Below are 72,089 nucleotides of genomic sequence, written 5' to 3'. Positions count from 1 at the left end.
ATGATTGTAAGATAGCTAGCATGATGTTTTCATGGCTTGTCCGTTTTTTGATGTCATTGCTACGCTAGATCATTGCACATCCCGGTACACCGCCGGAGGCATTCATATAGAGTCATATCTTTGTTCTAGTATCGAGTTGTAATATCAAGTTGTAAGTAAATAAAAGTGTGATGATCATCATTATTAGAGCATTGCCCCATTGTGGAAAGGATAATGGAGACTATGATTCCCCCACAAGTCGGGATGAGACTCCGGATGAAAAAATAAAAAAAAAGAGAAAAAAATTAAAAAGGAAAAAAGAGAAAGGCCAAAAAAAAGAGAAGGCCCAAAAAAATGAGAGAAAAGAGAGAAGGGGCAATGTTACTATCCTTTTACCACACTTGTGCTTCAAAGTAGCACCATGTTCTTCATATAGAGAGTCTCTTGAGTTATCACTTTCATATACTAGTGGGAATTTTCATCATAGAACTTGGCTTGTATATTCCGATGATGGGCTTCCTCAAATGCCCGAGGTCTTCATGAGCAAGCAAGTTGGATGCACACCCACTTAGTTTCAGTTTGAGCTTTCATACACTTATAGCTCTAGTGCATCTGTTGCATGGCAATCCCAACTCACTCACGTTGATATCTATTGATGGGCATCTCCATAGCCCATTGATATGCCTAGTTGATGTGAGACTATCTTCTCCTTTTTGTCTTCTCCACAACCACTATTCTATTCCACCTATAGTGCTATGTCCATGGCTCACGCTCATGTATTGCGTGAAAGTTGAAAAGGTTTGAGAACGTCAAAAGTATGAAACAATTGCTTGTCTTGTCATCGGGGTTGTGCATGATGTGAATATTTTGTGTGGTGAAGATGGAGCATAGCCAGACTATATGATTTTGTAGGGATAACTTTCTTTGGCCACGTTATTTTGAAAAGACATGATTGCTTTATTAGTAGGCTTGAAGTATTATTGTTTTTATGCCAAATGATAGACTATTGCTTTGAATCACTCGTGTCTTAATATTCATGCCATGATTAGATATGTGATCAAGATTATGCTAGGTAGCATTCCACATCAAAAATTATATTTTTTATCATTTTGCTACTCAAGGACGAGCAGGAATTAAGCTTGGGGATGCTGATAGTCTCTGTCGTATCTATAATTTTTGATTGTTCCATGCCAATATTCTACAACTTCCATATACTTTTTGGCAACTATTTATACTATTTTTGGGACTAACATATTGATCCAGTGCCCAGTGTCAGTTCCTGTCTGTTGCATGTTTTTGGTTTCGCTGAATATCCATATCAAACGGAATCCAAACGGGATAAAAACGGACGGAGAATTATTTTGGAATATTTGTGATTTTTGGGATGAAAATCAACGCGAGACGGTGCCCGAGGTGGCCACGAGGGTGGGGCCCACGACCATTACAGGCAGGCGTGCCTCCCACCCTCGTGGGCCCCTTGTAAGGCGGTTGATGCTCTACTTTGGCTGCAAGAAAGCTAATTTTTGGAAAAAGATCTGGGCGAAGGTTTCAATCCAATCGGAGTGACGGATCTCCATATATACACACGAAACGGTGAAAGGGCAGCATACCAGAACGCAGAAACAGAGAGAGACAGAGAGACATATCCAATCTCGGAGGGGCTCTCGCCCCTCGCACGCCATGGAGGCCAAGGACCAGAGGAGAAACCCTTCTCCCATCTAGGGAGGAGGTCAAGGAAGAAGAAGACGAAGGGGCACCCTCTCCCCTTCTCTTTCAGTGGCGCCGGAACGCTGCCGTGGCCATCATCATCACCGCAATCTTCACCAACAACTTCACCGCCATCATCACCAACTCTTCCCCCCTCTATGCAGCGGTGTAACCTCTATCTTACCCGCTGTAATCTCTACATAAACATGGTGCTCAACGCTATATATTATTTCCCAGTGATGTATGGCTATCCTATGATGTTTGAGTAGATCTGTTTTATCCTATGGGCTATTTGATGAACAAGATTGGTTTGAGTTGCATGTTTTATTATTGGTGCTGTCCTATGATGCTCTCCGTGTCGCGCAAGCGTGAGGGATCCCCGCTGTAGGGTGTTGCAATACATTCATGATTCGCTTATAGTGGGTTGCGTGAGTGACTGAAACACAAACCCGAGTAAGGGGATTGTTGCATATGGAATAAAGAGGACTTGATGCTTTAATGCTATGGTTGGGTTTTACCTTAATGATCTTTAGTAGTTGCGGATGCTTGCTAGAGTTCCAATCATAAGTGCATATGATCCAAGTGGAGAAAGTATGTTATCTTATGCCTCTCCCTCATATAAAATTGCAATGATGATTACCGGTCTAGTTATCGATTGCCTAGGGACAAATAACTTTCTCATAACAAAAAGCTCTTTACTAAAACTAACTTAGTTGTGTATTTACCTAAACAGCCCCTACTTTTTATTTACGTAATCTTTATTATCTTACAAACCTATCCAACAACACCTACATAATACTTCTAGTTTCATACTTGTTCTAGGTAAAGCGAACGTTAAGCGCGCATAGAGTTGTATCGGTGGTCGATAGAACTTGAGGGAATATTTGTTCTGCCTTTAGCTCCTCGTTGGGTTCAACACTCTTACTTATCGAAAACTGTTGCGATCCCCTATACTTGTGGGTTATTAGGAATCTATGTCCATCATGTTGTCATTCAACGACGAGCACGGCGCTCACCACTTGATGTGTTGCCGATATGTATAGCACCATGGGTTTGCCGACGTTTGGCGCAGCCAGGATTGAGTTGCTTGCTAGGAGTGTTTTTATTTCTTCTAGTCCGGTTGTTAGCACGTCTGTCCACTCAAAGTGATCGGTTCGCCGTAGAAGGCGATAGAGTGGCAGTGCCTTTTCTCCCAATCTGGAGATAAAGCGGCTTAGAGATGCCATGCAACCCGCGAGTTTTTGGACTTGTTTAAGATCTGTTGGCATAGCCAACTGTGACAGAGCTCGGATTTTGGCTGGATTTGCTTCAATTCCTCTATAGGAGACGATGAAGCCCAACAGCTTTCCTGCGTGGACGCCAAAAACACATTTTTCCGGATTGAGCTTAATTTCTTATGCGCGGAGGTTGTCAAATGTGAGGCGTAGGTCTATTAGTGTTTTGACGTGCCTTGTCTTGATTACGACGTCGTCCACATAGGCTTCAATTGTCCTTCCGATTTTTTTCTCCAGGCATGTTTAGATCATGCATTGGTAGGTGGCGCCGGCGTTCTTGAGCCCGAAGGGCATGGTGTTGAAGCAGAATGGCCCATATGGGGTGATGAATGCTGTTTTAGCTTGGTCGGACTCCTTCACCTTGATTTGATGGTATCCGGAATATGCGTCGTGGAAACACAATGAGTCGTGTCCTGCAGTAGCATCAATGATTTGATCAATGCGGGGGAGGGGGAAGGGATCCTTAGTGCAAGCCTTATTGAGGTCTTTAAAATTGACACACAGGCGCCAGGATTTATCCTTCTTTGGTACCAACACTAGGTTTGCCAGCCAGTCCGGATGTTTTATTTCTCTAATGAATCCGACCTCGATTAGCTTGGCTAGCTCCTCTCCCATGGCTTGACATTTGGGATCGGAAAAGCACCGCAGTGTTTTTTTTTGACCGTTTTGTATCCCTTTAATGTGTTGTGGTTGTGCTCGGCCAGTTTGCGCGGGATACCTGGCATGTCAGAAGGGTGCCAAGCGAATATATCCCAGTTTTTGCGAAGAAAATTCCTTAGCGCCGCGTCGACCACTGGGTCTAGTTGTGCCCCAATAGATGCAGTCTTTTTGGGGTCCGTTGGATGGACCTGGAATTTGACTATTTCTTCCACTGGCTTGAAGGAGGTGGACTTGGGGCGTTTGTCTAAGATCACATCATCCCTATCCACCGTGGAGTGCAGTGCGGTTAATTCTTTGGCCGCGAGGGCTTCAGATAATGCCTCAAGGGCCAAGGATGCAGTTTTATTTTCGGCGCGGAGTGCTATGTCCTGATCACTGGTGAGAGTGATTATGCCTTTAGGCCTGGGCATCTTAAGTTTCATGTACCCGTAATGAGGTACAGCTTGGAAGCGTGTAAATGCCTCCTGTACCAAAAGGGCATGATATCCACTGTTGAAAGGGGCCACTTGGAAGGTTATTTCTTTGGACTGATAATTCTCCGGCGTACCGAATACCACGTCGAGTGTTATTTTTCCCGCACACCGCGCCTCCCAACTTGGAATAATTCCTCGGAAGGTCGTGCTGCTTTGCTCAATGCGGCTCGTGTCTATTTCCATTTTATGGAGTGTATCTTCGTAGATGAGGTTTAGTCTGCTGCCTCCATCCATGAGGACCTTGGTGAGCCGAAAGCCGTCCATGATTGGACTGAGGACCAAGGTGGCTGGTGCTCAGACTGTCCTGTATTTTGGTTCGTCACTGGTATTAAAAGTTATAGCCTTGTCGTTCCAAGGGTTTATTGCTGCTATTTGATAGACTTCAGCGAGTCCGCGTAGTGCTCTTTTGCGCCTATTCTTTGAGGCAAATGTCTCGAAGACCATCAGTACTTTGGGGTCGTTGTCCTCTGGGGTGTTGTTCTGGGTTATTCTTGGTGAGGATATCCTCGCCTCTCTTGGCCACTTGCCGGAGTATCCAACATGCTCTAAGGCTATGTGTTGGTATGTTATCCGGTGTTGCGTGTATTTTGCCATCCTTCTAGAACGGTTCCGCGCCCCGTACTGGACTTATATTTCTTTACTATTGAACCAGGCGTGTTGCAAGGGTGCGCCCTTTTTGCCTGAATGAGGGGTTGAGTGGGGACCGATGATTCCCAACGGGATGCTTGAGTTTTCTAGGCGCTTTCCATTGTGTTGTACTTCTGTATGATAGTTGCCAAGTCAGCAAAGTGTAGGATGCGACGGCGGTTGATGGCGTTGAGGATTCCTTCATCCCTGCAATTGTTGCGGAACAATGAGATCGCTTCCTCGTCGCGGAAATCTTTGATCTTGTTTTTGACAAGAAGGAATCTGGCCCGGAAGTGGTGGACCGTTTCCTGAGACTGCTGTTGTATGCTCATGAGAGCGCTTGTATTCGGGTGGGTGGGTGGGTGGGTGGATTTAAATCTGAACCCTGGCCCAGTTTTGGATCTGGAGTCTGAAGGTCTTCCGAACTTAACAGATCGGGCTCCAGGATATCCACTGATTTCTTTGGACCGTCGTCTGATTCTATGTTCGGAGGGCAGGATGCATCTCCTCGCAGGTAGGTGTCTGGCTCTTCGAGACAGGAGATCTGGACATAGTCCGTCCTTAGTATGGAGGAAGAGTTGTCGACTCGCTGATCGGTGGAGATTTGATTTCTCTCTGATCGGGTTTAACCCAATTCGATCGTAGTCTATAGCGACCCCCAGGGCGGCGATGCGATCTAGGAGCTCATTTAAGGACAAAAGCTCTGCTTGATCCATCTACTTGGATTTTTCAGAGTCGATACGAAGGGGGTTTTCGATGACCCGAGAGGTAATCGTCGGCTTAACGACCGAACGGGCGGTCATGGTAAAGCCGCCCAGCCGGAGGGTTTGGCCTGGAGCCAGCGTTCCTCCGGTGGTGATATTAACCTTGAGAACAAGGCGAGACATCGATCCTGTCATCGACATCACAGTGGAACTCTCACTGAAAGCACCAATGTCGGTGTCAAAACCGGCGGATCTCGGTAGGGGGTCCCGAACTGTGCGTCTAAGGTCGATGGTAACAGGAGACAGGAGACACGATGTTTACCCAGGTTTGGGCCCTCTCTACGGAGGTAATACCCTACGTCCTGCTTGATTGATCTTGATGAATATGAGTATTAGAAGAGTTGATCTACCACGAGATCGTAATGAATAACCCTAAAAGTCTAGTTTGGCTATGATTATGAGGATTCGACCTATCTACGGACCTAGCCCTCCGGTTTATATAGACACGGGAGGGATCTAGGGTTACACAAGGTCGTTACAGAGAAAGGAATCTATATAGTTGGCTGCCAAGCTTGCTTTCCATGCCAAGGAAAGTCCCATCCGGACACGGGTGCAGTCTACGGTCTTCGTATCTTCACAGCCCATTAGTCCGGCCCATGGCTAACAGGCCGGACGCCCGAGGACCCCTTAGTCCAGGACTCCCTCAACGGCGACCACCCAGGAACCCCGACGTCGATGCCATGACCGCGCCGTTGTTGTCGAGATCCCTTCCCCTAGACTTATCCATTTTTGGCATGTGCTCGCGCTACCATCAGCCGCGTCGACAAAGGTCCTCGTCGACTCCCCATGTCGTCCCCGCAAGACCTGCCACCATTTTGGCCTACTTCGCCTTGGCCTCGACCGAGGACGAGCAGTGCTACTGCCTGCTTGATTTGCATGCACGCACACCTTCCATGTTGACCGTTTCTCCACGTGTGGCCAGTCGGCCATGCCAGGCCCAGCCGCTGTGTAACGCCCTCCATGCGGCTATATCTCCCACGTGTCGAAGCACGACTTAGAGGCATAACCGCATTGAAAGCAATGTCGCAAGTGAGGTAATCTTCACAACAACCCATGTAATACAATAAGGGGAAAAGGATACATAGTTGGCTTACAATCGCCACTTCACACAATTACATGAATAAAGCATTACATCATCCAGATACAATCAAAGTCCGACTACGGAACCAAAATAAAAGAAGACTACCCCAAAAGCTACACAGATCCCCGATCGTCCCGACTGGGTTCCACTACTGATCAACTAGAACGAAACAACACAAAGGACAAGATCTTCATCGAGCTCCTCCTTGAGCTTGGTTGCGTCATCTGCACGGACTCATCGGCACCTGCAAGCTGGGTTTGGAAGTATCTGTGAGCCACGGGGACTCAGCAATCTCGCACCCTCGTGATCAAGACTATTTTAAGCTTATGGGTAAGGTAAAGGTATGAGGTGGAGCTGCAGCAAGCGCCTAGCATATATGGTGGCTAACCTGTTCGCAAAAGAGAGCGAGAAGAGAAGGCAAGGCACGAACGAAGAACTATGATCAAGAAGTGATCCTATAGCAACCTACATCAAGCATAACTCCAACACCGTGTTCACTTCCCGGACTCCGCCGGAAAGAGACCATCACGGTTACACATGCGGTTGATGTATTTTAGTTAAGTTCAACTTCAGGTTTTCTACAACCGGACGTTAACAAATTCCCATCTGCCCATAACCATGGGCATGGCTTTTGAAAGTTCAAATCCCTGCAGGGGTGTCCCAACTTAGCCCATCACAAGCTCTCATGGTCAACGAAGGATATTCCTTCTAGCGGGAAGACCCGATCAGACTAAGAATCCCGGTTACAAGACATTTCGACAAGGTAAAACTAAACCAGCAACACCGCCCGAATGTGCCCACAAATCCCGATAGGAGCTGCACATATCTCTTTCTCAAGGCACACCGGATTGTCTAAACTTCCGGTAGGCCAGCCCAGAGTTGCCCCTGGTGGCCACCGGCGGCTGACAAGTTGGACCAACACTCAGAGGAGCACTAGCCCGGGGGTTTAAAATAATGATGACCCTTGGGCGCGCGACCCCCAAGGGAAAAGAAAAGGCTAGGTGGCGAATAGCAAAACCAATGTTGGGCATTGCTGGAAGAGTTTTATTCAAGGCGAACTGTCAAGGGGTTCCCATTATTACCCAACCGCGTAAGGAACGCAAAATCCGGGAACATAACACCGATATGACGGAAACTAGGGCGGCAAGAGTGGAACAAAACACAAGGCATAAGGCCGAGCCTTCCACCCTTTACCAAGTATATAGATGAATTAATTAAATAAGATATATTGTGATATCCCAACAAGTAAACATGTTCCAACAAGGAACAACATCTCCATGTTCCAACAAGGAACAAACTTCAATCTTCACCTGCAACTAACAACGCTATAAAAGGGGCTGAGCAAAGCAGTAACATAGCCAAACAACGGTTTGCTAGGACAAGGTGGGTTAGAGGCTTGGTTCAACAATATAGGAGGCATGATAAGCAAGTGGTAGGTATCATAGCATAGGCATAGCAAAAGAGCGAGCAACTAGCAAGCAAAGATAGAAGTGATTACGAGGGTATGGTCATCTTGCCTGAAATCCCGCAAGGAAGAAGAACGAGTCCATGAAGAAGGCAAACGAACGTAGTCGAATGGGTCCTCACAAACACGACGTTACCGTATCCAACCCGAAGAATCAAACACCGGAAAGAAGCACACAACATAGTAAACAACCAACACATGAACATGGTATAATATGCGGGATGTGGTATGCGGTGCATATGCATGATTTGCAAAGGAATGATTGAACCTGGCCTCAACTTGGAAATCCAAGAGTTCCACTTGAAAGGTAAGGTGATTTCGGTTGAAATCAATATAAAGATCGCCGGAATCGGATGCACGGTTTGGAAATGGCATGCAAAACAAATATGGCATCGGTCTGCGATAAACAGCAAGTGGCCATCTAAATGCAACAAGTTAAATATGCTACAGCACCCCAACATGGCAAAAAAATACATGGCAGGAATCCACTCATAATGCTTGACAAAAGATGAACACTGAGCTACGGCCAATCCCTCCATTAACAGGTTCAAACAAGCATGGCAAAAGTGCAATTGGTAAACAGGTTTCAGACTTAGTGAAATTAACACTAGTCTGGAATTTCAGATCAGGTAGCACACTTTGGAGCATGAAAACTATATGCTACAGGAACTTAACATGGCAAAGCAAGGCATGGAATGGAGCTACTCAAAGAGCTTAACAAAAGTCCCTTAGTGACCTTGAGCCAAAAGGGATCAGAAAATACAATTGCAAGCATGTGAACATGGCAAAAACATAAACAGATCTCAGACTTAGAGAAAAACTGGAGCATGCAAATATCTTAACGAATAGGCATGTTAACGAGCTCGATGCACTCACTACAGAGCAAGTTATGACAATCTAAGCATACACCCATCAATAATACACATTATATAAGCTACACATGGAAATAACAACAACATAGCATGCACGGATCAACAACAACATCCTCGGCAAAATCGCTAACAAGTAGACAATCTGCCAGGAATTACGAAATAGCAAAAGTAGAGCTCGATTGACTCAAGTTAGGGTGCTCCATAATTGCAAACAAATACATGGATGCATATAGCACCACAAGATTAACAAAACATCCTTACTGATCATCCTCAAACAAGGCACGGATCACTAGGAAACAACATGAACATATGGCATACTGATAAAAACAGATCAAGGACTTGGTGAAATTGCTAAGTCCCTGAAATCAGCATTAACGAATGCACCACTTTGCAAGCTTGTGCTAGTCACCACACACATCACAAAAATACATGGATTGCACCTCTAGAAAGATGGAAAACCATATAACAAAACACATGTAGAGCTCAGGGGCATATCATGCACACATTAATCATGGCAAAAATGACAAATAGCTATATGGAGCAGTAGATCTGACAATTAACTCAAATAGCACTCTTCCAACAGCATTTTGGGCATCAATATAAACTCAAATGAAAATGACGCAATGATATGAAATGATGTACTCTCTGAGACGAATATTTTGATATGCTCCACGCATGAATCGGAGCTATGGATGCAAAGTTATGACATGATGAACAAGGGCATTTGAATCGGGAAATATCAGGGACTTAGTGAAATTTCACCTCCAGATCTAGGGTTTCGCACGGTTTTCAAAGCAGCGGCGGATCTGGCCAGAGTCCGCTGGAGAAAGGGCACGGGGAGGCGGCCGGAGTGGGAAGGAGAGGTCGCCGGCGACGGGGATGGCCGGAACCACGGCGGGCATCACCGGATCTGGGACCGGACGACACTTGGGCTCCTCCCTTGGGCGGATCGAGGCAGAAGCGCCCCTGGACTGCGGCTGGGAAGCGAAGGGGCGACGGCGGCGGACTCCGGCGAGCTCGGCGGTGACCGGAGCCAGGTCCAGCGCAGCACTGCGGCGGCATTCCGGCGATGGTCCGTGGCGGCGCGAAGCACCCGAGGCGGCGGGGATGAAGGGGAGGCGCGACGGGCGACTCGGTCGGGGGTGCGGGGCGCTCGGGCCCGGGGCGGCTCGGGCGGGCCTCCCGCAGGCCGCGGCGGGCCTCGGCGGCGCCGGTGGGGGAGAGGGAGGCAGTGACAAGTGGCGGCGTTTGGGTGGTTGGAGGCGCCGATGGTGCTGATGTGGCACGCTCCCATTGGAGGGGGCGATGTGGCCGGCGGCGGTGGACGCGTCCGCCGACGAGACGGACATGTCCGGCGGCGCTGAGGGAGGAGTTTTAGGGTTTCGGGGAAAAGATCCGAAAATGAAAATGAAGGGGTCTATTTATAGAGGTAGAGGGAGCTAGGAAGCTCCAAATGAGGTGCGGTTTTCAGACACGCGGTCATGATCGAACGATCGAGATGATGGAGGAGGTTTAGGTGGGTTTTGGGCCAAATTGGAGGGGTGTTGGGCGGCAACACACACGAGGCCTTTTCGGTCCCTCGGTTAACCGTTGGAGCATCAAACAAAGTCCAAATGGTACGAAACTTGACAGGCGGTCTATCGGTAGTAAACCAAGGCCGCTTGGCAAGTCTCGGTCCAATCTAGAAATGTTTAACCCCCACACACGAAAGGAATGTAGAAAGGACCACCGGAGGAGATAGAAGCGCCGGAATGCAAAACGAACAACGGGGAAAATGCTCGGATGCATGAGACGAACATGTATGCAAATTAAATGCACATGATGACATGATATGCAATGCATGACATGCAAGCAATGGCAAAGCACCAACAACGAATAACTGGAGGACACCTGGCACATGGGTCTCGGGGCGTTACAACACTCCACCACTACGAGAGGATCTCGTCCCGAGATCTAGGACTGGAAGAACACCGGGTACTCAAAACGGAGGTGATCCTCGCGTTCCCAGGTGACTTCACGGTCGGAATGGTGTGACCACTTGACTTTGAGGAATTTGATTGACTTATTGTGAGTCTTGCATTCAGTCTCTTCAAGAATAGCAACGGGGTGCTCACGATAAGAGAGATCTTCTTGGAGCTCAATGTCTTCAAAGTTGACGGTGCGATCAGGTGTCTTGAAGCACTTGCGGAGCTGAGAGACATGGAACACGTCATGCACATTTGCAAAGTTTGAAGGAAGCTCGAGTTGATAGGCGAGATCGCCTCTCTTGCTGACGATCTTGAAAGGTCCCACATATCTAGGGGCAAGCTTCCCTTTGATACCGAAGCGACAAGTACCTTTCATTGGAGAGACACGGAGGTAAACATGATCTTCGATCTCGAAAGCCAAATCACGGTGCTTACTATCATAGTAGCTCTTCTGACGCGATTGCGCTGCTTTGAGGTTATCTCGAATGACTTTGCACATTTCCTCTGCCTTTGTGATTAAGTCATTTCCCAGAAGTTGACGTTCACCGGTTTCAGACCGGTTGAGAGGGGTACGACACTTCCTGCCATACAGAATTTCGAATGGGGCATTGCCCGAACTTGCTTGAAAACTGTTGTTGTAGGAGAATTCAGCATATGGAAGACAATCCTCCCACTTCATGCCGAAGGAGATCACACAAGCCCTGAGCATATCTTCAAGAATCTGGTTGACACACTCGACTTGACCGCTAGTTTGAGGATGGAAAGTTGTGCTGAAGCGGATGTTGGTGCCCATGGCCTTCTGAAAAGAATCCCAAAACTTGGAGGTAAAGATGTTGCCACGGTCTGAAGAGATCACCTGAGGAATACCGTGCAGCAAGACAATCCGAGAGGTATAGAGCTCCGCCAATTGAGATGCAGTGATAGACTCTTTGATAGGTAGAAAGTGAGCCACTTTAGTGAGTTTGTCGATGACAACGAATATAGCATCATTGCCACGCTTGGACTTTGGAAACCCAGTCACGAAGTCCATCTCAATGTGGTCAAACTTCCATTCTGGAATGGCAAGAGGTTGGAGGAGACCAGCTGGCCTTTGGTGTTCTGCCTTCACTCTTCTGCAGACATCACACTCATTTACGAACTGAGCAATCTTGCGCTTCATTCGAGTCCACCAATAAGCCTGCTTGAGGTCCTGATACATCTTCGTGCTCCCAGGGTGGATGGAGAGGAGTGAATTGTGAGCCTCGGCGGCGCCGGTGGGGGAGAGGGAGGCAGTGACAAGTGGCGGCGTCTGGATGGTTGGAGGCGGCGATGGTGCTGATGTGGCACGCTCCCATTGGAGGGAGCGATGTGGCCGGCAGCGGTGGACGCGTCTGCCGACGAGACGGACATGTCCGGCGGCGCTGAGGGAGGAGTTTTAGGGTTTCGGGGAAAAGATCTGAAAACGAAAATGATGGGGTCTATTTATAGAGGTAGAGGGAGCTAGGAAGCTCCAAATGAGGTGCGATTTTCGGCCACGCGATCATGATCGAACGACCGAGATGATGGAGGAGGTTTAGGTGGGTTTTGGGCCAAATTGGAGGGGTGTTGGGCTGCAACACACACGAGGCCTTTTCGGTCCCTCGGTTAACCGTTGGAGCATCAAACGAAGTCCAAATGGTACGAAACTTGACATGCGGTCTACCGGTAGTAAACCAAGGCCGCTTGGCAAGTATCGGTCCAATCCGGAAATTTAACCCCCACACACGAAAGGAAGGTAGAAAGGACCACCGGAGGAGATAGAAGCGCCGGAATGCAAAACGGACAACGGGGAAAATGCTCGGATGCATGAGACGAACACGTATGCAAATGAAATGCACATGATGACATGATATGCAATGCATGACATGCAAGCAATGGCAAAGCAACAACAGTGAATAACTGGAGGACACCTGGCACATGGGTCTCGGGGCGTTACACGCTGGCCTGATACGACCCCTTTGTTGTCCGCCAAGACCGCCTTGTGCTGCCTTGTTTTGGTTCGCCAAGTACCGAAGCAAAACATCTTCAAGGTTGACTACGTTTGATGTCTCGACCAAAACCATCAAGTACTCGAGACCACAATGCCGCCAAGTGCCAAGACGAACATTAGCGGCTACCCTTGAATTATACGACTACACGACACCGGCCAAGTTCGACGACGCTCGCCGCCCGCACAACTACCGCCGACACGCACCTCTCCATCGCCGTGGGTTTTCTTTCGTGAAGTACATTGACAGCCCGAACATCTACGGATTGTGCACAACTACGAAACATGAACAATACATCATACACAAGATCAACATCTCGCTACGGATGAAACACAAACAAAAGCTCAAACGACATCCACCCTGCTAGCCCAGGCTACCAACTAGGAACCTATCCCTCGAACAAAGAAGAAGCGGAACAAGAACTCCAAAACCATAAACATCGCTCTCGCGTCTTGAACATCGCATTACCTATACCTGCAACTGGTGGTGTAGTAAATTGTGAGCCACTTTACGTCTACGAAAGGCAACAATGGAGCGTAGGGCTTGTTAGTTGTGTGATATATATTGTGCCTCCCTGTATCCCCAACACCAGATTACATAACCAGAAAGTTTCAGGAGTTTATAGGTGGAAATTCAAGTATCACGTAGGAATTCTTTCCAACAGACACATGATACGATATGGGGTCTATCATATGTTTGTTCTGGCTTATTCCGCAAGTCAAATCCTTTGATTTGTTTTGAGTTATGGTATTCAAGTTGCTTCGAAGTCAAGTGTTGATTCCATACCTGTCCTAAGCGGTGTTCCCATATTTCTATGGGAATACTAATCCTTTTGATCATGCAGAATGGTCATGCCAATTCTTTTCCAATCGGCGTGATTCTCTTCAAGTTAAGCTGACCCCTTCCACATTTGCAGTATCGATTATCAGTTTTCTAAACGGTGTTCATTCCATCCATCCAAGTTGCCTTTGTTATCCCGCCCTCCCACCCTTTTTCTTCAAGGAATCAGAGATATCAAATCAACTATCCATTTTATTCATGTAAAGTCTCTTCATTCTTTTCTTTCAATGTTCTTATCCAGTGATTCTCAGGAAGATGCTCAGGAGCTTCAAGTTTAGCATTCTTCATTCCCTTTTCTTCTCCCGTGAAGTCAATTCAAGCTTTCGGTGTCAATCATACCCCTTTCCCTAATTCAAATGCTTTACCATGCCGGTGCACCTCTGAGTCGTTCACTTCTCGCTATTCATTTGTTCCGGTGTGTAGAAGATATCTCTCAAGGTTCGTGTTTCCATTCTTAATCCGTTCATGCTATTTCAAGGTTGTTATCTCATTCAAGCCACTTAATTCAACCGGTGCAGTATCTCTTTTAAAAATCATTCGACGGTGTTTCTTTTGAGTGGTCCCTAACCCACAGGTCTCTTCCCAGGATCTTACATGACTCTTCTAATTTTTTTCCAGAGTTATTCTCAAATTCTTTTCAAAGTATGACGTAAGAATGAATTTCATCAGTCAGATGCTTTTCCAAGATTGATTTCAAATTATTTCATTGTTGGCTCAACCTCTTTTCTTGTCATTCTCCCAGAGTATCTCAACAATTCAGGGTGGTGTTTCTCATCGTCATTCTCAAATTTTGAAGACCGAAGAAGAGTTTTCCCTAAATTTTGGTCTGTTCTCTTGAAGATTCGTGGTTCTAGCTTCATGCCATCCTCTCAAATCATTTCCAATCATGAGAATTCTTTTCATACCCATCTGAAGCATTTCATGAGTTCTTTCCATTTTATTCCTATGAAGGCCATCATTTCGGATTTATTCATTCTCAACGTTCAGCTCTCATTCCCCAATTTTTCTGGTGCATCGTTCAAGTATTCTCTAGTCAGCTCGTGATCTATTCGTTCTCATGTATCTAAATTGTGTCAAGTATCTTTATTCATTTTCCAATTCTTCCCGGTGAATTGGGACTTTGCTACTTTTATTTTCAATTCTTATGGTGGTTCGTTCAAGAATTCTCTTCCTTCGTTATCATATCAATTCATTCATTGTTCCAAATCCCACAGGTGGCTCCATCAAGACCTTACCAAGTTTGCGTGATATCTCTCCTTAATCCTTTGCAAAGAGAATAAGTAGTACGCCAAATCCGTTGCTTGTCATCAATTTAAATTGATGAAGGATAGCATAACATAATTCGTATTCTTCTTTCATCCAAGTGATTCATATTTCTTTCCGGAGTTTCTCAACATATCACACTCTCGGTTTGAGATGCTTCATCAGTTATTTTTTGGAGTTCCAAGCACTCTCAATTATTTAGTCGCGAAGCTCCATCTAAATCAGTGCAAGGCTTCACCTTGTATTTTTCAACTTCTCTTCCTTTCTATCATCCTTTTTAGTACCGGAGTTCTTACTGGAGGCTCTACATGGTGGTTCGTCAAGGATTCCTTTCATTCTTCAATTGCTCTTCAAGATTTCCTTGAAGTTATGATCCGCCAAGATATACTCAGAATTAAATGTGGTGCTCAACACATGTTTTGTTTTGAGGTGCTCCACTATTCTTCTTCTTGCATTTTGAAGTGCAATTCTTTCTACCTTATCTTTTGAGATGGTGATATGTCATTCTTGACTATTTCCTTTCGTGTTTCATGATTCACAAGAATGAGATATTTAAACCCATCATTTTTTTCTGCAAGCACGAGCTCTTCTCAGCCCATAATTTCTTCCTTGGAGTTATCTTGGCGTGGTTTTCACTTAAATCCTGTCCTAAGGGTTGTTGCTATTTGTGGTGCTCATCAATGATCCAAGTTTCTCCTTCTCTTCTAGGTGAAGGAGTTTTCATCTCCATGTTTCTCTTAAGCAATCAATTGTTTTCCGTAGTGGCTTGTATTCACCTCTAAGTTTTGAGTTATTTCCATAACCCCACAACAAGCTTATTCTTATTGTTGTTGATCTTCCAACAACTCCGTTCAATCCTTGTTTTTAAGGATGCTCTCCTAAATTCATTTCAGGTAGAACTTGTTGTTTTCTTCTCCGTTCTTTTGATTCCATTCTTACATTTGTTCCGGAGGAATTGTGATGTTACTCTCTTCGACCCATCATCTCATTCTGTAAATATCATGTTCTTTTCCTTGCTTATCTGTTCAGCAAGAGTGTTGTGTCCTATGCTCAAGTTTTGTTTCATCTTATCAAGTTTTGCATCTCTTTTCAACCGGAGTGTTGTTCGAATTTGTTCTTCCTTGTTCCTTGTTTATCTCGTTTCAACCAGAGTGGTTTCAATTCCTTCTTGTCCATTGTGCTCGTCATTCATAGCTTTGCAACCTCCAAGGTTCACATGGTGTTCCTTGTTTCTCTTTTCTACCGAAGTGCTCCCCATTGTGTTTAACTCTGTCATGTTCTTCTTTCAAGTTTTCAACCTCGCAAGGTTCATTGGTTTCACTCATTTGTTAAGAAGCAACTTTTTCTTACCTCTTCCTCTTACGTTTCTCCCCGGTGCCATCCTTAGATCTTCGGTCGAGATCTCTTGTAAGTGGAGGAGAGCTGTGACGCCCCAAGACCGGCGCTTCATAGGCCTTCCATGTATACCGAGATTCGTCGTGTGATTTGTTTGGTTCATTGCATTCATCTTTGCATCATGTCATCATGCAAACCCTTTTTTTAAACTCAACTAAGTAAATTGCATGGATCCTTGATCCATTTAAATCGAGGGAATTCACACGGTGACTTCTCTTTATAACATATCCTCCCAATATTAGGACGCTATTATAAAATATTACATTTTTAGGAATAACCATAATACACTTGCAGTTTAAGTTCCATGCCTTTTCCTTCTCAATTCCTGGCCTCCAACCTTGCTATAAATTCTTTTGTCACCTTCCCAAGCTCCGCCAAATGTTCATCATTTTGGACATTTCTAACTCCTACGTCCACTTCTAACTCATTTGGTCTAAATTCTATAATATTGAATTTAGACATTTTCTTAAATTGTTGGAACTGTCTTAGTTGGCTTGGTTTTGCTCTAGTAAGTTCCACAAAAATGTTACATATTTTTGCCACGCCCTTTTGCTATTTCTTTTCTGCCATTTTCTTATTATTCTTTTCTGTTGGGAGGAAGAGAGAAGCAGCCCAGCAGTTGCATGCCACTAGGCCAGGCCTCTATTCATCTCCCTCTCCACTGGGCTGACCTCTAAGGCCCATCCGCAGCCCAGCCGGTGCCCCGTAACCCTAGGCCCGACCCCTCCTCTCGATCTCTCCCTCTCCCTCGTCTCCACCTCGTGCCGCCAGAACCCAGTGCCCGATCTCGATCCCCATCACCTCCTCCTCCCTCTCGACCCTCCGCAGCCTCCCTCACACCTCGACCCCCTCCGATGCACCGCCTCCTTCCCCAACACTGAGCACGTACAGCGCCCGATCCCGCGCGTAGGCCTCCAGCTCCATCGCTGCTCTGCCCCGGCTGCGCCGTAGCGTCATCCTCCGACGCCGCCGAGCACAGTCTGCCCCCGTCGCCCCGTACCTCCTCTGCCTCCAGCCACGGCCGGATCCTTCGGTTGCCTCTACTTCCCTCGATGCCCGCGCCACCGCTTCTCTGCCTCGCCATGGGTGCTCGCACCGCCGTCCACCTCCTAACGCCTCCTCACGCGCGAGCATAGCCACGCCCGAGGACGGGCCTCCCCTTCCCGAGCCTTCTGTGCGCCTCCACCTCCTTGCCGGAGCAGTAGCAGCAGCCGGCAACCACCAACGACGGCGACCACCCAGGAGCCCCGACGCCGATGCCATGACCGCACCGTTGTTGCCGAGATCCCTTCCCCTGGACTTATCCGTTTTTGGCATGCGCTCGCACCACTATCAGCCGCATCGCCGGAGGTCCTCGTCGCCTCCCCATGCTGTCCCTGCAAGACCTGCCACCGTTTTGGCCTACTTCACCTTGGCCTCGACCGAGGACGAGCAGTGCTGCTGCCTGCTTGATTCGCATGCACGCACGCCTTCAATGTTGACCGTTTCTCCATGCATGGCCAGCCGGCCATGCCAGGCCCAACCGCTGGCCTAACACGACCCCTTTGTTGTCCGCCAAGACCGCCTTGTGCTGCCTTGTTTTTGTTCGCCAAGTACCGCACCGAAACATCTTCAAGGTCGACTACGTTTGCTGTCCCGACCGGAACCGTTAAGTACTCGAGACCACAATGGTGCCAAGTACCAAGACGAACGCTAGCGGCTACCCTTGAACTGTACGACTACACGACACCTGCCAAGTTCGACGACGCTCGCCACCAGAACAACTACCGCCAATAGGTACCTCTCCATCATTGTGGTTTTTTTTCCGCGAAGTACATTGACGGCCCGAACATCTACGGATTCTGCACAACTACGAAACATGAACCACTACTTCCACTACCGTCGCGAGAACGTCTATCTCCACTGTGAACTCGACCCGTTCCAAAAATGCACGCTTCGAAGGTATAACCGCCGAGACGGCCTTCCGTGAACGAAAGCATATGTTGTATGAGATGCATGTTTAGATGTTGTATCCGTCTGTGAACACTAGTTGTTCCCTTGTTTGGCACCACCGTCGACCCGTGGGAACCCGATATCCGAAATCACCCATCATGTTTTGCATGTTCCGTTTATCCACACTTTTGTTTGCACCGACATCTTGATGAGTCGTCGGAACATCGGAATGTTGTCGTGGCACCATTTCCGTTGTCGTTGTCGTGGCACCCCTTTCGTTCCGCCATGGTGACCAAATGCTTCATAACATGCTCATGTCAACATTTTCATAAAAATTGCATCCAACCATGTATATGTCATCCGCATCATGATAATAACATTTAAAATGTTTAAAATTGTTGTTTGCATTAAATTGCTATTGTGCATGAGGTTTTACCGGAATTGTTGTTTGTTGCATATACTTCACTTGTTGCCATGTTTAACAACATTTAATATTGTTGGGTACATAAATGGGAGAGAACTAAATAAATGAATGTGGTGTTTCGTCGATATGCAACGAGCTCTACTTACTTTGTAGTTTTGTTTGTTGCACTTTGCCATGCCACGCCTCTTTAAATCGGACATGCATCATACTTGATTGTGCATCATGCCATGTTTATGTGATGGTTGTTTACCATGATGTTTCCTTCTTTTCGGTTGCACTTCTCCTTGGTAGTTCCAGTTACGTTGCGATTGTGAGGATCTGTTCGACTATGTTGGTTCATCTACTTCATGGACTCGGTCTTCTTCCTAGCGGGATTTCAAGCAAGATGATTGTCACCTTGGATGTCACTACTATCTTTACTATGCTAGTTGTCTCTATGCTATCGCTATGTCGCGCTACCTACCACTTGTTTATCAAGCCTCCCAAATTGCCATGACAGCCTCTGACCTTTTCACCCTTCCTAGCAAAACCGTTGTTTGCTATGTTACCGCTTTGCTCAGCCCCTCTTATAGCATTGCTAGTTGCTGGTGCAGTTGCAGGTTTTTCCATGTTGGGACACGGATTTCATGGATATCTTGGGATATCACAATATCTCTTTTTTAATTAATGCATCTATACACTTGGTAAAGGGTGGAAGGCTCGGCTTTATGCCTGGTGTTTTATTCCACTCTTGCCGCCCTAGTTTCCGTCATACCGGTGTTATGTTCCTTGATTTTGTGTCCCTAACACGGTGAGGGGTATTGGGCCTCCTGATAGTTCACTTTGAATAAAACTCTTCCAGCAAGACCCAACATTTGTTTTAACATTTGCCATAATAATACTTGAACCTAAAAACACTACAAAAAAAGACACATCTGTGACATTTTGGGCCGAACGAAAAAAAATTCTATCATACTTATGACACTTCTATGATGATAATTGTGACAAAACACGGTATCATCATTGATGTGGTGGGGTCCTACTTCTATGACAAAAAATCATGACAGAAAATGGGCTTTTCGTCCTGGGCGGGCCGGAGATGCAGCTGGATGACATTCTTTCGGCCATCCATGACGGAAGAAACCATGGTAGAAGTGAGGGCGAGGAAAATATCGGGGAGTTCCCGGTTACAGTGCGTGGTCAGGGGCCGATCGATGCGTGTTTCTCTCGTACGTATGCGCGTGTGTGCGAGGCATTTGGCTCTAACTGGACCCGAGCGAGGCGTTGGGCTCTAACTGAACCCGAGCGATTGCACTGCAGGCTTCGCGTTACTGAACCCGAGCGATCAATCGATCCCTTGTTGTTAACTGAACCCGAGTGATTCCTTCGCTACTGCTGCTAACTGAAGCCGATCGATGCTGCCTCTGGTTGAACAGTGAGCGTTGTTGGGGGGGGGGGGTTTGGATGAACATGAACCCATGATAGTAGAGGCCATTGCCACTAGATGAACAGGACCCCGATCGATCGAGCCGGTGGATGAACAGGACCCCATGGAAGGCTGGATGAACAGGACCCCATGGAGGGCTGGTTGAACAGTAGCCGGTGGAGGGCTGGATGAACAGTATCCCGTGGAGGGGTGGTTTAACAGGACCCCGTGGAGAGGGCTGATTGAATAGTAGCCGGTGGAGGAGTGCGCGGTGCAGGCTGGATGAACGGGAGCCTATGGATGAACAGTCGCAGGTGGAGGTTGGAGGAGGTCGACGGTGGATGAACAGTACCCCGTGGAGGCAGTCGACGGTGGATGAACAGTAGCCCGTGGAGGCAGACAACGGGGGAGATGAACAGTATCTCGTGGAGTCCCGTTTTGCGGTACGCCACACCCAGCCCGATGAACAGGACCCCGTTTCAACCATAGCGCTCAAACACAAGTCTGTTTCCTCTGTTTTGCAGTACGCCACACCCCTCCTGATCAACAGGACCCCGTTTCGATCGTAGGAGGTTCGTTTCCTCTATTTTGTGGTACGCCAGACCCCTCCAGATGAACAGGACCCTGTTTCGACCGTGGCCGATCGAACACAAGGCCGTTTCCTCCGTTCTGCGGTACGTCATGCCTCGTTTCCATCGGTTGTTCCGTTCAAGCCAGTTGGCTCCCGATGAATAGCACGCGTTCCGTTGCCTCCCGATGAACATGACACATTCTGTTGCCTCCCCATGAACACGATGACGATGCAGTTTCTCCGTTCCAACCCAGCCATGTACATGAGCCCTGGCCGTACGTATGTGCGAGTAGGCGTTCGAGACCCCACCCGTATGTACGTATGTGGCCGTATTTACTTTCTTGCACCCTAGCCGCTGTATGTACGTGTACATGCTACGTGCGTGCCAATACATCGATAGTATGTACGTACACGTTCGCGACCAGAATGACAACGCTACGTACGCTTCGACCAGGTGGGTCCCGACTGTCAGGCACTTCCTGCTTTCGTCTCAAAAACAAATTAGATAAATGCCACTCCAATTATGGCGATTCATAAAAATGCCACTGCAATTTCGAAACTTTGAAAAATGCCACTGCAATTTTTGCAAACTTTGAAAAGCGCCACTCCAGACTTTGAAAAATGCCACTGGAAATGGCATGAAATGGCATTTTTCAAAGTTTGGGAATTGTAGTAGCATTTCTCAGAATCACCAGATTTGGAGTGGCATTTATCAAATAAACCCAAAACAAAAATAACTGGGCGAGCTGCTGGGTCCCTGGTGTCAGCCGCTCGTTGTCCAATTCTCTCGTTTATTAACTACGTCGATAATGGCATGGGACCCAGATGTCAGAAATCCATTAGGAGGAGCCATTTTTTATTGGCTTGAAATAAGGAGGCACTTGCTTGCGTACTGCCATGACCTTGGTGGGTCCCTGTTGTCATCCTCTCCACGTACAATCATCTCCTGATTGTGTACGCGTCAACCTGGTAGGCCCACAAGTCAGCTTCTAAACCCGTGGCGGACAAATACAACCCATTTAAAAAAATACAACGCATTCCAAATGTTCAAACAGAAAGTTCAACATTCAGAGCAAAGTAACAGGTCTGATCTAGATATAGAGTACTGAACTTCCACATTGACAACCATCATAGCCAAGTTAACTATCTACTCCCACGAATACTCTAGTAGTTGATACGTCTCCAACGTCTCTATAATTTTTGATTGCTCCATGCTATTATATTATCTATTTTGGATGTTAATGGGCTTTATTTTACACTTTTATATCATTTTTGGGACTAAGCTACTAACCGGAGGCCTAGCCCAAATTGTTGTTTTTTTTGCCTATTTTAGGGTTTCGAAGAAAAGGAATATCAAACGGAGTCCAAACGGAATGAAACCTTCGGGAACGAGATTTTCTCAACAAACGTGACCCAGGAGGCTTGGAGTGGCCATCAAGAAACAAGGGAGGAAGGCACGAGGCAGGGGGCGCGCCCTCCACCCTCGTGGGCCCTCCGTTGCTCCACCGATGTACTTCTTCCTCCTATATATATCCACGTACCCCCCAAACATCTAGGAGCACCACGAAAACCTAATTCCACCGCCGCAACCTTCTTTACTCGAGAGATCCCATCTCGGGGCCTTTTCCAGAGCTCCACCGCAGGGGGCATTGATCACGGAGGGCCTCTACATCAACTCCATGGCCTCTCCGGTGATGTGTGAGTAGTTTACTTCGGACCTACGGGTCCATAGTTATTAGCTAGATGTCTTCTTCTCTCTCTTTGGATCTCAATACAAAGTTCTCATCGATTCTCTTGGAGATCTATTCGATGTAATCTTCTTTTGCGGTGTGTTTGTCGAGATCCGATGAATTGTGGGTTTATGATCCAGATTATCTATGAACAATATTTGATTCTCCTCTGAATTCTTTTATATATGATTGGTTTATATTTCCAAGTCTCTTCGAATTATCAGTTTGGTTTGGCCTACTAGATTGATCTTTCTTGCAATGGGAGAAGTGCTTAGCTTTGGGTTCAATCTTGCGGTGTTCGGTCCCAGTGACAGAAAGGGAACCGATACATATTCCATTGTTTGCATCGAGGATAAAAAGATGGGATTTGTATCATATTTCATGAGTTTATCCCTCTACATCATGTCATCTTCCTTAAAACATTACTCTGTTCTTATGAACTTAATACTCTAGATGCATCTGGATAGCGGTCGATGTGTGGAGTAATAGTAGTAGAAGCAGAATCGTTTCGGTCTACTTGTCTCGAACGTGATGCCTATATACATGATCATACCTAGATATTCTCATAACTATGCTCAATTCTATCAATTGCTCGACAGTAATTCGTTTACCCACCATAATACTTATGCTCTCGAGAGAAGTCACTAGTGAAACCTATGGCCCCGGGGTCTATCTTCTATCATATTAATCTTCCAATACTTAGTTATTTCCTTTGCCTTTTATTTTACTTTGCATCTTTATTTCTCTTTATCATAAAAATACCAAAAATATTATCTTATCATATCTATCATATCTCACTCTCGTAAGTGACCGAGAAGGGCTTGAGAACCCCTTTATCGTGTTGGTTGTGAGGTTCTTATTTGTTTGTGTAGGTGTGTGGGACTTGAGCGTGATCTCCTACTGGTCTGATACCTTGGTTCTCAAAACCTGAGGGAAATACTTATGCTACTTTGCTGCATCACCCTTTCCTCTTCAAGGGAAAACCAACGCAGTGCTCAAGAGGTAGCAAGCAGGATTTCTGGCGCCGTTACCGGGGAGATTCACGCCAAGTCAAGTCAAGACATACCAAGTACCCATCACAAACTCTTATCCCTCACATTACATTATTTGCCATTTGCCTCTCGGTTTCCTCTCCCCCACTTCACCCTTGCCGTTTTATTCGCCCTCTCTCTCCGTCCTCCTTCTCTTTCTCTATTTGCCTCTTTTCTGCTTGCTTCATCATTATGGCTAGTCCTTTATCTACTCCTTTGTCTCCCGAGAATGAAGTTCTTAATTTTAAACAAAGGGAGGGAGAAAATCAAAAAGATGCTTGGTACAGAATTTGCAATGCGCAAAATAGATCTACTAGGAAGCAATCTACTTCCGTTCTTCTTCGCAATTTTTATGTAGGCATCACCCCTTGGAATAGATATATTCTTGATACCATTACCGGAGGAAATTTCTTGGGAAGCCATACTTTTGATTCTTATAATGCTACGATAGATTTGTTTGGCCCACCACCTCTTTTGGTTAATGGAACTATGTTAACTTTGGAACATGTGATGCGAAGGCTAGAAATTATTGAGAACAAAGTTGCTACTGCAGAGTTTATTGATAATTTGGATAAAAAGATACACAAACAAATTACCCAATATGGATCTAAGGTGGGAGTTAGTCTGAAATTTTTTAAGGAAAAAGAACCCATAGTTAATGAAAGAATAGATCAAGATTCTACTAGAATCGACAAACTTGAGGGAATTATCACCAACTTGGGATCCGCTTTTTCTTCCATTAAAAATACTCCAAATCCTCCTACTAAAATTTCCAAGCTTGTTTATGTTCCTAAAAATAAGGGTGAATCCTCTAGTAAGGAAACTGCGGATTTAAAATCAATAAGTGTTCATCCTAATCTTTTTGCTATCATTAAGGAACCGTTTGCTACAAATGATTTTCTTGATTTTGTGCCTAGGAGTTTGATAATTAATAAAAAGGAAGAAACTCCTAAGAATTATAGGTGTCTCATGGAAGAACTTCCTACCAAAGATGGCAGTACCTAGATCTATCTTCGCTTTTATGCCTAGCTAGGGGCGTTAAACAATAGCGGTTGTTGGGAGGCAACCCAATTTTATTTTTATTCCTTGCTTTTTGCTCCTGTTTAGTAATAAATAATTTATGTAGCCTCTGTTTTGGTTGTGTTTTTTTCTGTTTAATTAGTGTTTGTGCCAAGTAGAACCGTTGGGAAGACTTGGGGAAAGTCTTTTTGATCTTGCTGTGAAAAACAGAAACGTTAGTGCTCACGAGAATCACTGCCATTTTTATTTGGAAGGAGATATTTAGTTAATTATTTTTGAAGATGATTAATAGATAAATTAATCATGTCCAGAAATTTATTTTAGAATTTTTTGGGTTCTAGAACTTGCGTTAACTACAGATTACTACAGACTGTTCTGTTTTTGACAGATTCTGTTTTTTCTTGTGTTGTTTGCTTATTTTCATGAATCTATGGCTAGTAAAATAGTTTACAATCCATAGAGAAGTTGGAATACAGTAGGTTTAACACCAATATAAATAAATAATGAGTTCATTACAGTACCTTTAAGTGGTTTTTCGTTTTCTTTCGCTAACGGAGCTCACGAGTTTTCTACCTTAAGTTTTGTGTTGTGAAGTTTTCAAGTTTTGGGTAAGGATTTGATGGATTATGGAACAAGGAGTGGCAAGAGCCTAAGGTTGGGGATGCCCATGGCACCCCAAGGTAAAATTCAAGGACACCAAAAACCCTAAGCTTGGGGATGCCCCGGAAGGCATCCCCTCTTTCGTCTTCGTCTATCAGTAACTTTACTTCGAGCTATATTTTTATTCACCACATGATATGTGTTTTGCTTGGAGCATCTTGTATGATTTGAGTCTTTGCTTTTTAGTTTTCCACAATCATCCTTGCTGTACACACCTTTTGAGAGAGACTCACATGAATTGAAATTTATTAGAATACTCCATGTGCTTCACTTATATCTTTTGAGCTATATAGTTTTTGCTCTAGTGCTTCACTTATATCTTTTAGAGCACGATGGTGGATTTGTTTTATAGAAACTATTGTTCTCTCATGCTTCACTTATATTATTTTGAGAGTCCTTTAGAACAACATGGCAATAATAAAAGTTTCATATAAGTGCATTGAATACTATGAGAAGTTTGATACTTGATAATTGTTTTGAGATATGGAGATGGTGATATTAGAGTCATGCTAGTTGAGTAGTTGTGAATTTGAGAAATATTTGTGTTGAAGTTTGTGATTCCCGTAGCATGCACGTATGGTGAACCGTTATGTGATGAAGTCGGAGCATGATGTATTTATTGATTATCTTCCTTATGAGTGGCGGTCGGGAACGAGCGATTGTCTTTTCCTACCAATCTATCCCCCTAGGAGCATGCGCGTAATACTTTGTTTCGATAACTAATAGATTTTTTCAATAAGTATGTGAGTTCTTTATGACTAATGTTGAGTCCATGGATTATGCGCACTCTTACCTTTCCACCATTGCTAGCCTCTCTAGTATCGCGCAACTTTCGCCGGTACCATAAACCCACTATATACCTTCCTCAAAACAACCACCATACCTACCTATTATGGCATTTCCATAGCCATTCCGAGATATATTGCCATGCAACTTTCCATCGTTCCGTTATTATGACACGCTTCATCATTGTCATATTGCTTGCATGATCATGTAGTTGACATCGTATTTGTGGCAAAGCCACTGTTCATAATTCTTCATACATGTCATTCATGCATCATTGCACATCCCGGTACACCGCCGGAGGCATTCACATAGAGTCATATTTTGTTCTAAGTATTGAGTTGTAATTCTTGAGTTGTAAGTAAATAAAGTGTGATGATCATCATTATTAGAGCATTGTCCCAAGTGAGGAAAGGATGATGGAGACTATGATTCCCCCACAAGTCGGGATGAGACTCCGGACGAAAAAAAAGAAAAAAAGAGAAAGGTCATTAAAAAGGAAGGCCCAAAAAAATAAGAGAAAAAGAGAGAAGGGACAATGTTACTATCATTTTTCCACACTTGTGCTTCAAAGTAGCACCATGTTCTTCATATAGAGAGTCTCCTATGATATCGCTTTCATATACTAGTGGGAATTTTTCATTATAGAACTTGGCTTGTATATTCCAATGATGGGCTTCCTCAAAATGCCCTAGGTCTTTGTGAGCAAGAAAGTTGGATGCACACCCACTTAGTTTCTTTTGTTGAGCTTTCATATACTTATAGCTCTAGTGCATCCGTCGCATGGCAATCCCTACTCACTCACATTGATATCTATTGATGGGCATCTCCATAGCCCGTTGATACGCCTAGTTGATGTGAGACTATCTTCTCCGTTTTTGTCTTCTCCACAACCACCATTCTATTCCACCATGGTTCTGTATCCATGGCTCACACATATATTCTGTGAAGATTGAAAAAGTTTGAGAACATCAAAAGTATGAAACAATTTCTTGGCTTGTCATCGGGGTTGTGCATGATTTAAATATTTAGTGTGGTGAAGATAGAGCATAGCCAGACTATATGATTTTGTAGGGATAACTTTCTTTTGCCATGTTATTTTGACAAGACATGATTGCTTAGTTAGTTTGCTTGAAGTATAATTATTTTTATGTCAATATTAAACTTTTATCTTGAATCTTATGGATCTGAACATTCATGCCACATTAAAGAAAAATTACATTGAGAAATATGTTAGAAAGCATTCCACATAAAAAAATTCTTCTTTTATTATTTACCTACTCGAGGACGAGCAGGAATTAAACTTGGGGATGCTTGATACGTCTCCAACGTATCTATAATTTTTGATTGCTCCATGCTATTATATTATCTATTTTGGATGTTAATGGGCTTTATTTTACACTTTTATATCATTTTTGGGACTAACCTACTAACCGGAGGCCCAGCCCAAATTGTTGTTTTTTTGCCTATTTTAGGGTTTCGAAGAAAAGGAATATCAAACGGAGTCCAAACGGAATGAAATCTTTGGGAACGTGATTTTCTCAACAAATGTGACTCAGGAGACTTGGAGTTGCCGTCAAGAAACAAGGAAGGAAGGCACGAGGCAGGGGGCGTGCCTACAGCCCCCCCGGGCGTGCCCTCCACCCTCATGGGCCCTCCGTTGCTCCACCGACGTACTTATTCCTCCTATATATATCCACGTACCCCCCAAACATCTAGGAGCACCACGAAAACCTAATTGCACCGCCACAACCTTCTGTACTCGAGAGATCGCATCTCGGGGCCTTTTCCAGAGCTCCGCCGCAGGGGGCATTGATCACGGAGGGCCTCTACATCAACTCCATGGCCTCTCCGGTGATGTGTGAGTAGTTTACTTCAGACCTACGGGTCCATAGTTATTAGCTAGATGGCTTCTTCACTCTCTTTCGATCTCAATACAAAGGTCTCCTTGATTCTCTTGGAGATCTATTCGATATAATCTTCTTTTGCGGTGTGTTTGTTGAGATCCGATGAATTGTGGGTTTATGATCCAGATTATCTATGAACAATATTTGATTCTCCTCTGAATTCTTTTATGTATGATTGGTTTATCTTTGCAAGTCTCTTCGAATTATCAGTTTGGTTTGGACTACTAGATTGATCTTTCTTGCAATGGGAGAAGTGCTTAGCTTTGGGTTCAATCTTGCGGTGTTCGATCCCAGTGAAAGAAAGGGAACCGATACGTATTGTATTGTTGCCATCGAGGATAAAAAGATGGGGTTTATATCATATTGCATGAGTTTATCCCTCTACATCATGTCATCTTCCTTAAAGCATTACTCTGTTCTTATGAACTCAATACTCTAGATGCATCTGGATAGCGGTCGATGTGTGGAGTAATAGTACTAGATGCAGAATCGTTTCGGTCTACTTGTCTCAGACGTGATGCCTATATAAATGATCATACCTAGATATTCTCATAACTATGCTCAATTCTATCAATTGCTCGACAGTAATTCGTTTACCCACCGTAATACTTATGCTCTTGAGAGAAGCCACTAGTGAAACCTATGGCCCCCGGGTCTATATTCTATCCTATTAATCTTATAATACTTAGTTATTTGCATTGCCTTTTATTTTACTTTGCATCTTTATTTCTCTTTGTCATAAAAATACCAAAAATATTATCTTATCATGTTTATCAGACCTCACTCTCGTAAGTGACCGAGAAGGGCTTGACAACCCCTTTATCGCATTGGTTGTGAGGTTCTTATTTGTTTGTGTAGGTGTGTGGGACTTGAGCGTGATCTCCTACTGGATTGATACCTTGGTTCTCAGAAACTGAGGGAAATACTTACGCTACTTTGCTGCATCACCCTTTCCTCTTCAAGGGAAAACCAATGCAGCGCCCAAGAGGTAGCAGTAGTGTACATGTACTAACTTAATCTTAGCTAACTAGACGATGCCGGCCTCCATCTATGATACACGCTAAACGCTGGCACCGGCGTCCTCCGCCTCACCTCGGACTTGCCAGAGGCGCGATAGGGCACGTTGCTCGCGTGCGTTGGCCCTTTCCATGCCGGCGTGGTCCACCGAAGCTTCGGCTTCTAAGCGGGAAACCCACTTGACGCGCTTGTAGTAAAATTCGGCGTCGCGGACACGTGCGCGCCTGACGGCCTCCAGGGCTATTTGCTGGGCACCGGCCTCCATGTAGTCGGCCTAGTTGCGGGCACTCTGATCGTGACTCAGAGCGTTGATGTGCTACTGCTCGATGTCCCACTAGCGGCGCAAATCGGCGATACGCTGCTCCTCCGTCGGGCAGTCGCGCTCGCAACTCCTCATACTTCGCATTGCCATCTAAAGACTGATAGCATGCCTCCTCCCTCCGTCTGCCTTCCGGTGAAAACCGAACACTAGTTCCGGCGGTGACCTCCTCCGGTGTCGCCTATCACGGACGGGCGGGGGCATGGCGGACAAGGAGAGAGCGAGGATAAGTGGCGAGCGACGTCGGGCCGGCGGGGGCTTATGAGGATAGGGCGAGTTGGTGATGGTGCCACCGGAGAATCCCGGGAAACAGTAATTATAGGCGGAAGGTAGGCGAACCAGCGTGTCATGGGAAACATGATGGTCATTGCGGTCATCGAAATTCGATGCATAAGCAGGCATGGCTTAGCGCGCCAACTTGTTGTGGAAAACTAGAAAAACTGAAATTATGACTGTGCCGTCCCATCCCGTCAGTGGTGCGTCCCATCGCTGGGTCGCACGCCGGCATGACGGTCAAACTAGTGCACTCGAATCATCCACTGCAATATGATTTGGTCTTCTCTCAATCACACTGCGAGACTATTTTTGGAATACAAACTTTAACTTAGGCAAAATGATGCCCATTGTATAATCAGACCAAAGCAATGAAGTACATGTGTTGGCCAATAAATAGTACAATACTACTTTTCTGCAGTCCATGAAGTGACTATCCAATCTTTCTGTGTCTATTTTCAAATGGCACTGCACGCAGTGACTATACTATTCTCTTGTGTAGTTCAACCAAAATTGCAGTCACTTTGTTTGTTTGCCAAATAGCAACGGGCATACATCTCTATCTGCACAAATATCAAGCAGCTAGTAAACATATACCCCACCTTGTATTTTCGGTTTAAACACGTCTGTTCCGCTTAGCATCTATCATGTTTTGCACTAGAAAATTTGATATAGTCATGTTTTGCCCTGGACAATTTCATACTGAATTGATTTGCTGGTTCAGAGCAGAAATATAGCGCCTATTCTTCATCAGACCAAGGATATCCATGTTCGTAGTGATGGAAGAGGTGAAATCGATGCAACCGAAATTGAGCATCCAATCATTGAATCATGTCCTGCACCTCCAATGTAGGTCCACCCTGCCAATAAATTCACATGCAAACCACTAGTATTACTATCTAATGATAGTACAAAAAGAGTAGCAAGATAGTAGCAAACCATGTACCTTCATAATGATCAACTCATAGAGCCACCAATTGGATATAAAGGTTTGGAAGAAAACATGCTCCTAATGTTGAACCATTTGGACTTTTTGTGCAGTCCCACTAAAATCGAGCATCCCTGTTTGCATAGATATTGAAAGCGTGATTACTATAAAAGTGTCACTAGTTGAAGCATAGACTCACAAATATAAGCATTCCAATTTCTTAATGGGAAAAGGTAGCAAGAATGTTTCTAACCACCTGTTTGAAGGAATAAATAAGGCAACATCGACTGATGTCAGGAAGGCATACATAGTTTTTTCTTAAAAATTGAGCCATTCCTGACCTCTCCTCATCTTTTAATCATATTTTGTGTAGTTCAACTAAAATAAAATGCCATCACCGCCTTGACAATTTAGTGACACTGTACAAAAGGAAATGACTTAACATTACATCATGATGTCAGGTATGTAGTCGACAGGCATTAGAGATGAACATACAGACCTCCTCCGATAACATAATGAACATTAATTTTAACAAAGGTGTGACTAGCTTTACCGGGATAATTTGAGTGAACTCTAGACCCTCTGTTCCTTAATATCAGACGTTTTCGCAGTTAAATTTAAAGTACCCAAACGTCTAGTATTTAGAAAAACAGGTAGTAGTTTCTTGAGCACGTATTTGGGAAAGCTTTCCACACTTTATATATGTCCATAAGCTAATGTAACACCATTCGAATAGTACGAATATACACTAATCCAATGGGTAGTGCAACAATAGCGTAGTTATTTTATTACAGGGTACACTACAATGGTTTTACTGAATAGATTTCCATAAGCTCTAGCACTAGAAGATTTCTATAAGAATTAACAATACAAAATGTAAAGGTAACAAGTTTCAGCATTGGAATACTAGCTGTGCAAGAGCATTAAACCAAATACAAAAGTCTGAAGGTAACTAGCATTATTAACTAATGACAGTATAAAAAATTCCAAACCATTGCTATCCCAATCTTGATAATCTATCAAACATAAAAATTTGATCGAACGAATCAAGAGAACAGCCGGAGGAGGAGGTGCCCACTCTTGACCTTTCCTCTTGACACTGTACAAAAAAACTGAATTATCTCATGAAAGTGAGGTATGTAATCTATAAGCATTAACAGTACAAAAATCTGAAGGTAGTAACAAGATTCATCATTGCTATACTGGCTGTGCAACAGCATTAGAATGCCTTAGCTGAAAAATCTTTAATACATCCACAATCAACAGCTAACCCTGAAATAATCCAGTGAAATTAAATGGCATTGCTTAAATTTATCGGTGGCATTAGATTGAGTACGGCATTAGTTAAATGTGGCATCACTTTAGTAGTAGCATTGCTTGACTTGACCGCTGGCATTATACTAACAGCAAAAAAGTGGCAATAAGAGCATGGGAGGACCATTCGGATAGTGGGCGCACCAGTATGATGTACCTCCACGGACGCATAGAGTGGTGAGGGAGGTATGGTTGCCCAGAGCGACAAATATCCGGGCAGCATATGTGGATTACGTTCCATTTTTGTTCTCTTTAGCTACTGATTTTCCACTTTTCAACCTAGATGCGGGTTTGATGCCTAGTCTCTTGGACAGTACAGTCTCCCTTCCTTTCCTTATTCAACCCAGACATGGATTAGTATGCATGAAGTAGGGTTTCCTTTAATAGTGCAAGTTAAGGTTTTCGTCTGCGTGACCAGTAGAGCAGAGCATAGCAAATTCGGAAGATGGTGGAGTGGAAAAAGAACCACATGCAGCGACGTGGAAGATGGGGAAATAGAACAAGGGTATGGTTTGAAAAGAGGTAGGATACCCGAGGGTCGGCGGGAAGTGGCTTCGCTCGTGGTGGTCGTCCTCCGCACACACTACGGCAGCGAGCTTGGGGACGGAGGCCATCCCGCGCGGGCGCTAGGTCTGAGAGGACGGCCTTGTCGTTAGTGCGTGACCTAGCTCGCCGACTACGAGTGCGTCAACGCTGCACGTCCTTTTCTTCCCCAGCGGATCTGTGACCACCGGTGAGGAGGGAGAGAGAGGCCGTCTTTTTTAGATCTAGAGAGAGGGTGATAGTGTGAGAAGCAAGTAGGCAGCCCTGAGCAAGAAAGTGTTGAAGCTCCAGCCTATATATCTTTTTTATACTACTAGTACTAGAGGTGGAGTAGTGGTAGAGTAGCTTATATTTTCTCTGCATACAGTACCAGTTAGTCATGCTTCAAAACTGAACGGCACGCCATTAAAAAAAGGTCGATAACTAATGTGGCCCCTCGGGCCAACGCGGCCAGATCGCATTTTGCACGAGAAATTACACACCATGTTTTGTTGACATGTGGTCCCGTTCCCACATGTTAGTGAAACGACGGCGAGTCCTTTTGTACAATTTCCGAACGGACGTCTAAGTAGACCGGGGTGCCTCTTCGTGTACCATGGCAACTGTCCACCGACTCTTTGCCTTTCCCTCTCGATTTGGAACTGTTGTCGAATGCTCTTCCTCCCTCCTCCATTTGCCTTCACCCTTCCTTCTGCCATTGTTCGATCGTCTTCTCGATGGAGGGAACAGGCTGGAAATGACCCCGTTATTCTTGCCCCGATCTGAATGATGACGCGGTGGAGGAACTCATTGATCGGTGTGATGTTATCACCTCGGCTAGCTTGGCAGGTTCGTTCAAGACCATTCTCGACTCAACTAATAACATCATTACAAGGAACCCAAGGGTCCAGGAGTGGTTTGATCTCCCCTATCTTGTTCACCGTGACCCTGCTGACTGGTGCGGGATGACGGAAGCCTCGCTTTGTGCAAGTTGATGCCGCTTGATAACGATACGTGTGATGTTAAGATGCCATCGCTTGAGGTCAAGGCTTGGGAAGGCGCAAATGAAGATTGGGTTGTTTATATTGGGTACAACTACGAGTGGGAACTTGTGAATGTGTACACTCGTCACCGGGTTCCACTTCCAAAAATCTCGGACTGTCCAGAGGTTGAGCACACAGATGATCTACGTGAGTTCAAATATGATCATGGTAACTGTCGTCTACGGAAGATAGCAATTTGTCGAGTTTCCAACCGCTCTTGGGATTACACGAACTATGAAGTTCTTGCTATCTTCGACAAGCTTGTTGCCTTCCTTACTTCCACGCGTCGATGGATATTGCTGAAAAATCAATTTCTGTACACGGATGAGTATTGTGATGCAATTCAATACGAGGGTCTTGTGTTTGCTACCACCACTCATGGCACTGATTTTGCATGGAATCATCATCCTTTCGGTACGTTTGTCTTCCACCGTAATTATAATTGTTTCATCCACATGCATGCGGGTTAGCTAGTTTCCCTTTACTAATTAATTAACCTTCTTGTGTTTCCAAGGTCCTGTGAACATTCCACCACCTATACTTGAAAAATTATATATCCAAGGGGGAGATGACGATGCTGATGATCACGAGCATAAGGACGAGCAGGACCCATATACTCAGTGGTGCCTGGCAACTTATTCCGATGGATCACCTCTTCTTGTCTGTATACAGGGCAATGCTGATGTTACTAAGGAAGCATGTGTTGTCTCGCATGGTCGTACTCTTCGAACCTATTCCAACATCCGTTGCAGGGTATTCGGGACGGATACTAGTGCACTAGCGCCAACACCTTCTCCTTGGTTCAGTATTGAAAGTCTTGGAGGAAACTCGCTCTTCCTTGGAGAAAACTATCCAATCATGGTGAAAGGCGATCCAGCTGCTGTTGACACAACGTTACTACCATTTATGAGAAGTAATTGTATATATACCTCAATCATTGCTATGCTTCCCTACCATCGCACTATGGGTCCTGACATAGCCTGCTTCAGCCTGGATGATCAGTCCTGCGTTGGTCTCGAGACTGACAGTGGTTGGCCCTTCCCAGAGAATCACTTCTGGTTCAAAGCAAGCGTTTCCAACGCCGAGGATTGGTTGAGCTGAATTACATTTCATTGCTTGTTATTTGTTGTGTGATGAAAACTTTAGTATTTACTAGAATGTATCATCATTGTCGTTGTGGGTTCATGACCAGCTGTATGTAATAAAATGATATGCATGTGATAGACTTACTAAATTTATGAATGGCTTTCGAGTCGCTTCTCTGAGTGGGTGCTGCGACGAGGCAAAAAAAATATTTTCCAAATACATAATTGTACGTGCATTGCAATAGGTTATCAGATGAGTCGAATCAACAATAGTACTACTACTATTTGTACTAGCTTCACATGATTTTCGTGTCGGGCGGGTGTTTTTACTGTAGCTGTGAATCCCATCATCCTAGGTCCTCGGATGAGTCCAGTAGAAATTTCATTATGATGTTTGGGTTCAAACTTTGAAAACTGCTGCACTATCTCTACGTCTACGTATACGTAATACAACAAGTTTTAAACTTGAGACTAGCCACCCACCCTCACAAAGAACACTTTTTAACCTAGCACAAACTCCAGGAAATTTAGCCACAGTGTGAAGAGGGCCATATGTTAATGTGTTCGCTGTACGTAACCAACACCTCGAATCCTTGATATATAGTACACTAGGGTGGCATGGGCCAGAATAAGCATTCACATCAAGGAGTATGGCACACGCCATCAACACGACTTCCATCTGACACCATATTTATTGGAGTCCGTGCTATAGCTATCTCTTCAACCTCGTCGTTTCTCTAACTCAGCCATCGCGCGGCAGGCGAGGTGGGGCTTTGCCGATAGTCGGTTTCCTCAACTGCGGTCCCACTTGTAAGGCCAACTCCAACTCACGACCCCAAACGGACCTCTGTGGCTTCGCTCGTGTGGGGTACAGAAGCCATCCCGCGCGGGCGCTAGGTCTGACAGGACGGCCTTGTCGTTAGCGTGTGACCTCGGTGGCAACCGTCTGCTCCCCACTAGCCTCTTCGTTCACATGTGGTCCCGTTCCAACATGTCAGTGAGACGACGGCGAGTCCTTTTGTAAAATTTCTGAACGGACGTCTATGTAGGTTGGGGCGCCTCTTAGTGTACCGTGGCAACCGTCCATCGACTCTTCGCCTTTCCCTCTCGATTTGGAACTGTTGTCGCATGCTCTTCCTCCCTCCTCCATTTGCCTTCACCCTTCCTTATGCCATTGTTCGATCGTCTTCTCCATGGAGGGAACAGACCAGAAACGACCCCGTTATTCTTGCCCCGATCTGAATGATTACGTGCTGGAGGAAATCATTGGTCAGTGTGACATCATCACATTGGCTAGCATGGCAGGTTCGTTCAAGACCATTCTCGACTCAACTAATAACATCATTAGAATGAACCCAAGGGTCCAGGAGCGGTTTGATCTGCCCTATCTTCTTCACCGTGACCCTGCTCACTGGCACACGGACGACGGAGGCCTCGCCTTGTGCTAGTTGGTGCCGCTTGATAATGATACGTGTGATGTTAAGATGCCATCGCTTGAGGGTAAGGCTTGGGCAGGTGCAAATGGAGATTAGGTTGTTTATATTGGGTACAACTGCGAGTGGGAACTTCTGAACGTGTACACTCGTCACCGGGTTCCACTTCCAAAAATCCCAGATTGCCTAGAGGTTGAGCACACCGGTATTCTCCGTATGTTCAACTACGATCATGGTGACTGTCGTCTACAGAAGATAGCAATTTGTCGAGTTCCCAACCACTCTTGGGGTTATAGGAATGCTTGTGTTGTCGCTATCTTCGACAAGCTTGTTGCTATCCTTCAATGTTCGACTCGATGGATATTGCTCAAAAATCAGTTTCTATAGACGGATAACTAATGTGATGCAATTCAATACAAGGCTCTTGTGTTTGCTGCCACCACTCGTGGCACTGTTTTTGCATGGAATCCTTATGCTTTCGGGTATGTTTGTCTTCCATCGTAATTATAATTTTTTCATCCACATGCATGTGGGTTAGCTAGTTTCCCTTTACTAATTAACCTTCTTGTGTTTCCAAGGTCCTGTGAACATTCCACCACCTATACTTGAAAAAAATTATAACCAAGGGGGAGATGACGATGATGATGATCACGAGCATGAGGACCCATATAGGAGTACTTAGTGGTGCCTGGCAACTTATTCCAATGGATCACCTCTTCTTGTCTGTATACAGGGCACCGCTGATGTGACTAAGGAAGCAGGTGTTATCTCCCATGGTCGCACTCTCCGGACCTATTCCAACATCCGTTGCAGGGTATTGAAGATGAATACTGCTGTGCTAGTGACAACACCTTCTCCCTGGTTTAGTATTGATACTCTTGGAGGAAACTCACTCTTCCTTGGACAAAACTATCCAATCATGGTGACAGGTGATCCAGCTGTTGTTGACACAATGTTACTACCATTTATGAGAAGCAATTGTATCTATACCTCGGGCATTGCTATGCTTCCCTACCATGGCTATCACAATATGGGTCATGAAATAGGCCACTTCAGCCTGGATGATCAGTCCTGCGTTGGTCTCGAGATTGACAGTAGCTGGCCCTTCCCAGATAAACTCTTCTAGTCCAAAGTAAATGTTTGCAATGCCGAGGAGTGGTTGAGCTGAAGTTCATTTGATTGCTTGTTATTTGTAGTGTGATGAAAACTTTAGTATTTACTAGAATGTTTTATTGGAACTAATCTATAATCCAACATGTATCCTGGTTGTCATTGTGTGTTGATGACTTGTTGTATGTAATGAATGGTACATTTGCATATGCATGTCATAAACTCAATTTATAAATGGTTTTTGACTCACTTCTTGGAGTGTTAGTGCCGTAGTAGTATAGCCAGCATCCGTATATAGTATGAAGTTTCCACATTACATATAGCCAACCAATAGTTAGTTCTAGTTAGATCAACTAGAGCTAGGTGTCGCACGGAGGCCGAGAAATATGGTGATAGCATGACTGCGTGAGGTGGGCTTGTACGTAGTATGATGTAGGCGTAGGGCTTGCCGTGTTTCCTACTCCTCCGGTCTAAATGTGGAGAAGATTTGGTCGAGTTCTCCCTCCTTTTGCCGACACATGGGACATCTAGCATCCAGGTCGTGTCATGCAAGAAAATGGAGTGGTAGTTGAAGCCACGTGATGTGCATCTTGGGTTAAACTGTAAATAGAATCTTACTACTCTTGAGTAACTCCAAAAGCGGCCACCGAAGATCTTTATTGGATATGTTTTTCATCACTAGCACGTCGAGGTGAAATATGTGCAGGTTCAGTGGGTCCTCTTGTGTTTTCACTAACATGTGGGACCGCATGTGAGCAAACAGACGATGGGCTCCACGCGTCTGCTGGCTAGCTGAGAAGAGAGATAGAGGAGGGCTGAGCACGGACTCCGAGAAATTTGTTCTACGTAACCAGCACCTCAATATAGGCTCGATATAGAGGGGTGGCATGGGCCATAACTCGCATTCACGTCTACCAGTACGGCACACGCCACCCACATGAGTCCCATCTGATACCAATTTTCTTGGAGTCCATGCTACAGCCATCTCTTCTCCCTCCTGTTTTCTCAGCCATCGCATGGTGGGAGGGGTGGGGGTTTGCCGATAGTCGATTTGCTCAACTGCAGTCCCACTTGTTAGTGAAAATGCAACACAGCACGCATTCCCCCTTGAGCGGCGTGCCAGACCAACCGTGTGGTGGTGCGACATGAACACAGCAAGCTTTTCCTTTTGAACTTGTAACTTGTAAAATTTGGTTCTGCTCCATGGAGCGACCGATAGATAGAAATAACGATTTTCCCTAGAGTAATGAGAAGTTTGGTTCTGGCACGGTTCATGCATGGAGTACGTATGAAAATTATGAAGTTGATGCGAAAGGTAAGATAATTACTAGTAGTACCATATACTACTACATGGATTTGACGGAAAGATAAAGATGCATATGGATCCATCAACGACATCCTCACGCCCTAGTGCGCCGGGTCACCAACCGACGTGTGACGAGTAGCAGCATTGGCAGCGAGCTCAACGTGCTTCTGAACAATGTCGTCCAAGGTTGCCATGTGGGTCAAGAAGGCCAGCGACCTATTGATACATCTCCAACGTATCTATAATTTTTGATTTCTCCATGCAATATTATCTACTATTTTGGACATTATTGGGCTTTATTATCCACTTTTATATTATTTTTGGGACTAACCTATTAACCGGAGGCCCAGCCCAGAATTGTTGTTTTTTGCCTGTTTTAGGGTTTCGAAGAAAAGGAATATCAAACAGAGTCCAAACGGAATGAAACCTTTGGGAACGTGATTTTCTCAACGAACAAGACCCGGGAGACTTGGACCCTATGTAAAGAAAGAAAAGAGGAGGCCACGAGGTAGGGGGGCACGCCTGCCTACCCTACGCGCGTCCTCCACCCACGTGGCCCCCTTGTTGCTCCACCGATGTACTCCTTCCTCCTATATATATCCACGTACTCCCAAATGATCTGATACGGAGCCAAAACCCTAATTCCACCGCCATAACTTTCTGTATCCACGAGATCCCATCTTGGGGCCTGTTCCGGAGCTCCGCCGGAGGGGGCATCGATCACGGAGGGCTTCTACATCAACACCATAGCCCCTCCGATGAAGTGTGAGTAGTTTACTTCAGACCTACGGGTCCATAGTTAGTAGCTAGATGGCTTCTTCTCTCTTTTTGGATCTCAATACAATGTTCTCCCCCTCTCTTGTGGAGATCTATTCGATGTAATCTTCTTTTTGCGATGTGTTTGTTGAGACCGATGAATTGTGGGTTTATGATCAAGTCTATCTATGAATAATATTTGAATCTTCTCTGGATTATTTTATGTATGATTGGTTATCTTTGCAAGTCTCTTCGAATTATCAGTTTGGTTTGGCCTACTAGATTGATCTTTCTTGCAATGGGAGAAGTGCTTAGCTTTGGGTTCAATCTTGCGGTGTCCTTTCCCAGTGACAGTAGGGGCAGCAAGGCACGTATTGTATTGTTGCCATCGAGGATAACAAGATGGGGTTTTCCTCATATTGCATGAGTCTATCCCTCTACATCATGTCATCTTGCTTAAGGTGTTACCCTGTTTTTAACTTAATACTCTAGATGCATGCTGGATAGCGGTCGATGAGTGGAGTAATAGTACTAGATGCAGGCAGGCGTCGGTCTACTTGTCTCGGACGTGATGCCTATATACATGGTCATACCTAGATATTCTCATAACTATGCTCAATTATGTCTATTGCTCAACAGTAATTTGTTCACCCACCGTAGAATACTTATGCTCTTGAGAGAAGCCACTAGTGAAACCTATGGCCCCCGGGTCTATCTTTATCATATTGATCTCCTACTACTTAGTTATTTCCTTTGCTATTTACTTTGCCTTTATTTTACTTTGCATCGTTTATCATAAAAATACCAAAAAAAATTATCCTATCATATATATCGGATCTCACTCTCGTAAGTGGCCTTATAGGGATTGACAACCCCTATTTGCGTTGGTTGCGAGGATTTATTTGTTTTGTGCAGGTGCGAGGGACTCGTGCGTAGCCTCCTACTGGATTGATACCTTGGTTCTCAAAAACTAAGGGAAATACTTACGCTACTTTGCTGCATCATCCCTTCCTCTTCGGGGAAAACCAACGCAGTGCTCAAGAGGTAGCAAGAAGGATTTCTGGCACCGTTGTCGGGGAGGTTCGCGCAAGTCAAGATTTGACTCCCGACAACGAGCCATTTCTAGCGCCGTTGCCGGGGAGGTCTATGCAAAAGTCAACATACCAAGTACCCATCACATACCCTTATCTCCTGCATTACATTATTTGCCATTTGCCTCTCGTTTTCCTCTCCCCCACTTCACCCTTGCCGTTTTATTCGCCCTCTCTCTCTCTATCCTCCTTCTCTTTCCCAATTTGCCTCTTTTGCTCGTTTCTTGTTTGCTCGTATGGTTGGAATAGTTGTTTATTTATTACTAAACAGAGAACCTAAGATCTATGGATCCTCATCCGCTTGCTAATCTTTTTAAGAGATCCAATTATGATGAACCAATTACTAGTGAGTTTTGTGCACTAGATTATCTTTATGAAGTTTTGCTTGAAATTCGTGAATCTGAAAATTGTGATGAAGTACTTTATGGAGTGATTCACGATAGATCTTTGAATAAAAATCATGATTGCAATGATTTTACTATAAATTCTCTTGATGTCAATTGTGCTAATAATATGCAAAACCCTAAGCTTGGGGATGCTAGTTTTGCTATGTCCTCTACTTGTTGCAATGATCATGATTGGGGTGATTCTTCTTATGATCTTGAAAATTTGTTTAAGCCCCATGATGAATATGAGATTGATAATAGTGTTTGCAATATTATTGAAAGTGGGTTTGGAAGAGTGTCAACTTTAGATCCCACATATTTGGAGAATGTTCAATCTTATGAATTTTTTGATAAAAGTGGGTTTGGAAAGGTCATGACTTTAGTTAATGTTAATCCCGTTATTTTGGAAGAGTGTCAACTTTGCATGCATATGGATCGTGTTGAAAATATTTTCTGTGATAGTTATTTTGTTGAATTTTCTTATGATCTCACATGCAATTATTATGAGAGAGGAAAATATGGTGGTAGAAATTTTCATGTTACTAAATTACCTCTCGTTATGTTGAGATTGCTATTGTTTCTTTCCGCTTCCTTGCATATGGTAGTTTTTGTTTGCCTTGATAATTTTTTTCCCTATAAAATGCCTATGCATAGGAAGTATGTTAGACTTAGATGTGTTTGTCACGTGTTTTATGATGCTCTCTTTGTGCTTCAATTCTTGTCTTTCATGTGAGCATCATTAAAATTATCAATGCCTAGCTTTAAGGATTTAAAGAAAAGCGCTTGTTGGGAGACAACCGAATATTTATCCTTGCTGTTATTCAATAAATAATTTTTCTAGCCTCTGTTTTGGTTGTGTTTTTTGTGTTTAATTAGTGTTTGTGCCAAGTAGAACCGTTGGGAAGACTTGGGGAAAGTCTTGTTTAACTTGCTGTAAAAAAACAGAAACTTTAGCGCTCACCAGAACTGCTGTCATTTCTATTTGGAAAGTGCTATTTAGCTAATTCTTTTTTCAGATGATTAACAGATAAATTCCTCACGTCCAGAAATTTATTTTAGAATTTTTGGTGTTCCAGATCTTGCGCTAGCTACAGATTACTACAGACTGTTCTGTTTTTGGCAGATTCTGTTTTTCGTGTGTTGTTTGCTTATTTTGATGAATCTATGGCTAATAAAATAGTTTATAAACCATAGAGAAGTTGGAATAAAGTAGGTATCACACCAATATAAATAAATAATGAGTTCATTAAAGTACCTTGAAGTGGTCTTTTTTTTTCTTTCGCTAACGGAGCTCATGAGATTTTCTACTTTAAGTTTTGTGTTGTGAAGTTTTCAAGTTTTGGGTAAAGATTTGATGGATTATGGAACAAGGAGTGGCAAGAGCCTAAGATTGGGGATGCCCATGGCACCCCCAAGATAATATAAGGACACCTAAAAGCCAAAGCTTGGGGATGCCCCGGAAGGCATCCCCTCTTTCGTCTACTTCTATCAGTAACTTTACTTGGAGCTATATTTTTATTCGCCACATGATATGTGTTTTGCTTGGAGCATCTTGTATGATTTGAGTCTTTATTTTTTTTGTTTACCACAATCATCCTTGCTGTACAAACCTTTTGAGAGATCCATACATGATTTGGAATTTGTTAGAATACTCTATGTGCTTCTCTTATAACTTTTGAGTTATATAGTTTTGCTCTAGTACTTCACTTATATCTTTTAGAGCACGGTGGTGGATTTGTTTTATAGAAACTATTGATCTCTCATGCTTCACTTAGATTATTTTGAGAGTCTTAATAGCATGGTAATTTGCTTAAAATTCTAATATGCTAGGTGTTCAAGATTAGTAAAATTTTCTTAAGAGTGTTTTGAATACTAAGAGAAGTTTGATGCTTGATGATTGTTTTGAGATATGGAGGTAATAATATCAAAGTCGTGCTAGTTGAGTAGTTGTGAAATTGAGAAATACTTGTGTTGAAATTTGCAAGTCCCGTAGCATGCATGTATGGTAAATGTTATGCAACAAATTTGAAACATGAGGTGTTATTTGATTGTCCTCCTTATGAGTGGCGGTCGGGGACGAGTGATGGTATTTTCCTACCAATCTATCCCCCTAGGAGCATGCGCGTAGTACCGAGGTTTTTGATGACTTGTAGATTTTTGCAATAAGTATGTGAGTTCTTTATGACTAATGTTGAGTCCATGCATTATATGCACTCTCACCCTTCCATCCTTGCTAGCCTCTTCGGTACCGTGCATTGCCCTTTCTCACATTGAGAGTTGGCGCAAACTTCGCCGGTGCATCCAAACCCCGTGATATGATACGCTCTTTCACACATAAACCTCCTTATATCTTCCTCAAAACAGCCACCATACCTACCTATTATGGCATTTCCATAGCCATTCCGAGATATATTTCCATGCAACTTTCCATCATTCCGTTCATCATGAAACATTCATTATTGTCATATTGCTTAGCATGATCATGTAGTTGACATAGTATTTGTGGCAAAGCCACCGTTCATAATTCTTTCATACATGTCACTCTTGATCCATTGCATATCCCGGTACACCGCCGGAGGCATTCATATAGAGTCATATTTTGTTCTAGTATCGAGTTGTAATCATTGAGTTGTAAATAAATAGAAGTGTGATGATCATCATTTTCTAGAGCATTGTCCCAAGTGAGGAATAAATAAAAAAGGAGATAAAGGCCAAAAAAGAGAAAGTCCATAAAAAAGGGAAAGGCCATAAAAAAGAGAAGGCCCAAAAAAGAGAGAAAAAGAGAAAAGGGACAATGTTACTATCCTTTTCCACACTTGTGCTTCAAAGTAGCACCTTAATCTTCATGATAGAGAGTCTCTTGTTTTGTCACTTTCATATACTAGTGGGAATTTTTCATTATAGAACTTGGCTTGTATATTCCAACAATGGGCCTCCTCAAGTGCCCTAGGTCTTCATGAGTAAGAAAGTTGGATGCACACCCACTAGTTTCTTTTGTTGAGCTTTCATACATTTATAGCACTAGTGCATCCATTGCATGGCAATCCCTACTCCTTGCATTAACATCAATCGGTGGGCATCTCCATAGCCCATTGATTAGCCTCGTTGATGTGAGACTTTCTCCTTTTTTGTCTTCTCCACATAACCCCCCTCATTATATTCTATTCCATCCATTGTGTTATGTCCATGGCTCGTGCTCATATATTGCGTGAAAGTTTATAGGTTTGAGATTACTAAAGTATGAAACAATTGCTTGGCTTTTCATCGGGGTTGTGCATCATGAGAGCATTCTTGTGTGACGAAAATGAAACATGACTAAACTATATGATTTTGTAGGGATGAACTTTCTTTGGCCATGTTATTTTGAGAAGACATAATTGCTTAGTTAGTATGCTTGAAGTATTATTATTTTTATGTCAATATGAACTTTTGTTTGAATTTTTGGATCTGAATATTCATACCACAATTAATAAGAATTACATTAAAATTATGCCAAGTAGCATTCCGCATCAAAAAATTTGTTTTTATCATTTACCTACTCGAGGACGAGCAGGAATTGAGCTTGGGGATGCTTGATACGTCTCCAATGTATCTGTAATTTTTTATTGCTCCATGCTATATTATCTACGGTTTTGGACATTATTGGGCTTTATTATCCACTTTTATATTATTTTTGGGACTACCCTATTAACCGGAGGCCCAGCCCAGAATTGCTGTTTTTTTGCCTGTTTTAGGGTTTCGATGAAAAGGAATATCAAACGGAGTCCAAACGGAATGAAACCTTTGGGAACGTGATTTTCTCAACGAACAAGACCCGGGAGACTTGGACCCAACATCAAGAAAGAAAAGAGCAGGCCACGAGGTAGGGGGCGCGCCTGCCTACCCTAGGCGCGCCCTCCACCCTCGTGGGTCCCCTATTGCTCCACCGACATACTCCTTCCTCCTATATATATCCACGTACCCCCAAACAATCAGATACGGAGCCAAAACCCTAATTCCACTGCCGTAACTTTCTGTATCCACGAGATCCCATCTTGGGGCCTGTTTTGGAGCTCCGCCGTAGGGGGCATCGATCACGGAGGGCTTCTACATCAACACCATAGCCCCTCCGATGAAGTGTGAGTAGTTTACTTCAGACCTACGGGTCCATAGTTAGTAGCTAGATGGCTTCTTCTCTCTTTTTGGATCTCAATACAATGTTCTCCCCTCTCTTGTGGAGATCTATTCGATGTAATCTTCTTTTTGCAGTGTGTTTCTTGAGACCGATGAATTGTGGGTTTATGATCAAGTCTATCTATGAATAATATTTGAATCTTCTCTAAATTATTTTATGTATGATTGGTTATTTTTGCAAGTCTCTTCAAATTATCAGTTTGGTTTGGCCTACTAGATTGATCTTTCTTGCAATGGGAGAAGTGCTTAGCTTTGGGTTCATTCTTGCGGTGTCCTTTCCCAGTGACAGTAGGGGCAGCAAGGAACGTATTGTATTGTTGCCATCGAGGATAAAAAGATGGGGTTTTCTTCATATTGCATGAGTCTATCCCTCTACATCATGTCATCTTGCTTAAGGCGTTACTCTGTTTTTAACTTAATACTCTAGATGCATGCTGGATAGCGGTCGATGAGTGGAGTAATAGTACTAGATGCAGGGAGGCGTCGGTCTACTTGTCTCCGATGTGATGCCTATATACATGGTCATACCTAGATATTCTCATAACTATGCTCAATTATGTCTATTGCTCAACAGTAATTTGTTCACTCACCATAGAATACTTATGCCCTTGAGAGAAGCCACTAGTGAAACCTATGGCCCCCGGGTCTATCTTTATCATATTGATCTCCTACTACTTAGTTATTTCCTTTGCTATTTACTTTGCCCTTATTTTACTTTTCATCGTTTATCATAAAAATACCAAAAATATTATCTTATCATATCTATCAGATCTCACTCCCGTAAGTGGCCTTATAGGGATTGACAACCCCTATTTGCGTTGGTTGCGAGGATTTATTTGTTTTGTGCAGGTGCGAGGGACTCGCGCGTAGCCTCCTACTGGATTGATACCTTGGTTCTCAAAAACTGAGGAAATACTTATGCTACTTTGCTGCATCATCCCTTCCTCTTCGGGGAAAACCAACGCAGTGCTCAAGAGGTAGCACCTATCGTCCTCCTTTGGAACATAGTAGTCCTTGTGGACGATTTGCACGTAGATGTGGGTGATTATGTGGACGGTGTCTTGCTGCGCCAGGCGCTGCATGGCGAGCGCGACCTCGAGGTGGACATTCTCCAGCGTGACGGCGGGCAGTCGCACGGCCACCAGTGCGTCGAAGAGGTTGTCACCATCGAGGCCGTTGAGGGTGCTGGCATCGCAGAGCCTGGGCGCGTGGGCTGGAGGCGTACATTGATACGTCTCCGTTGTATATATAATTTTTTATTGTTCCATGCCAATATTATACAACTTTCATATACTTTTGGCAACTTTTATACTAGTTTTGGGACTAACATATTGATCCAGTGCCCAGTGATAGTTCATGTTTGTTGCATGTTTTTTTGTTTGACAGAAAATCCTTATCAAACGGAGTCCAAACGGGATAAAAAATGACGGAGATTTTTTTGGGAATATATGTGATTTTGGGGAAGAAGAATCAATGCGAGACGATGCCCGAGGGGGCCAGAAGGCAGGGGGCATGCCCCAGGGGGTCAGGCGTGCCCTGGGCCCTCGTGGCCACCCCTTAATGAGGTTGGTGCCCTTCTTTCACCGCAAGAAAGCCAATATCCGGATAGAAATCATGTTAAAATTTCAGCCCAATCGGAGTTACGGATCTCCATGAATATAAGAAACAGTGAAAGGCTAGAATCTAAAACGTAGAAACAGAGAGAGACAGAGAGACAGATCCAATCTCGGAGGGGCTCTCACCCCTCCCATGCCATGAAAGCCAAGGACCAGAGGGGAAACCCTTCTCCCATCTAGGGAGAAGATCAAGGAAGAAGAAGAAGAAGGGGGGCCCTCTCCCCCTCTTTCCTGATGGCACCGGAACGCCGCCGGGGCCATCATTGTGTGACCGCGATCTACACCAATACCTCCGTCATCTTCACCAACATCTTCATCACCTTGCCCCATCTATCTACAGCGGTCCACTCTCCTGCAACCCGCTGTACCCTCTACTTGAACATGGTGCTTTATGCTTCATATTATTATCCAATGATGTGTTGCCATCCTATGATGTCTGAGTAGGTTTTCTTTGTCCTACCGATCATTGGTGAATTGCTATGATTTGTTTAATTTGCTTGTGGTTATGTTGCTGTCCTTTGGTGCCCATCATATGAGCGCGCGCATGGATCACACCATAGGGTTAGTTGTATGTTGATAGGACTATGTACTGGAGGGCAAGATTGACAGAAGCTTCAACCTAGCATAGAACTTGATGCATATGGGATTGAAGGGGGACCAATATATCTTAATGCTATGGTTGGGTTTTACCTTAATGAACGTTAGTACTTGCAGATGCTTGATAATAGATCCAATCATAAGTGCATAGAATTCCAAGTCAGGGATGACATGGTAGCAGTGGCCTCTCCCACATAAAACTTGCTACCGGTCTAGTAAAGTAGTCAATTGCTTAGGGACAATTTTGCAACTCCTACGCCCACTTTTCCACACTCGCTATACTAACTTTATTGCTTCTTTACCTAAAACAGCCCCTAGTTTTTATTTACGTGCTCTTTATATTCTTGCAAACCTATCATGTTACACCTACAAAGTAGTTTAGTTTTATACTTGTTCTAGGTAAAGCTAACGTTAAGCGTGCGTAGAGTTGTATCGGTGGTCGATAGAAATTGAGGGAATATTTGTTCTACCTTTAGTTCCTCGTTGGGTTCGACACTCTTACTTATCGAAAGAGGCTACAATTGATCCCCTATACTTGTGGGTTATCAAGACCTTTTTCTGGCGCCGTTGCCGGGAGTTATAGCGTGGGGTGAATATTCTCGTGTGTGCCTGTTTGCTTTATCACTAAGTAGTTTTTATTTTGTGCTCTTGTTTTCTATCTTTCGTTATGGGAAGGAAACGCAAAATACCAAAAAATTAGTGGTACCTACTGAACCAATGGTTGAGGAACCACTCAAAATCTATCACACTCTTGAAGCTTTTTACTTGGATCATGTTCGATCCCTATGTGCTCGTGCTAAAACCCCAACTAGATTAGTTGAGGGCAAATCTTTAACTGAGCATGCTTGTTATGTGCGACACCGCTTATCTCAAAAAGGGAAACTTTTATTGGATCAAATTCATCGTTTGCAATGCTATGCTTGGAATTTATGTGAAATACATGATTTTACTTGTTGTTTTAAAGACCCTAAGAAACACCTTCCCTACCAATGTGAGTTTAGTGATAATGGAATTGTTTCTTCGTATGCTAAGGGTGTTTATAATTACTATGATGTTCAACAAATTGAAGAATTTGTTGCTTTCAAGGGTGCTTATGAAATTGCTTCTTTGATTGGAAAGTATGATGCTACTCTTTACAAATCTGAAATTTTTGCCATACTTAAATATTGTTATGATAGTTATGCTTCTAATGCCTATGTTAAACCATATATTGAGGACTCCCCGTTATCCAAGAAGAGACTAATATTTTGCAGGAGTCTATGGGAGAAGGAATTGATGAAACTGTGGGCTCATTGGATGAAAAAGATGATGAGGAGAGTGAAGAACAAAAGGAGGAAGAGCGGATTACCTACCCATTCCCACATTCTAAAAAGAGTAACTCTTCAACTCATACATTGTTTAATTTACCTTCGAATTTACCGAAGGATGAATGCTATGATGATTGTTATGATCCCGTTGATTTTTTTGAAATATCCCTTTTCGATGATGCTTGCTATGCTTGTGGACAAGATTCCAATATAAATTATGCTTATGGATATGAATTTGCTATAGTTCCTTATGTTAAACATGAAATTGTTGCTATTGCACCACACATGATAGTCCTATTATCTTTTTGAATTCTCCCAACTACACTATATCAGAGAAGTTTGCCCTTATTAAGGATTATATTGATGCGTTGCGTTTTACTACTACACATGATGATTTTGATAGATATAATATGCATGTGTTTGCTGCTCCTACTTTCAATTATTATGATAGAGGAACTACATCTCCGCCTCTCTATGTTTCCAACACAATAAAATTGCAAGAAATTTCTTATGCTATGCATTGGCCTTCACTTGATGTGCACGAATTATTGTTTTATGACATGCCGATGCATAGGAAGAGAGTTAGACTTAGTTGTTGCATGATATATGTTACTTTGTGCTCACTACTAAATCACAAATCATTGTTAATTAAAATTGGCTTTGATATACCTTGGGATCCGGGTGGATCCATTACTTGAGCACTATATGCCTAGCTTAATGGCTTTAAAGAAAACGCTACCAGAGAGACAACCCAGAATTTTTAGAGAGTCATTTATTTCTGTTGTGCGCTTTATAAATTTTAAAAACAAGAATAATGTGCCAAGATTTGCCTTTAGGATGTTTACATTGCTTGTTGGTTTGTGCGGTGCAACACAGAAACTTTGGCTGTAGTGCGCGATTTTATATTTTTTACTTGAACATCAAACAGTTCTGAAACTTTTTGAAATGTCTTTCTATACAAATTTTTTTATTTTTCCTAATTTTTTCAGAATTTTTGAACTACCAGAAGTATGGTGAATGTTCAGATTACTACAGACTCTCTTGTTTAAGACAGATTCTGTTTTTGATGCATAGTTTGCTTGTTTTGATGAAACTATCGATTCCTAACAGTGGATTAAGCCATGGAAAAGTTATATTATAGTAGCTACAATGCAAAAACAAAATATTAATTGGTTTTCAACAGTACTTAGAGTAGTGATTTGCTTTATTATACTAACGGATCTTACCGAGCTTTCTGTTGAGTTTTGTGTGGATGAAGTGTTCAAAGATCGAGGATGTCTTGATGTGAGGAGAAGAAGGAGAGAAAAGAGCTCAAGCTTGGGGATGCCCAAGGCACCCCAAGTAAATTTTCAAGGAGACTCAAGCGTCTAAGCTTGTGGATGCCCCGGAAGGCATCCCATCTTTCTTCAACAAGTATCGGTATGTTTTCGGATTCGTTTCGTTCATGCGATATGTGCAAATCTTGGAGCGTGTTTTGCATTTAGTCCATGGCTGATTTATACCCACTTAGTTTCAGTTTGAGCTTTCATACACTTATAGCTCCGGTGCATCTGTTGCATGGCAATCCCTACTCCTCGCATTTACATCAATTGATGGGCATATCCATAGCCCGTTGATTAGCGACATCGATGTGAGACTTTCTTCCTTTTTGTCTTCTCCACACAACCTCCACCATCATATTCTATTCCACCTATAGTGCTATATCCATGGCTCACGCTCATGTATTGCGTGAAAGTTGAAAAGGTTTGAGAACATCAAAAGTATGAAACAATTGCTTGGCTTGTCATCGGGGTTGTGCATGATTTGAATACTTTGTGTGGTGAAGATGGAGCCTAGCCAGACCATATGATTTTTTAGGGACAACTTTATTTGGCCATGTATTTTGAAAAGACATGATTGCTTTATTAGTATGCTTGAAGTATTATTGTCTTAATGTCAAAAGATAGACTATTGCTTTGAATCACTCGTGTCTTAATATTCATGCCATGATTAGATTACATGATCAAGATTATGCTAGGTAGCATTCCACATAAAAAAATTATCACCTACTCGAGGACGAGCAGGAATTAAGCTTGGGGATGCTGATACGTCTCCGTCGTATCTATAATTTTTTATTGTTCCATGCCAATATTATACAAATTTCATATACTTTTGGCAACTTTTTATACTATTTTTGGGACTAACATATTGATCCAGTGCCCAGTGCCAGTTCTTGTTTGTTGCATGTTTTTTTGTTTCGCAGAAAATCCATATCAAACGGAGTCCAAATGGGATAAAAACTAATGAAGATTTTTTTGGAATATATGTGATTTTTGGGAAGAAGAATCAACGTGAGACGATGCCCAACGGGCCACGAGGCAGGGGGCGCGCCCTAGGGGGTCAGGCGTGCCGTGGGCCCTCGTGGCCACCTCGTAAGGCACTTTGTGCCCTTCTTTCACCGCAACAAAGCCAATATCTGAAAGAAATCGTGTTAAAATTTCAGCCCAATTGGAGTTACGGATCTCTGGGAATATAAGAAATGGTGAAAGGCCAGAATCTGAAACGTAGAAACAGAGAGAGACAGAGAGACAGATCCAATCTTGGAGGGGCCCTTGCCCCTCCCATGCCATGGAAGCCAAGGACCACAGGGGAAACCCTTCTTCCGTCTAGGGGGAAGGTCAAGGAAGAAGAAGAAGACGGGGGGCCTCTCCCCCTCTCTCCCGGTGGCGCCAAAACGCCGCCTGGGCCATCATCGTGTGACGGTGATCTACACCAACACTTCCGTCATCTTCACCAACATCTTCATCACCTTCCCCCATCTATCTACAGCGGTCCACTCTCCCGCAACCCGATGTACCCTCTACTTGAACATGGTGCTTTATGCTTCATATTATTATCCAATGATGTGTTGCCACCCTATGATGTCTGAGTTGATTTTCGTTGTCCTACCGGTAATTGGTGAATTGCTATGATTGGTTTAATTTGCTTGTGGTTATGTTGCTATCCTTTGGTGCCCATCATATGAGCGTGCGCGTGGATCACACCATAGGGTTAGTTGTATGTTGATAGGACTATGTATTGGAGAGCAAGAGTGACATAAGCTTCAACCTAGCATAGAACTTGATGCATATGGGATTGAAGGGGGACCAATATATCTTAATGCTATGGTTGGGTTTTACCTTAATGAACATTAGTAGTTGTGAATGCTTGCTAATAGTTCCAATCATAAGTGCATAGAATTCCAAGTCAGGGATGACATGCTAGCAGTGGCCTCTCCCACATAAAACTTGCTATCGGTCTAGTAAAGTAGTCAATTACTTAGGGACAATTTTGCAACTCCTACCACCACTTTTCCACACTCGCTATACTAACTTTATTGCTTCTTTACCTAAAATAGCCCCTAGTTTTTATTTACATGCTCTCTATATTCTTGCAAACCTATCCCGTTACACCTACAAAGTACTTTTAGTTTTATACTTGTTCTAGGTAAAGCGAACATTAAGCGTGCGTACAGTTGTATCGATGGTCGATAGAACTTGAGGGAATATTTGTTCTACCTTTAGCTCCTCGTTGGGTTCGACACTCTTAATTATCGAAAGAGGCTACAATTGATCCCCTACACTTATGGGTTATCATACGTCAAGGTCGTCCGCAAGCTTCTTGACGACGGTGAACTTGTCGAGGAAGCCGACGAGGACCTTGTCGAACAAGGAGACGAAGCTGTCGTCCAAGCGGCCTCTCGCCCTGGCGGCCGTAAGCATGACCTGGAGACATTCCTTGGTGTCGGGCTGCGAGCCGGCGTCATGGACCATCTGGCACAGCCAGCTGATGCTCGCTCTCATCGCCTCCATGGGTCTAGCTTCTAGTCAACTGATCTTGTGATTGGAGTGATCACTCTTGCCCTTGGTTAGGGTGCATAGGTGCGTAGGATTTCATAGATTGGACTGGCGGGGAGCCTTTATATGAGAAGTGCAGACTGCTTTGCATTCACGTGTGTGTTGGCCATCTACTCCTCGGCCGTCTACTGCACCTGCCTTTGGCTGTATGATAGGTGGGCCAGGCACTTGTTGCGCCCATGAGTCATTCACCCAAACGCAGGTGCGGTAAGTCAATGAAGCTGCGTCCCCCTCCATCCCAAAACACTTAGGCACGATACATTAACTCCCTCCTTGTTTCTTATTTCGTGACATATCAACCAATGAGAGATGTGGGCCGTGCATGCTTTCAATGACTTGAGACTACCAAACATGGCATGCAATGGTTAGTTCGATGCATGTAATCCTATTAATTAGCAAAAAGACATTAGGTTCTCTCGCTTTCCCCTTCGTCTTGATCACAGTGCACAAGAGCATGGTTAATAGTATAGCCAGCTGCTGGCTATATGATGGTGCCATGTCATATAGAGCCATCACTTGTAGCCACTCATACAATAAGGTTAGCTATAAGGCTGGCTATAAGAGTACTACTTTTTCTCATCTTCTCTCTCTCTTTGTTCGTATGTAATGTATATTGGCCTAGGAATCCGCATATAGCGGCTCTTACATGAGAGCCCACTCCTCTTTTTCACTTGCTCTAAGATGACTTAGACTAGCCACGGTGGGAGTAACTTTAGCAGTAACATCGAGTCCAACTCAACAAATTCACTTATGTGGCAATGAGTTAATGAGGAGAGAGGTAGTTTGAGTAACTTAGCTAGTTACTGTAACATCACATGTCCCAATGCAATATGAGCCTATAACCTAATAAATGAGGCTTTGCATGTTACCATACTTACGTTACTACCCACTATGAAAGGTAGTAACATAGTTTAGGGATATGTGTATGTTACTAGTGTATGTTACTCTTCATTGTGGCTAATCATACACCTAGACGGAGGGAGTAGTCTCAAGTCATTGGATGCATACGCAAGCCACGTCTCGTATTGGGTGATTTCTTTTTTCATGGCAAAAAACAGGGAACGAGGTGGGTAGTTAATGCACCGCGCCTAAAAGTTTTGGGTTTACTATTTGGTTTTTGTAACGTGACTAATGCATCAGTATGGAGGGAGTACAATAGTAGTCTTTGATTGCAATTTTTTGTTGGTAGCTTACAAAGCTGAGCGCTCGGTGAGTACAATAGTAGTCTGATTGATGAGACTTCAGATTTGAGCCATCTACCGGAAGGAATAAAACAATACACCATGTATTTATTTACAGGAGGAGTAGTACATTTTTGTGCAGTTTGTCTAATTCACATCCAGATGTTTTCTAAGGATGTCACATCTAATCTCCCACAAATAACGTAGCAACAAGGAACAAAAAATCTGAGACAAGAAAAAAACGGGCCGCAAACATAGTGGACATCAGGTTAGATGTGACAGAACTATGTCACATCTAGATGTGTCCTAGACAGACCTTTTTTGTGACATGCATTACTAGATATTGGTAGTCAAAGTACTAAATCTAGATGGACGTGGTAGTACTACTAAATCTAGACTGTGGTAGTAGTACTACCAATGTAGTAGCATTGTACTACCCGTTGGTCAAATTATTGCGTGCTGCTCCTCGTAGTGAAGTGACAAGACCTTGCACCGGAGATGACACCTGAGTACAGGCGCCGTGTTCGGCATAACATAGTTAGCCTCACCGTTTGTAGTCACTATCATCATGGCTTTAGAGCTTGCCTGCTTACAACTAGCCGTGTTCGACATAATTTCCCATGCGTAGATGCATGTGTATTGCACGAAACACCAAGATTGGGGGTGGATGGCGCCGGCAGCGGCCATCGCGCTAGATTTTTCCATGGCCTTCTAGATGTGGTGGGGAGGAGATAAGGCTGATTGTGAGAGACAATGAGTAGTTTGTAAATAGGGAACAAGTGCGGGAATCTTTTTGCAAAACTGGAGAAGTTTGGTTTGTATGCGTCAGATCTAGATCCGACGGCTATTGGTGAAAGATGGCAGGCACAACATCATCAACAACTCAGGACCTCTTTGATTCGCAGGATTTTGAAAACGCGGGAATAGGACATGGCAATATTACAAATTTTGAACTGATATTACAAATGTTAGGAGTAATGTTGCACCAATGAAGAGGAAATCTAGGAAGTTTACGTAAGAACTTTCGTTACTTTAGGTGGATGCAGCATTATCGCACAAACTAAAATCCACTGCCCTCACAAGTCACTAATGGGAAAATAAATTTTCGAGTCTCTGGCCACTTGATGTTTCAAAAACAAATTCAGCTTCTACGGAGACTTTGTCATTTAGGCTTAGACACTTGCGGTGATCAGCACACCATTCATTGTTGCGCCAGAGAACGCCAAACCTCATTACCTTGAGCACACTTGCCTCCAGAACAAAGAACCTGGCCAATTTAATCTCAGATGTGCTGCCTCAGTAGTCGATCAAATCAATTTCTGTAAGATGAGATCAAGGCATTCGATGAGATTGTTATAATGCAGCACATTTTTCACTTTCGGGTCTTTTTCTATCTGCAAAAGAAGAGAACATATTAGAGCAGCTGGTTGTATAAGATTGTCATGTCATCAAGAGGTACCAATATCATTCGCTCATACGATAGGGTTGGCTGGCTAGTGATATTTTTTCACTCTCTCTCTTTTTCTTTCCTCTCATTTACCTAGGAGTACGTGAAGAACTTGGGGATTTGTTGCCTTCCACTATGTGGCCGATGCCATATTTCTCAAAAGTATGCCACATAATATGCATCGATGTCAAATCAAAAGATTTTGGCACCGCTCTCGCGATGTGAGAGAGTTGGCACCACCGTGCACACAGACCCACATGTATAAACAAATCAATCAAACCAACTACACCAGCCTCTCACTCTCCCAAACATGTGTTTTTTATTGCCTCAGTCCTCTCTCTCCCACGCAAGTGTTTTTTCATTGCGTGTGTTAATTTGGCACTGGAGCAAAGTAGGTGATCCAGATTGGGGCACCAGGTGAGCAATGGAGGGGCATCAATGCCAAATGCATCACAAGTGAATTTGGCATGTGTTTTGGCCTACATAGTGGAGGGCCATTATAGCCCACTTTTGTACTACCTCATATTTAGTGTAAAATTTTGACCATAGATTTACCTAAGAAAATGCCAATGCATGTCACCAAAAATTATACCATTTGAAATTATGTTCAAATACGAATCCAACGATATAATTTTTAGTGACATGCATTAACATTTTGTCGGTTAAATCTATGGTCAAATTTTGATACTACAAAATAGGAAGAGTAAACCAGGACGGAGGTAGTACTTGCTCTTAAAGTAACCATAGAGTTACTAGTCTAAGTTACTTTCCACTATAACTATCCTAGGCTACTATAGTAGTACAACAAAAAAACGATGCAGGTGATCATGTGAGAAAAAATACTAAAAACATTTCTTTCGGTGCAATGTGTAGATGCAGTTTTGAACACTGCATTTGTCATCGTAATTTGGGAAAATTACGAAAAGAATTGAGCTACGTTGTGATTACTGTTTACTAATAGGAAAAAGTTTCACCTTGATGAGTAGTTTCTCCATGCACGGAAAGCATGTAAGCAATCCAACAACTTGATCCAGATTAGGGCCCATAGATTTTATTGCCAAGATCTTCACTATGCGCATAGACTGGGTCAAGCTTGTGGGAATCATTTTTTGGAAGACGGTCGTAAATACATCAAGAAGAAATTTAAAAATGAGAATTTCAAGAAGACGGAGAAGAAGATGAGTGTTGTACCTGAATGATTATGGATCCAATAACGAGTTCGGAGAATTTGGCAGACGAGTACACCAACGCTGTCAATTTCGGTGCATCAATGACCCTAATTTTTGTTGGACCTTCTAGATCAGATACAAGCAATCTCTCAAGGAAAGGCGCATTCTCAATGACCACAACGTGGAACAGCTGGAGTGATCTCTTCCCAATTGATGTCTTGTTGCAGGGCCAGCAAGACACATAAATCCATCAGAGATTCGTCGAGGCGATGTGGAGGCTAATGAACCCGTGGATCTGCTCAAGACGAAGGTACTCGAGCGTAGTACATCTACGGAGCGGGTGCTCCATAGCCTGCTACGAGATGCCAACGTCGAAGAGGTCGAGCTGCTTGAGTTGAGGGAGAAGAAGGGCGGGCGCAGCATTAATCTGAGGAAGATAGCAGGAGCTGAAGCTGGCGCAGCGCAGCGTTGGCGTGAGGCGGAGCGCGAACGACGGCAGAGAGCAACATCGTCCAGCTTCAAAGCTGAGCTCCTTGAGCTGATCTAGGGCGGGGGATAAGAACCACTCGTCGAACTTGGCTTGGACCTTGCAGTTGGTACTAAACATGCGGATGTCAAGGCGTCTGGCTGGCCCAGGGTGTGATGAAAGGATCTTGGAGACTGCGGCCATGCGTTTGCAATCCCCGTCGCAAAGGCAGCTGTCGACAGTGAGGTTGAGGGGGACGCAGCGCCATAGGGGGCGCCACCGTAGGGAGATCATAGCGGTCCGCAGGTAGATTTGGGGGGGGGGAGTAGGCCGATGATGACGAGCAGCATGTCATCGGGGAGGCTGCTGATTAAGTCCAGGCTCGCCGGGTGCGGTTTTGGCTCGAGCCGCCTCCGCTTGTTGGCTGCCTCGTCGTCCATCTCAACCGGCGGCGACGCTGGTGTACACGTGTGCTGGTGTGTGTTGTGTGTTGGCCTGCTGGGTGTGCGCGAGTGCGTCCTTCTGTGCATGCCACCGCGTAGTGGTGAATTGTGCGCGAGTGCGTCCTTCACGCGGAATAAGTGTGTCCTCAATGCGCCCTCAATTTACTAGCATGCGGGGTGCTACCCCGAGCGGTTTTAACTTTGTTTATTACTTCACCGCGTGTCAGATGGGCCTCTAGTTTACTTATTTTCACCCACTGCCACATGGGCCAGCACACGAAGATAGAGCACACGAGCTAACAAGGCAGCATGTGGACCGGTTGACCGGTCAACTAAACAATATACGGAGCTATACGCTGACACAATGAGTGTATAATCCGTCGGTATAGAGAGTTCGAGTTTGAGGGGAGGCCCGTGAGAGATAGCAGAGAGAGAGAGAGAGAAAGCTACTCCCTCCATTCGATAATGTAGTGCCAACATTTTTTTAAGTCCAACTTTTGAAACTTTGACCAAGTTTATAAAGAAATTACTTATATCTACAATACCAAAGATAAATGATAGTATGAAGTAAGTACATGTTGTGATGAATCTAATGATCGTTCCAGATGTAATTGTTTTTCTCCACATATACCTGATCAAACTTTTCCGAGGTTTGACTTTTCAAAACATCCATATGCTTATGGACGTGAGAGAGTCCCTAACTAGAGAGAGAGAGAGAGAGTGAAGTAGAAAGAGTGAGTGAAAAAAGTGTGTGTGCATGTGTGAAAGAGACATGGACAACACACGATAAAAGTAGAGAAAAAGCGTGTGTGTCTTATGCAAACATATCACACATGCATCTTCGACAACGGAAGCAAGGTGAGGAGATAGTGTGTGGTTGTTTGCAACCGAGGGAGAAAGACCCCTAGCACGTGGCCAAGAGTGGTCTGACAAACAAGGGAGAGAGGTCGAGAGAGACGTATAGAGAAAATGCAGACATGGGGAGGAGAGAGTGTATTCCCCTGTAGATCATGATGGTACTACATGGGTGGGAGATCGAGTGACACGGTGTGTGCGCGATAGAAGATACCCCGAGAGATATTGAGATAGACGTATGGATGGAAGGAGGCAATACGTGTGTTCCTGATGGCTAGTGAGAGATAATCATACTTAGGGGGGAGTGCATACGCCTATGATGGAGTGAGGGATTATGGTACTTAGGGGTGGGGGTGTCACATAGATAGAGAATAAGGGCGGAGAGTGTTGGATGGGTCTATATGTAGCGCGAGCGAGACATGTGTATGTGTGAACCAGGGAGATATAAAGTTTGAGAGAGAGAGATATAGGAGCCCTGATAAGGCTGAGTGGTGTGTCAGATAGCTAAGAGGGGGAAAGAGATATTCCATCTGCTCGATAATTCAGTGCATGTAAAAAATTTAGAAGTCGAACTTTGGAAACTTTGATCAGGTTTACGCAAATGTTATTTATATCTACAATACCAAACATACATCATACGAAACTACATCTCATGATGAATCTAACGGTATATGTTTGCCATTCTAGATGTAAATGTTTTTCTCCATGTACATTGTCAAACTTTGTGATGTTTGACTTTTCAATAAATCTATATGCTATGGACCAAAGAGAGTGCCTAAGTCGAGAGAGATCAAGTGCGTGCAAAGGAGAATGAGTGAGTGTGCAAAAAGAGTATGTGTGTGAAAGAGAAAGGGACAACAAATGATAAATTAGAGAGAGTGTGTGTTTTTTCGTTTCTTATGCAAACATATCACGCATGCCTCTCCGAGATAGAAAAGCGAGGTGAGGAGATACACGAAGATAGCTAGTGCGTGATTGTTTGCAACAGAGAGAGACACCCCTATAGCACATGTCCAATAGAGGTCTGTCCAACAAGGAACAAAGGTCGAGAGGGACACATGGAGAACATGGACGCATGGGGAGGGAGAGAGGGTGTGTTTGTGATAGAGAGATCCCCTCGAGATCGTGAGGGGACTATATGGGTGGGAGATCGAGGGAGGTGCGTGCGCGATAGAAAGATGCCCCGAGAGAAATCGATATAGACCATGCACATGTTTGTGATGGAGACTAAGATTAGCTAGTCATATACATATAGGGGGGACTGCGTGTGCCTACATATGAGCGAGAGACCATCATACTCGACTAGGCATGAGATTGTGTGTGTGTGTGTGCGCGCGTGTGAGATGGAGAGAGAACGAGGGAGAGAGATAGACTTTTAGATGGGTCTATCGAGTGCGAGTGAGATATGCATGTGTATGTGTGACCCAGGTAGATGGAGAGTTTGAGAGAGAGAAGGAAGAGCTCCGAGACGACAGAGTGGTGCGTGAGAGAGTAACGGCCAACGAGCGAAGGAATTTGTGTGCATACGATGAGTGCACCCAAGATATTTAGCTTGGACTAGAGAACCATACATAGTGTGAGAAAGACCTATAGATGGAGTATATATGCATGCGAACTCGCCCCCCCACACACACACAAAGAGAGAGATAGAGAGAGAGAGAGAGAGCGGGAGTCCGGGAGAGGGGGAGGTCGCATTTTATGCATCAAGGACTGATATAAACCATGTTTCGATATAAACTTGCATTCACATATTTAAATTGGAGAACATGTTGTCTGCAATCCACACATGAACAGAGATATGCGTATATCAAACAAGTTCATTAATTTGACTTTCAACATGTTCATGGAGTACTATAATACTGTAGAACATGCTACTCGATTGAGGTGTTCAATCTTGGATTTAGTTCACTATTTTGACCAGGTGAACAAGCTATTTCATTGAATCGAGATATTTCATTTTGGGTTTGATTCCCGTTTTTGAGTGGGTCAACTATTTTTCATATAGTAAATCGCTAGAAACGAGAATGTAAAAACACATTACTCCCGAGCATCATCTCTCCATCTAAAAAAGAAGTGGCAAGCTAATATTTCAAAATTTGATTCGAATCGACTTGGTAAGGTAGACGTGGATGCTCGTTCTCCCAACATTTGAACGAACCGTTAAACACCCTCTGCTCGGTGGTATTCGCCCAAATAAATAAATGGGAGACGTGAAATTATCGGCCTATGTGGGACACGCATCAATTGGCCCGTTGTACATCGAGGGTAGGTTCGTAACTTCATCCAAGATCGCCTTCTCCTCGGTCTAAATGACATGTGGCGAATAATTCATAAACCATGGTCGGCAAAACACCCTCTCCTAGCTCGCGCCAACTATTTCAAAACTCGCTCTCCTCGCCTGAAATTGCTCGCGCCCACTATATTTCAAAACACGCCCTCGTCGCCAAAATCGCTCGCGCCCACTATATTTCAAAACACGCCCTCCTCGCCCGAAATCGCTCGCGCCCACTATTTGGGAGAAGCAAAGTTACTCTACTATCCCCGACCCTCAGTACACAGACCCAAGCTGAGAAGCCTAAAGGCAGGGGTAGAACTATAACTCCCTCCCACATTTCAGACAAATGCGTCTGTAAGACATGGTTCCCCCTCCCAATTCCCCATTCATACCTCGTGGGCGCCAAATCACCTTCTCCTCGGAAGCTCCCTTCTCCCGAGCCGCGAAACCTCAGCCCCTCCTCCATGGCGCCCCCACCGCACCAAATTCACAGCCGCCCTCCTCTCTAATCCCGGAGACGCTTTCCATTTGCCGTCGTGCACTGGGCCGTGTGCCTCTTAGTCCGTGCTGTCGGAGCTGCCTCGACGACGGCCGCGTGAACCGTACCGGAGCCGATTCACCCCCACCGTTGTTCACGGCGCTGGAGAGGCTCCAACTTTGGACCCGTCCAGAGCCCCGGCACTGCTTCCCCGTAGCCGTCGACCATCGCGACATCTCTGCTTCCCTGCCGCCGGTAGCCACCGCAACCGTGTCGGCCTCACCAACTAGGCAGCTGGAGCTGCCTACTTCACTGGACCGCCAGATAGGTCACACCCTCATCTCAAATCACTTTCTTTAGGCGTTAGTTGTCTGGATTTTTATTCTAGGCCAATCGATTCCCAATGGGAAGCAGCACCCCTCGAGCCGGTGAAGCTCCTAGGCTGTCGGTTTGCTGGTGTCTGCTACCTCTTGAGCTTGCGTTGGATTTCCCCGAAGAGGAAAGGATGATGCAGCAGAGTAGCGTAAGTATTTCCCTTAGTTTTTGAGAACCAAGGTATCAATCCAGTAGGAGGCCACGCTCAAGTCCCTCGTACCTGCACAAAACGATAGCTACTCGCAACCAACGCAATTAGGGGTTGTCAATCCCTTCACAGTCACTTACGAGAGTGAGATCTGATAGATATAATATTTTTGGTATTTTTGGTATAGAGCTGCAAAGTAAAAAGCAAAGCAAGATTAAAGTGATGGAGATTGATATGATGAGAATAGACCTGGGGGCCATAGGTTTCACTAGTGGCTTCTCTCAAGAGCATAATTATTCTATGGTGGGTGAGCAAATTACTGTTGAGCAATTGACAGAATTGAGCATAGTTATGAGAATATCTAGGCATGATCATGTATATAGCTAGGCATCACGTCCGTGACAAGTAGACCGTAATGATTCTGCATCTACTACTATTACTCCACTCATCGACCGCTATCCAGCATGCATCTAGAGTATTAAGTTAAAAACAAAGTAACGCTTTAAGCAAGATGACATGATGTAGAGAGATAAATTCATGCAATATGAAATAAACCCCATCTTGTTATCCTCGATGGAAATGATGCAATACGTGCCTTGCTGCCCCTTCTATCACTGGGAAAGGACACTGCAAGATCGAACCCAAAGCTAAGCACTTCTCCCATTGCAAGAAAAACCAATCTAGTAGGCCAAACCAAACTGATAATTCGAAGAGACTTGCAAAGGCAACCAATCATACATAAAAGAATTCAGAGAAGATTCAAATATTATTGATAGATAGACTTGATCATAAACCCACAATTCATCGGTCTCAACAAACACACCGCAAAAAGAAGATTACATCGAATAGATCTCCACGAGAGAGGGGGAGAACTTTGTATTGAGATCCAAAAAGAGAGAAGAAGCCATCTAGCTACTAACTATGGACCCGAAGGTCTGAGGTAAACTACTCACACTTCATCGGAGGGGCTATAATGATGTAGAAGCCCTCCGTGATGACGGCCCTCTCCGGCGGAGCTCCGGAACAGGCCCCAAGATGGGATCTCGTGGATATAGAAAGTTGCGGTGGTGGAATTAGGTTTTTGGCTCCGTCTCTGTTCGTTTGGGGGTACATAGGTATATATAGGAGGAAGAAGTACGTCGGTGGAGCTCCGAGGGGCCCAAGACGCAGGGGGCGCGCCCTAAGTTGGGGCGCCCCCCACCCTCGTGACCGCCTCTCTGATGCCTTGGCGTAGGGTCCAAGTCTCCTGGATCACGTTCGGTGAGAAAATCACGTTCCCGAAGGTTTCATTCCGTTTGGACTCTGTTTGATATTCCGTTTCTTCGAAATACTGAAATAGGCAAAAAAACAGCAATTCTAGGCTGGGCCTCCGGTTAATAGGTTAGTCCCAAAAATAATATAAAAGTGGAAAATAAAGCCCAATATAGTCCAAAACAGTAGATAATATAGCATGGAGCAATCAAAAATTATAGATATGTTGGAGACGTATTAGGCATCCCCAAGCTTAATTCCTGCTCGTCCTCGAGTAGGTAAATGATAAAAAGAGAATTTTTGATGCGGAGTGCTACTTGGCATAATTTCAATGGAAATCTTTCTTAATTGTGGTATGAATATTCAGATTCGAAAGATTCAAGACAAAAGTTCATGTTGACATAAAAATAATAATACTTCAAGCATACTAACAAAGCAATTATGTCTTCTCAAAATAACATGGCCAAAGAAAGTTATCCCTACAAAATCATATAGTCTGGCTATGCTCTATCTTCACCACACAAAGTATTTAAATCATGCACAACCCCAATGACAAGCCAAGCAATTGTTTCATACTCTAACTTTTTCAATCTTCATGCAATACATGAGCATGAGCCATGGATATAGCACTATATGTGGAATAGAGTGGTGGTTGTGGAGAAGACAAAAATAGGGGAAGATAGTCTCACATCAACTAGGCGTATCAATGGGCTATGGAGATGCCCATCAATAGATATCAATGTGAGTGAGTAGGGATTGCCATGCAATGGATGCACTAGAGCTATAAGCATATGAAAGCTCAACAAAAGAAACTAAGTGGGTGTGCATCCAACTCGCTTGCTCACGAAGACCTAGGGAAATTTTGAGGAATCCCATCATTGGAATATAAAGCCAAGTTCTATAATGTAAAATTCCCACTAGTATATGAAAGTGACATAACGAGAGACTCTCTATCATGAAGATCTTGGTGTTACTTTGAAGCACAAGTGTGGTAAAAGGATAGTAACATTGTCCCTTCTCTCTTTTTCTCTCATTTTTTTATTTTTTTATTTTTTTTATTTGGGCCTTCTCTTTTTTTATGGCATCTTTTTTTAATTTTTTTTCGTCCGGAGTCTCATCCCGACTTATGGGGGAATCATAGTCTCCATCATCCTTTCCTCACTTGGGACAATGTTCTAAAAATGATGATCATCACACTTTTATTTTTCTTACAACTCAACAATTACAACTCGATACTTAGAACAAAATATGACTCTATATGAATGCCTCTGGCGGTGTACCGGGATATGCAATGAATCAAGAGTGACATGTATGAAAGAATTATGAACGGTGGCTTTGCCACAAATACGATGCCAACTAGATGATCATGCTAGCAATATGACAATGATGGAGCGTGTCATAATAAACGGAACGGTGGAAAGTTGCATGGGAATATATCTCGGAATGGCTATGGAAATGCCATGATAGGTAGGTATGGTGGCTGTTTTGAGGGAGATATATGGTGGGTGTATGATACCCGCGAAAAGTGCGCGGTATTAGAGAGGCTAGCAATGGTGGAAGGATGGGAAAAAGTGCGTATAATCCATGGACTCAACATTAGTCATGACGAACTCATATACTTATTGCAAAAATCTAGAAGTTATCAAAGCAAAGTATTACGCGCATGCTCCTAGGGGGATAGATTGGTAGGGAAAGACCATCGCTCGTCCCCGACCGCCACTCATAAGGAAGACAATCAATAAATAAATCATCCTTCGACTTCATCGCATAACGGTTCACCATACGTGCATGCTACGGGAATCACAAACTTTAACACAAGTATTCTTTAAATTCACAATTACTCAACTAGCATGACTCTAATACTATCACCTCCATATCTCAAAACAATTATCATGCTTCAATCTTTTCTTAGTATTCAACGCACTCAAAAGAAAGTTTCACAAATCTTGAATACCAAGCATATTATTATTAAGAAAATTACCATGCTATTAAGACTCTCAAAATAATCTAAGTGAATCATGAGAGATCAATAGTTTCTTTAAAACAAATCCACCACCGTGCTCTAAAAGATCTAAGTGAAGCACATAGAGCAAAATTATAACGCTCAAAAGATATAAGTGAAGCACATAGAGCATTCTATCAAATTCCAATTCATGTATGGCTCTATCAAAAGGTGTGTACAGTAAGGATGATTGTGGCACACTAACAAACAAAGACACAAATAATACAAGACGCTCCAAGCAAAACACATATCATGTGGTGAATAAAAATATAGCTCCAAGTAAAGTTATCGATAGAAGTAGAAGAAAGAGGGGATGCCTTCCGGGGCATCCCCAAGGCTTGGCTTTTAGGTGTCCTTATATTATCTTGGGGGTGCCATGGGCATCCCCAAGCTTAGGCTCTTGCCACTCCTTGTTCCATAATCCATCAAATCCTTACCCAAAACTTGAAAACTTCACAACACAAAACTTAAGGTAGAAAACTCGTGAGCTCCGTTAGCGATAGAAAACGAAAGACCACTTCAAGATACTGTAATGAACTCATTCTTTATTTATATTGGTGTTAAACCTACTGTATTCCAACTTCTCTATGGATTATAAACTATTTTACTAGCCATAGATTCATCAAAATAAGCAAACAACACACGAAAAACAGAATCTGTCAAAAACAGAACAGTCTGTAGTAATCTGTAGCTAGCGCAAGATCTGGAACCCCAAAAAATCTAAAATAAATTGCTAGACGTGAGGAATTTATCTATTAATCATCTGCAAAAAGAATTAACTAAAAATCACTTTCCAAATAGAAATGACAGCAGTTCTTGTGAGCGCTAAAGTTTCTGTTTTTTACAGCAAGTTCAACAAGACTTTCCCCAAGTCTTCCCAACAGTTCTACTTGGCACAAAGCCTAATTAAACACAAAAAAACACAACCAAAATAGAGGTTAGATAATTTATTTATTACTAAACAGGAGCAAAAATCAAGGAATAAAAATAAAATTGGGTTGCCTCCCAACAAACGCTATCGTTTAACGCCCCTAGCTAGGCATAAAAGCGAGGATAGATCTAGGTATTGCCATCTTTGGTAGGCAATTCTTCGATGAGGCATCTATTTCCCTTATGAATTTCTTTCTTTCTAGTGATTATCAAACTTCTAGGCACAAGATCGAAAAATTCATTTGTAGCAATTGGTTCCTTAATGATAGCAAAAAGATTGGGATGAATACTTATAGATTTAAGATCCGCAGTTTCCTTACTAGATGATTCGCCCTTATTTTTAGGAACATACATAAGCTTGGCAATTTTAGTAGGAGGACTTGGAGTATTCTTTACGGAAGAAAAAGCGGTTCCCAAGTTTGTAATGATACCCTCAAGTTTATCAATTCTAGTAGAATCTAAGTTTATCTTCTCATTAACTATGGGTTCCTTTTCCTTAATATTTTTCAAAGTCATTCCTACCTTAGATCCATATTGAGTAATTTGATTGTGGATCTTTATATCTAGATTTTCAATTAATTCAATAGTATCCACTTTATTTTCAATAATTTCAAGTCTTTGCATAACATGCTCCAAAGTTAACATGGTTCCATTAACCAAAAGCGGTGGTGAGCCAAATAAATCTAACATAGCATTATAAGAATCAAAAGTATGGCTACCCAAGAAGTTCCCTCCGGTAATGGTATCGAGGATATATCTATACCAAGGATTAACACCTACATAAAAATTGCGGAGAAGAACTGAAGTAGATTGCTTCCTGGCAGATCTACTTTGAGCATTGCAAATTCTATACCAAACATCTTTTAGATTTTCTCCCTCCCTTTGTTTAAAATTTAGAACTTCATTCTCGGGAGACAACAGAGAAGATATGAGACTAACCATGCCGACAAGCAAACAAACTAGCACACGAGCAAACAAGAGCAAACGGGAAAAAGAGGCAAATGGAGAAAAGAGAGGCGGAGAAGGAGATTGGGAAAGAGAGGGTGAATAAAACGGCAAGGGTGAAGTGGGGGAGAGGAAAATGAGAGGCAAATGGCAACTAATGTAATGCGAGAGATAGGGATTGTGATGGGTACTTGGTATGTTGACTCTTTACGTAGACTCCCCGGCAACGGCGCCAGAAATTCTTCTTGCTACCTCTTGAGCTTGCGTTGGATTTCCCCGAAGAGGAAAGGATGATGCAGCAGAGTAGCGTAAGTATTTCCCTCGGTTTTTTAGAACCAAGGTATCAATCCAGTAGGAGGCCACGCTCAAGTCCCTCGTACCTGCACAAAATGATAGCTACTCGCAACCAACACAATTAGGGGTTGTCAATCCCTTCACGGTCACTTACGAGAGTGAGATCTGATAGATATAATATTTTTGGTATTTTGGTATAGAGATGCAAAGTAAAAGGCAAAGTAAAAAAGCAAAGAAAGATTAAAGTCATGGAGATTGATATGATGAGAATAGACCCGGGGGCCATAGGTTTCACTAGTGGCTTCTCTCAAGAGCATAAGTATTCTACGGTGGGTGAACAAATTACTGTTGAGCAATTGACAGAATTGAGCATAGTTATGAGAATATCTAGGCATGATCATGTATATAGGCATCACGTCCATGACAAGTAGACCGAAACGATTCTGCATCTACTACTATTACTCCACTCATCGACCGCTATCCAGCATGCATCTAGAGTATTAAGTTAAAAACAGAGTAACGCTTTAAGCAAGATGACATGATGTAGAGAGATAAATTCATGCAATATGAAATAAACCCCATCTTGTTATCCTCGATGGCAACAATGCAATACGTGCCTTGCTGCCCCTTCTGTCACTGGGAAAGGACACCGCAAGATTGAACCCAAAGCTAAGCACTTCTCCCATGGCAAGAAAAACCAATCTAGTAGGCCAAACCAAACTGATAATTCGAAGAGACTTGCAAAGATAACCAATCATACATAAAAGAATTCAGAGAAGATTCAAATATTATTCATAGATAGACTTGATCATAAACCCACAATTCATCGGTCTCAACAAACACACCGCAAAAAGAAGATTACATCGAATAGATCTCCATGAGAGAGGGGGAGAACTTTCTATTGAGATCCAAAAAGAGAGAAGAAGCCATCTAGCTACTAACTATGGACCTGAAGGTCTGAGGTAAACTACTCACACTTCATCGGAGGGGCTATGATGATGTAGAAGCCCTCCGTGATGACGGCCCTCTCCGGCGGAGCTTCAGAACAGGCCCCAAGATGGGATCTCATGGATACAGAAAGTTGCTGCGGTGGAATTAGGTTTTTGGCTCTGTCTCTGTTCGTTTGGGGGTACGTAGGTATATATAGGAGGAAGAAGTACGTCAGTGGAGCTCCAAGGGGCCCACGAGGCAGGGGCGCGCCTTAAGGGGGGGCTCCCCCCACCCTCGTGACCACCTCTCTGATGCCTTGGCGTAGGGTCCAAGTCTCCTGGATCACGTTCGGTGAGAAAATCAAGTTCCCGAAGGTTTCATTCCGTTTGGACTCCGTTTGATATTCCGTTTCTTCGAAACACTGTAATAGGCAAAAAAACAGCAATTCTGGGTTGGGCCTCCGGTTAATAGGTTAGTCCCAAAAATAATATAAAAGTGGAAAATAAAGCCCAATATAGTCCAAAACAGTAGATAATATAGCATGGAGCAATCAAAAATTATAGATACGTTGGAGACGTATCAGTGTCTAACGTAAGGGTGCGGGGGCGCAAGTTCGTCGCGGAAGCAACGCTTAGATGGCTATCTTAGAGTTGTGTGGGTTGAAGGTACCGCCGCCACTGGATCTGGATGACGGCGGGTCTTTCTGGATTGGCCCGGGGGCGGCGCAACCACGGTAGTGCGGTGGGTCGGGGAGCGGGGTTTTGGTTGGGGCCATGGATGTCAGAGGCAGGCTGCTCTGCTAGTGGTCGCTGGCTCTTCGGGGAAGATTCCGAACAGTGTCAGCCGGGAGGCACAAGACGGCCATCAAGCCATACGGCGTAGATCGGACAGTACCAAAGTAAAATAAAATCGTGTGACCCCAATTTAGTCTGGGGTCAACAAACGTGTGACCACTCTCGTACCTTGTTGTTGATCTCTTAGGGTATTTCTTCATATCAGAGAGATGTGTCATTCTTAACATTATGTGTTTTCTGCATCTTCAACCACACCGTCTTCTGACTCACCGTAGCTGCTCCAACAAGGGAAGCATACACCAGAAGGGAGCTATAGTCCCCACTCAAAAGTTTCCTGCATCGAATGCGCGTGCCCGACATGGACATCCACAACAACTGCAGGGCCATCGACAAGTCAGCACATGATGCTCACTCCTATGGATGGCGGCCAGATAGGTTGTACCCTCATCTTACTTGTGTGCAACATTTATGTCTTTGTTATTCATCTAAGCATGGAAAATAGATTATCACATTTCATTGTATATTCATGCTGATCTCTTACGGGTCTTGTTCAGGAGTTAACCATGTTCCATAGTTCAGCTAAGAGACTTGTTCTTTAGGTAACATTGTTCCATAGTTATCATCCATCAGCCAATGCTATCCCACGGGCTGGTGATTATAGTATTATACCACTTCTAGTATAACCTAATGTTGTTCCTTAATACTTTTGTGTGCCATCTAGTTAATCTCGAGTACAAATGATACATATTCTGTAGCTTTCATCTGTGTTCTCCCTTTAGTTTTTGAGACATGTTGCTGCTAGTTAACCCCAGTCCTACTATTTATGTCGTGTCCTACAGGCACTCATCGGATAAATCTAAATACTAGTTGTCTTCCATAAATGTCAGATATAATTGCACACACTGATTTATTCACAAGAACCTCACGGAGCAATGTAACAGCCAACAAACCTGATGTTAATGATACCCAATATGATGGAACATGTAAAGGCAGTTCTTCACAAGACTTGCAGAAAGATGATGAATCCTATTCACCCCATAAGGTCCTTGCTCTAACTTGGCCCTTGATATGGGTACGGCATGCATATAACGTCCTGGAGTTCATCTACTCTGTTGTAATGCCTTGTGTTTCGCCTGTTGATCATGCATGTAAATATGGCATGCTTTCCTGTTTTTCAGTACCTATTCCATTAATGATAACATGTTTTCAAATTCAAGTGCTTTCATTCTACTCTATCGCAATGCCATCTGCTTAGTTTGGACATCATGCTTCTCAATATCTTATGCATTGTTATTCATCAACATGTACTTCATCTGTCTACCATACCATGTTCTTTTTTTACATTGAAGTGTTGTTCTAGTGGTCTCTTGCAATGCCATCTTAGTTTTCCAATCATACATGCATATGTTGCCTTAGTGTTTTCTGTAATGTATTCCGCTAGCATACAGTTTTACATCCAAACGCCAGGAGATAATAAACCAACTCCAGTTTTCATAGATACTGCTCCAGCACAGAGAAACCCAACTCCCACTGATAATAAGCAGATTCCAGTGGACAAAGAACTAGTCCGCTCCAGTCCAGCAAAAATATGTCAACTCGATTCTAAGAAGCGTGTGCGTATCGTCGCATCATGAAATTTTATAGCATTCTGATCATATTTTCTACATGTTTCTTACCCATCTCTCTTTTAGAAAATAAGCTTAAAGGATAGAAGACTTTCTGTACTGGGATCGTATTTGAGGAAAGTATCTTGCGGGAATTCTCTGTGCTCCAATGCTGATGTAAGTACCTGCTGTATATCACTATATTTTTACATCAGCATGTATTTTGTTAATCGGTGTGAATCCAACCTTTATCTGATGTAAATTCAGTTGTAGCAAAATGTTAAAGGCAACTGATTTTTGTAAGGAAAACTGCCTGGTAGTTTTGCATACTAAGCTGCATGAGTGTACTATCTCATACCATGCACATTACTGAATTGTAGTGTTGCTCTGGTTGCCCATTCATTCATTGTGTCAATGTTGCTTTCGTATTACCTTACCTAGCTGATTATAGATGTGCCATATTGTGTTAATTTGGTGTAGGCTGGTGTGGTCTGGTTGCCCAAACATTCGTTGTGTCAATGTTGCTTTCCTATTATCTGACCTGGCCAATGATAGCAATGCTAGTGCGTTAATTTGGTCCAGGCTGCTGAAGATAAGAAGACAAACTCTGAAAACAGCAAGGCAACCCCATTGTTTATTTCCAATAAATCTAGGCCAGGTAATATGGCAATAATTCATGATAAATTTGTTCGGTTCCCCTCCTAATTTATGTTATGATGTAGTGGTCGACACACTCTCCACTATAAATAATACAAGCCTGCCAAAATCGCCATCTGAATCTATTCAGTTTCCTCTGTCTCGGATGCAACGGAAAAATGTATGTTTGTGAACCAATTAATGGTTGAAGCAATGATGGAAATGGTGGAGGAATCAGAGTTGAACATTCGTGCGCAACAACAACTGATCAATGTTTTCAGAGACAGTGTAGCAAAGCAGCAAGAACTTGCCCACATGCTTATGGGCGTCATCCGCGCTGAGGTTTCAGATTGCGACGTTGTACATCGTTAGGTTCTGTTCATTTATTTGCACTGCATCAATCTTTGATTGCCCAGTGGATGTAATTTCCTGTAATATATGCTGGATGTGCAACGTTTTTCCCTGTATGCCGTACCTTTGCTTGATCAGTTTTGGTCATGTGCATAATTGCTCATCGTAATGGGCTCAAATTATCTAATTGGGTCTAAAGACATGTACGGACTTTAGTGGGCCCATTAAGTTAATGGGCCATTACCAGGCCGAAAGTTAATGGTCGGTCTTCTTACCTCCCGGGTCGTTAACAGGCCGACATCGAAGCGGGCAACACGTGGGCCCATTTGATTTCACGGTCCATTAACATGTCGTTACTAAGATCGGGCTACATATGGCCCAACAATACTGTGGGCCTTTAGCAGGCCAAAAGAGACAGCGGGCCTGTATTGGACCATGAAGAGCATGGGCCGCTAAGAGGCCGAAAGTCAGGTCGTACTATAAATGGCCCAACTGTGTTGTGGGCCTTTAGCAGGCTGAAAGAGAAACCGGGCTGGTATTGGACCATGAAGAGCATGGGCCGTTAAAAGGCCAAAACTCAGGTCCAACTACAAATGGCCCAACTCATTTATGGGCCGTCAACAGGCTGAAAGACACACCGGGCTGGGAATTGGCCCAACACTTAAATGGGTCGCTAGAAGGTCAAAACTAAGGTTCGACTACAAATGGCCCAACTCATTTATGGGCCGTCAACAGGCTGAAAGACACACCGGGCTGGAAATTGGACCAACACTTAAATGGTTCCCTAAAAGGCCGAAAGATGTACATCCTGAAAATTAGCCCATCTCTTGAATGGGCCATTAACAGGCCAAAATCACATCAGGCCGATATTGAGCCCAAATATATAGCGGGCTGTTAACGGGCTTGAACTGACGATGGGCTGCAATGGTGTCAAATCTTTAACATGCCGTTGATGGGCCGAATTGGCACATCTCGTATGGGTCGTGGGCTTAAATGGACCTGACACAAGTAGGCCTTACATGGGCCGGCCTGCTAATTTTTATTGGGCTGGCCTTTTTCACCGGAATTGGCCACTATTGGGTCGTGCCATGTGTCGTCCTATCATAGGCGCCTCATGTGCAATGAGTGGATGACATCTGTCCCAACGGTGGGCCAACACATGTTTCCTTCGGGCAATGAGAATTTTACACATGGAAAATCCTTATTGGTCCGGGTTGTTAACGGGTTATCGGATCCAAAACTGGACCCGATAGCTTAACGGCGACCCGTTACGGTGGATGCCATGTGTCGGTCACCCTTGACGAAAGCACTTTCATGACGCGCCATTTATCGTCATGGAAGTCGACACTTCTGTGATGATAATTTTGGTAATATCATGGAACACTTCTACGACAGCACGGGTATGACTATCTTGATTTTGTCATAAAATTGTCATGGATGTACATGCATGAAAGAAAACATGACCTACTGTGACAAACACGTATCATCACGAAAGTGTCTTTTTTTGTAGTGTGATTATGATAAGCCC

The sequence above is a fragment of the Triticum aestivum genome, chromosome 5A (assembly GCF_018294505.1).
Source record: "Triticum aestivum cultivar Chinese Spring chromosome 5A, IWGSC CS RefSeq v2.1, whole genome shotgun sequence".
Lineage (NCBI taxonomy): Eukaryota > Viridiplantae > Streptophyta > Magnoliopsida > Poales > Poaceae > Triticum > Triticum aestivum.
The sequence above is the reverse complement of the archived record's forward strand: the minus strand, read 5'-3'. Positions refer to the sequence as shown.